General features: G+C 35.3%; 1 protein-coding gene and 1 pseudogene across 1 annotated transcript; one reads left to right on the forward strand and one right to left on the reverse strand.

Annotated features, from left to right (window-relative positions):
- Positions 1 to 30,910: 30,910 nt before the first annotated feature.
- On the forward strand, positions 30,911 to 40,793 carry Spry3 (sprouty RTK signaling antagonist 3). The gene is made up of 2 exons (XM_077107001.1): positions 30,911 to 31,190; positions 36,979 to 40,793. The coding sequence occupies exon 2, from the start codon at positions 37,086 to 37,088 to the stop codon at positions 37,950 to 37,952; it is 867 nt and encodes a 288-aa protein (XP_076963116.1). The 5' UTR covers positions 30,911 to 31,190; positions 36,979 to 37,085; the 3' UTR covers positions 37,953 to 40,793.
- A 7,561-nt stretch (positions 40,794 to 48,354) lies between these two features.
- On the reverse strand, positions 48,355 to 49,099 carry LOC143639518 (transcription factor Spi-C pseudogene; annotated as a pseudogene).
- Between the last annotated feature and the right edge of the window lie 22,990 nt (positions 49,100 to 72,089).

Here is a 72,089-nt window from a genome sequence, read left to right on the forward strand (position 1 = left end):
TCAACAACTAAAAATATATTTTAAAAATTTTATAAAATGGAATCCAGTCATTTGCAACCACATGGAGGTAGTAGAGATTGTTATGTTAAGTGAAATAAAGTTGGGCACAGAAAGACAAGTTCTGTATGATTTCACTATACACAGAATCTAAAAACAGTTGATCTCATAGAAGTTGAGAGTAGAATGGTGGGTACCAGAGGCTGGGGAAAGTGGTGCTGAGGTAATGAGGAGAGGTTTATCGAGTTACAGGTAGAGAGGAGCAACAAGCTTCAGGGTACTATTGCACAGTATTGTGACTAGAGATAACAATCATGTACTGTATATTTCACAAACCTAGAATATAGGATTTAAAAATTTTTCACATAAGGAAATGACAAGTATTTGAGGAAACAAATATGTTTAACCTGATTTAAACATTATATGATGTATGCACATATCAAATATTATATAGTACCACATTAATATATACATTTATGTTTTGGGTATCAGTTAAAGTTTTTTTAAAAATAGATTCTTATAGTAAGATTTTTATTAGTATAGACTGTAATGATACCTATAAGAATTAAATGTGAAAGTTGACCTAACAATTCTGTTTTGGAAACCTCTTTATGGACATGATACATGTACATGAAGAGAAACAGAATGATTAATGAAACACTGTTTATAATTATAAAAAATATACTCCCCCCTATCACACACATGATTTACACATGGTTTCTCTTATTTACACCTTGCTTTAGTGTTATATCTTAGTTACAATTGATGAACAAATATTTGATACATTATTAATTAAAGTCTACAGTTTTCATTACCATTCACTCTTTGTATTGTACACTTCTATATGTTTTCACAAATGCATAATATTATGTATCCATTGTTATGATATCATAAAGAATAGTTTCACTACCCTTTGATTATTTGTTCATCTCTCTTCTGCCTGAGCCCTTGGAAACCACATCTTTTTGTTTGTTTCAACAAATTCTTCCTTTGTGTAAATCTTTCTGCTCCTGGGAACATCTACAGGTCCAGCATAGCTTCTGCATCTAAAAGCTTAAGATCGAAGAATGTTCTACTTCTTTCTAGGTTTGCCTCTTCTGGAATGTAATATAGGTGTAATCATGCAGCATGTTCATATATCTGTGAACAAATACATTTTATTTATTTTCAATATGTGCATTTTATTTCATTTCATTATTGCAATTTATTATCTTATTGCATTAGCTAGAACTTGAATTGGAGTGGTGAGAGGAGTCATTCTTATCTTCTTCCCAGCCTTAGGGGGAAAGTATCTTGTTTCTCATAATCAAGTAGATGAAATTTTCTTATGTCCCTGGTTTTCTGACAGACCTTAATCATGAATTGGTGCTGGTCTTTGTCAAATGCTTTTTATGTGATCTATTGATATTATCACATGATCTTCTTTAGCTAGTCAATGTAATGAGTTTATTGAAATGATGAACCAGTTTCACATAGCTGTAATAAATTTCACTTTGTCAGGGTGGCATAATTTCTTTTTATACATTGTTAGATACAATTTGCTAGTATTTTGTTGAAGTTTTTAACATCTATTTCCATGAGAGATATGGTCTGTAATTTTACTTGTCAGAAGTGTCTCTCTCTACAGAATGGCAGTCATCAAGAATACAAGCAACAATAAGTGTTGATGAGGATGTGAGGAAAAGGTACACTCATACATTGCTGGTGGGACTGCAAATTGGTGCAATTACTCTGGAAAGCAGTATGGCGATTCCTCGGAAAACTTGGAATGGAACTACCATTTGACCCACTATCCCACTCCTTGTATATTCCCAAAGGACTCAAAATTAGCATACTGTAGTGGCGCAAATACATCAATGTTTATAGCAGCTCAATTTGCAATTGCTAGACTAACTAACCTAGGGGCCATTCAACAGATAAATGGATAAATGCAGCATATATACACATAAAATATTACTCAGCCATAAAGAAGAATGACTTTGTGACATTTGCCAGCAAATGGATGGATTTGGAGATTATCATGCTAAGTGAAGTAATCCAGTCCCTAAAAACCAAAGGTATAATGTTTTCTCTGATATGTGGAAGCTAACCCACAATAAGAGGGGGGGAACGGTTTGAGGTGAAGAATAGACATGCAGTAGATTAGACAATGGGGAAGGGCAGGAAGGTGGGGGATAGGAAAAGGAAAGACAGTGGAATGAATCTGACATAACTTTTCCATGTACCTATATGAAAACAACACAGTGAATTTCACTACTATGTACATCCATAAGAATGGGACTCTAACTAGAATAAGATATATTCTTGCTTGTATAATTATGTCAAAATGAATTCTGCTGTCATGTAATAACTAAAGAGAAACAATAAATAAATAAAAGAAGTGTCTCTAGTTTTGATATTAGAGTGATTTTGGTCTTACAGAATGAGTTGGGAAGTGTGCTTACAGCTTTTATTTTCTGGAAGAGATTATAGAAAATTGATATCACCTCTTCCTTTAATGTTGGTAAAATCAACCAGTGAAATCATCTGCACTTGTTGCTATTTTGAAAGGTTATTAATTTTTGATTCACTATATTTATTCTATTTATTTATTCTAATTTGTTATATATGACAGCAGAATGCATTTCAATTCATAGTACACATACAGAGCACAGTTTTTCATGTCTCTGGTTGTACACAAAGTAGAGTCACACTATTCGTGTCTTCATACATATACTTAGGGTAATGATGTCCATCTCATTCTACCATCTTTCCTACTCCCATGCCCCCTCCTTTCCCTCCCCCGCTTTGCCCTATTTAAAGTTCCTCCATTCCTCGCTACTCCATCCACCCCATTATGGATCAACATCGTCATATCAGAGAAAATATTTGGCATTTGGTTTTTTGGGATTGGCTAACTTCACTTAGCATATTATTCTCCAACTCCATCCATTTGCCTGCAAATGCCATGATTTTATTCTCTTTTATTGCTGAGTAATATTCCATTGTGTATATACACCACAGTTTTCTTTATCCATTCATCTACTGAAGGGCATCTGGGTTGGTTCCACAATTTAGCTATTGTGAATTGTGCTGCTATAAACATTGATGTGGCTGTGTCCTTGTAGTATGCTGTTTTTAAGTCTTTTGGGTATACACCAAGGAGAGGGATAGCTGGGTCAAATGGTAGTTCCATTCCCAGTTCCATTCCACTAAGGAATTTCCATAGTGGTTGCACCAGTATATTGAATTAAAAAATAGACTTACTTAGATGACCTATTGTGTGAGTTTTGGTAGATTATGTCTTTCAAGAGGAATTGGTCCATTTCATCTAAGTTATCAGATTTGTGGGCTACCATTGTTCATAATATTACTTTGTTATATTTTTAATATCTACAGAATCAGTTGTGATGACTTATTTTTCATTTCTGATGTTAGCAAGAGTTTCTTTCTTTTCCCTTCTCTCTCTCTCTCTCTTTCTCTCTCTCTCTTTTTATGTCTCTCATCCTCCTTTGTCTTTTCTAGCCTTTCTAGAAGTTTGTTGATTTTATTGTTCTTTTCAAAGAGCCACATTATGGTTTAATAGATTTTCTCTATTAATTTACTATCTTCAGCTTAATTGATTTATCCCTTAATTTATATTATTTAATTTCTTCTACTTAATTTGTATTTAATATGCTCTTCTTTCACTACTTTCTTAAGGTAGAACTTTATATTGCTGATATTATATTTTTTCTTTCTAATTTATCCATTAAATGCTAAAAATTCCTCCCTAAGCACTGCTTTTGCTGCATTCTGCAAATATGAAAAGTTGTATTTTCATGTAATTTAGTTCCAAAATATTTTTATTTCTTCTCAGATTTCATATTTCACTTGTGTTATTTATAAATAGATTTGATTTCTATATATTTTGTGATTTTCTATCTAATATCTTATTATTGATTGGTAGTTTAATTGCACAGTGATCTAAGATAATACTTTGTATGATTTTTTATTATTTTTAATTTACTAAGGTATATTTTATGGCCTCTAATATGATATATGTTAGTTAATGGGAACTTGAAAAGAAAGAATACTCTGCTGTTGTTGGATGAAGTATTCTATAAATGTTAACGAGAACCAGTTAATTAATGCTGCTGCTCAGTTCAATTGTATCCTTATTGATTTTCTGCCTCTTAAATCTGGCAATTACTGAAAGAAGGATACTGATGTTTCCCTCTGTAATAGTGGATTTGCTTTTTTCTCTTTATAGTTTTATAATTTTATCCCCAGGTATTTTGGTACTATTTTAAGACACATACGCATGAAGGATTGTTTTGTCTCAAACAATTAGCCCTTCTATCATTATGTAATGGAATTTTTTTCTTCCCCCAATTTTTCTTGCTCTGAAACCTGCTTTGTCTGAAATATGTGATTACTCCAGCTTTCTTCTGACTGGTGTTAGCATGGTATATATTTCTATGTCCATTTACGTTTAATATATCTCTGTACTTTTATTTGAGTTTCTTGTAGAAACATAGTTGAATTTTTAATCACCTCTGATAAATTTTAGTTGGTGTATTTTACAACATTTGAATTTGAAGTCATTATTGATATGGTTATTAATATATATTTTATTTGTAACTTTTTTCTTTGCTTTGCTCCTGTTTTTATTTATTTTATCTTGACTTTTTGTGTTTCCCTCCCCTCCACTTTCCCAGTGTATTTTATATGATTTCATTTTTCCCTTCTTAGAATATAGGTTATACTTCTTTTTAAAATATTTTAAGTGCTTTCCCTAGAATTTGTAACATACATTTACAATTAATGTAAGTCTACTTTCAAATAATTCTATACAGCATCAAAAAAAGAGCAGGTATGTTATAACAGCAATGGCATTCCTTATTCTTCTTTTATACTTTATTAACTTGTCATACTTTTTAATTGTTTATAGGATATTATATATACATACATATATATATATACTATGCTATTATTATGTTGTATAAAGTTTTATCTGCTAGATATTTTAAAAATAAGAAAAATATTTTATTTTATCTTCACTTATGTGTTCTTTTTTTAAAGAGAGAGAGAATTTTTTAATATTTATTTTTTAGTTTTTGGTGGACACAACATCTTTATTTTATTTTTATGTGGTGCTGAGGATCGAACCCAGCACCCTGCACATGTCAGGCGAGCGCGCTACTGCTTGAGCCACAATCCCAGCCCCACTTATGTGTTCTTGAACAATTTTCTTTTTTAAATGCAGATCTATCTTTCTGACCTATATCATTTCTTTCTCCCTGAAGAACTTCTTCTAAAGACATTTCTTGCAAGGCAGGTGACACATTTCCTCAATTTTTGTCTGAGAAATTCTATATTTCACTCTACTGTCTTCTTGAGCTTTCATGGTGTTTGATGAGAAGATTTTCTAATTATTATCATTGTTCTTCTAAAGATAATGTTTTTTCCCTCTGATTCCAGATTTTCTGTAATTTGAATATGATGTGCTTAGATGGGTTTTGGTTTCTTTGTTTCAGTATTTGTCCTACTTGATGTTCACTGAGTTTCCTTGCATCTATGGTTTGGTGTGTATTAATTTAAAAATATTCTCAAGTAGTATTATTTCAAATATTTTTGTGTCTCTTTCTCTGTTCTAGGATTACCATTAAATGTATGCTACACCTTTTGTAGTTGTCTCATAATTATTGAACATTCTGTTCTATTTTTCAGTCATTTTTCTCTTTGACTTTCAGATTGGGTAGTTAATATTGCCTCATCTCCAAACTAACAGATTTTTTTTTTCCTGGGCCATGTCCAATCTACTGGTGAACTTTCCAAAGATATTATTGACCTCTGTAATAGTATTGTGATTTTTAGGTTCTACTTTTGACTCATTATTAGAATTTCTACTTGTTTATCTTATCTTTATAGTTTTATAATTTTATCCCCAGGTATTTTGGTACTGAATGCTGTTCACTTTTCCCATTAGAGCTTTTAGTATATTAATCAGGACTATTTTAAATTTCTGGTCTAATTATTTCAATATCTGAGTCTTGTTCTGATGCTTTTCCTGTTTTCAGACTGTTTTTTGCTTATTATCTGTCCTTCTAACTTTTTGTTTAAAGATGGGCATGATATGTTAAGTAAAGGAACTGAGGTAAATAGGCCATTAATGTGAGGTTTTATGTTTATCTGTGTAGGAGTTAGGGTGTGTTTACTGTTTGCTATAGCTGTAGGTATCATGGCTTAAAATTTCCTCTAGTATCCTTGTTTTGGTCTCCTTTGTTGTTTTGAGTTTTCCTAGAGATCATTTTTTAAACACAGTGAGAGCCTTGCATTTGTTTTCAGCTATTTCATCAGTTGTCAGTTATTGTACAGGAAATGTATTGATGTGATGGTAAATGGGGGTAGCATTCTATAGTCCTATGGTTATGTCTTAATCTTTGAGTCTGTATCTTTGGGCTGTGACCTTCATAATTGCTTCAGGATGGAATGGGTATTTATTTTCTTCCAGCTAGAAGGCTAATAAGGTGTCTGAAGTTGAATATTTCTTACCACCCTATCAAGGCTCTGGTTTAAAATCCACATTGGTTAGGCTCTGGTAAAGGAGTTTCTCTTGAGGGTAGGGTTTCATTAACAAAAAGAGTACTGGGTGTATTTCAAAATGGATACTTTCCCCTTCTTCTGACCAAAGAATGAGGAAATTTGTCTCTACTCTTCACCTAAGAACCTGGTGGGGATCTTGGATATAAAATCTGTGCTAGTGTGGGGAATTTTGAATATCCCAAGCTAGACTACACTCCCTTTAAGTGTTTCTATCCAATGCAGGCTTCAGTGTGGTTTCTGCTCCCAGTAAGCTTTGATTTTCTGCATCTACCTGTTGTACTCTCCAGTTTTCATGGTAGTGGTATGTTCTGTGACCCCAGCTCTCTGATAAATCTAAAAAGAGTTGTTGATTTTCAGTTTTCCAGCTTTTTATTTATTTGTTTGTTTGTTTATTTTATTCGTCAATGGACCTTTAGTTTATTTATTTATATGCAGTGCTGAGAATCAAACCCAGTGCCTCACACATGGCTTACTGATTGAATACCCGTGGGTTCAATCCCTGAAGATATACATATATATGGTGGACTTCATCAAAATTAAAACACTGTGAAAAGGATCTTAAGATGATTTTGAAAAATTTACTTGCAAACCTCATATATAACAAAGGACTTATATCTAAAATATATATAACGTGTTCTCAATACTCAACGGTAAAATAATAAAATAATCTAACTAGAGCATAGTCCAATAACACAAATATTTCATTAAAGAAGATGAATAATATATCGTTGGTCAATAAGCACATGAAAATAGATTCAACATTTAACTATTAGAGCAATATAAATTAAAATCACAAAATATCATTACAGACCCATTAGAGTAGTTACAAATTATTACATAAAATGCTAATAAGGATAGTACAAAGTAATTAGATATTTTATACATTGCTGGTGGGAATATCAAATGATAAAGCCACTCTGAAAATTAGTCCTGCATTTTTTAAATAAAGCAAAACATGCAATTACTATAAAATCTTGCACTTACACTCCTAGATATTTATCCCAGAGAAATAGATTTATGTTCATGAAAAAATCTTTTGTACATGAATGCTAACACTGACTTTATTCGTAAAAATACCAAAACCCTGGAGAAAGCTCAAATGTTGTTCAACAGGTGAATTGTTGAGCATACTATGTTAGATAAATAACATGGAATACTACTCAGCAATTAAAAGGAATGGACTATTGATATAAGCACAAATCTGGAAGACTTTCTCAAGAATGTTATATTTAATGAAAAAAGCCAATCCCAAGATTTTACATGCTATATAATTCAATTTATATATCATTCCCAAAATGTCAAAATTTTAGAAATGGAAATTGATCAGCAGTTGGTAGGGGATATGTATGGGGTGATAGGTGATAGGAAATGAATGAAAATTTTAAAAAGTAGCACAAAGGAGTTCCTACATGGTTACAGAAGAACTATGTATCTTGATTGTGGTAGAGATTACATGAAGCCATACATGGATAAAACTGCATAGAAACACACATGCACACATGACTACAGATTTAAAATGGTAAAAACTGAATAAAGTCTACTCAACAATAATAACCATAATATACCAATATCAACCTCCTGGTTTTGATACTGTACTACAGCTATATATGCTGTCCCCATTGGAGGAAGCTGAGTGAAGTGTTCACAAGAATTTTATGGATTACTTTTGAAACTTCCTAGTTCAAAAAAAGTTTCAAAAGAAAGAATTAAGACACTACAGATGATTCTTTTATACATATGTATATTTTTAGTTGTTGAAGGACCTTTATTTTATTTATTTATATGTGGTGCTGAGATTTGAACCAGTGCCTCACACACATGCAAGGCAAGTCCTCTACCACTGACTGAGCCACAACCTCAGCCTGACATTACAGATAATTCTAAAATCCTTGATTTCATTCGTCGAGAAGTCACTACTACAATGAACTTTCTGTGTATCATTCCATAACTTTTGTATGTTTTATGCACATATATTCTCATAAAATATATGTAAATACATTGTTTTATTTTCGTGTTCTTTCTACATCAGTATTATATAGTATGTTATTCAGTAACTTGCTTTTTTCACTCAGTGTTATAGTTTTAAGATATATGCATATTGACACATACATCTATTCATTTTATTGTGACTGTTGTATGGCATTCCATTGGATATACAATTTTATTTAATTATTTCTGTATTATTGGACATTCAGACTGTTTTCAACATTGTACAGAATAATATTGCATGTATGTGACACGTGTTTTTCTCTATGGAAGGAATGGAAGTGATGTGTCATAGTTATTAACATTTTCAATTTTATTGGAACTGGAAGATTCTACCCCAAAATAACTGTACCAATGTGTACTCCCACCATTTCCCCATTACCTTTGTTAAAATTAGTATCCTCCAAATGTAGGTAATAGTCAATGCACACATGGTGTCATGTCCAAATAAACATTTTTTAAATCAAAAAAGAAATATACAACAAATTCACATTTTATTTTTGCCTGTTATTACACCATTCATAACACACATAAAGCTATCAATCAAAAATAATTTTTATTCATTTTCTTTGTTAAAGTCCCACTCATTGTGGCCCAATAGATACTCCATTCTCTCTCTCAAAGTTAACTAAAACACTGATATGTAGGCTATTAAATTTTCTTTCTTTTTATAATTTTCTGTCCTTTCTAATGTAAATTAATCAAATAAATCCTGGCGTGTTTAATTTTCCCCTCTTAACCATTGTCCTGATCTTTGGAACAAAGTCCAGGAACAGAGTGTGCAAGGACAGAATTATCTTTGGTGGATATGCAAGGAATTGAGTTTAGGAATACTTTTATTTTAATTCTTTTTCCAATTGAACATGTTTGTGCAAAAGTGAAGATTTACTTTAAGTTTGAACTTTAAGCAAGTAGAATATCTTCCCACAAGAGAAGCTTTAAAATTCCTTTCCTATGTGCACAGTACACAGAAAAATGTAGATCCTAAGGGGAGAAAAGACAAAAACAAACAGAACTTCTAGACAGAAAACAGATAAGAGGTGCTCAGATCATAACAGCTACAAAAAGTATTAGTAAAACCACTTGTAGTTACCAGTGAACAATGGCATCATACAATATCTGTTTCAATAATTTTGAGCCCTTCAGCAAGGATTTAGATTCCTCATGATTGCTCTACGTATTTCTGGATTTTCTTCTATGTTCAAAGTCCAAAACACCTCATTTGTGAGAAAGGTGAAGCAAACATAAGAGATATGGTACCTGATCTCAGGGATTTTTTAGTTTGGTTTCAGAGTGTCGTGCAGCACTGTGGTTAAGAGTGCAGACTCTGAGGTCAAACTACATAGGGGATGTGACTTCACTATTTGTGTGACCTTGGGTAATTTTTTTTTTAATTTTCAGTTTTTTAGCTCTCAGAGTTTCCCTATTTAAAAAATAAAAATTGAATTTATTCCCAATAGATCTGATGTTAAGGGAAAACAAAAATATACCTACCTTTTCTCTGTGGAAAATGCAAATCAAAACCACAATAAGATATCACCTCATGCTCATTAGGATGGCCATAATAATTTTTAATTTTGTTAATGTATATTGTACATATCAATGAGGCTCCACATGATAATTCCATACATGCATACAGTGGAGTAATAAAATTAGGAAAAGAGGCATTTTCCTCTCCTTGTAAGTTCTTTTTTCAAATTATTTATTTATTTGTTTTGGTGCAGAAAACCAAACCCAGGGCCTTACACATGCTAGGCAAGCATTCTACTGCTGAACTACGTCCCAACCCCTCCTTATCATTTCTTTATGTTTGGAGTTTTTGAGCTCATCTTTTCTTCTTCATAAAATGAATAATAGGTTATCATGAACTATAGTTATTCCTCTGTGTTGTGGAACACCAAAACTTATTTTTTTTATCTCTGTTTTAGTATCTGTTGCCCAACCTTCCTTTTTATCTCTCCTTCTTCCACCCTTCCCAGTCTCTGGTAATCAGAATTCTACATTAAGATTGACAGATTTCTTTTAGAAGTGGAAAATAACAAGCATTGGTGAAGTCTGAAAATTGGAACCCACAAAAATTGTTGGTGGGAATACAAAATGGTTTAGCTTCTACAGAAAACAATTTGACAATTCCTCAAAAACTTAAACACAGAATTACTATATGACCCAGGAATTGCATTCCTAAGTACATACACAACATAAGTGAAAACAACTTTTCAAACAAAAGTTTGTAGAAAGATGCAGTCTATCCATATAATGAAATATTCAGCCGTAAAAGAAATGAAATTGAGGTACATATACAACATAGATGAACTTTGAAAACATGCTGAGTGAAATAAGCCAGATACAAAAGAGCAAGTTTCTTATGATTCCATTTACATTATATATTTTATATCTTTATATTAAGAAAAAGTATATTTGCACAGCCCAGTTTTGTCCTCTTCTATTCTTGGAAGCCAGGATGCCCAAAGGAAGCATACAACAGGGCAAAGTGTGCAATTAAGTGTATCTGGGAAACTTGGGCAGGAGAGGTTGCAGAGGAAGAGGGAAGCGAATCCAGACTCAAGACACCTTGCCACACTGTGACTTTGGAGGTAAGCCCACCTATGAGCCAGCAGATGTTTGGGAAAATCAAAGTGTGAATATTGAAAAGTATAATTCATAACAACTCTGAAATGCTGTGGGGTGGTTTTGGTGTATGGGGGTTCCATAGTAATCTTAGGGTAGAGACCCCAGACAAATGCAGAGAATAAGCAAGAGTCTTGGAAAACAAGAGCCCTATAAACAGGTGACTTCTCATCCCAGTACGTGCTCTTGTGAGGACAACCAGATTAGATGTTATCCAGAAGATCTGCAGAGATAGTCTCTGTGCAAACAAGGGAGTTTGTGGGCCAAGGTAAGGGGAAAGAAGTGGTGAAATAGCAACCAAAGGGCTCCAGCTCCCTGGGGCTGCTAGAAGGACATTTCTCTGTAATCATCCTGCCTGCTCTATCTCTGCAAACTGTGTTGTGTTTCACTTCACATTCCAAGCAGGAAGGGACTTTTCCTGGCAAATGTGGTTTAAAATGCTTCTCTCAGTGTCCTGCAGTACAGATAAAAACACTAATCCCACAGAGGAAATCAGAACAAAATGGTAGGAAAAAGTACTATGTGAGTGCAGACCTGGGGCACTAAAGTCAGAGAGGGGGAGAGAGAGAGGGGGAGAGAGGGGGGAGAGAGGGGGGAGAGAGAGGGGGAGAGAGAGGGGGAGAGACGGGAGAGAGGGGGGAGAGAGGGGGGAGAGAGGGAGAGAGAGGGAGAGAGAGAGGGGAGAGAGGGGGAGAGAGAGGGGAGAGAGAGGGGAGAGCAAGTCACAGCCTCATGCAGTCAGTCACTGCTCACATCATGCAGGCAGGCAGGGCATTGCTGGAAAGACACAGAAACCTGCTACACCACTCTTAGCAATGGAGTGCTTTCACTTGGCTAGCAGCTGCTCTACTTGTGGACTGTTTTGTAGTAGTCTTTCCAGGTGATACCTAGTTTTTCATGTTCCCTCATTTCATTTGATTGGGCCTCAGGGGTTCTTTCTGATGTATGTCAGATTTAAGTTGTATTTTAGAAATGCAAGGAATCAAGGAAGAATAGGGTGTTAAAGTACTCAGTACAAAGCTACTTTCCTAACTTCAAATAATGTCTGAACTTATGTCTAAGGAACATAGAATCACCTTTCAGTTCCTAGTCTCATTTTTCCAACATTCAAGTGTCCCTTATGCAAAAGAGAGATTCTATGTGTGTGGTCTGAGGAATACCACTAAAGAAATCCATCTTTATGTAAGCTTGAGAAACTCATCTCATCCCAGACCAACTCCCATTTGCTTAATTTTGACATAAAGCTGAGGCTGGTGTAAGAACCATCATGAAGAGCAACTACTGAGAGGTACTGACTGACAACATTTTAGAGGTATGGCTGAATAACAGGAATAACAAACAAAAACTTCTATGGATGGGAATTACCTCTGAGGACAGAAGTTATATGTCCAGGCTTGGGAGACCTAATTGTTCCAAGATACCTAGCTTTCTATTTCAAACAAAAATAATATTTAACATCAGGAAATACTACTGTTTTGCAAGACTTTTAATTGAGCAGATAAAATAATTTGACCTTCAATAATTTCTTTAACCCTATTGAGCATCAATTTCCCCACTTGAACATAAAAGTAATAAATCTACCTCATAGATTTAGTATGAAACTTAAGATAAAATATGTAATTTATCTTGCATATTACTTGGCACATAGTAAACACCAAATATAATTTTGTTATTAATATTATTATTTGCATTAGTGAACTTAATAGAGATGAAAGCTCCAAAGCACTGGGTAGGAATTTGAGCCAGCCATGGAGACCTTGAATTGTAACCTGGCCTTCAGATTCCTCATCAGGAGGGTGGGACCAGGAATAAGAGCGTTACACTTGGCAAAAGTCCAAACTGCATGACTGCACAAACACTGTAACTGTTCTGTATTCAGACACATTTGAAAGGATTTTTCCAGCATAAATTTCTAAATGTGCTGCTTGTTTTGTAATTCAATCTAGGGCAGCAGCAGCAGTACTATCATTATTTACATTTCTGCCTTTCAGTCTTGGATCCAAGATATTTGCAGCAATATGAATTGGCTCATAACGAAATTCTTCTCTTTTCTTAAAAATGTATTTCATGTTATTTTCTTTTATACCTGTAAGCAAGTAAATATTAATAATATTTCACATTGATTTGTTTCTGGGACATTTAGTCAGAAATAACTTACAGAAATAAATTGTCTAATTCAGTTTACTGTAGGCAATTTGACATTAAATTCTTCCCAACATAATAAGGTTTCTAATTTTGTGTATATATATATATATATATATATATATATATATATATATATATATATTTCATTTTAATGAACAAAAGACAATACAAAGTACTTATAAGCAATTGGAAAATCTTCTTACCCTCAATTAACTTTTCTATTCCTGTAGATTTGATGTATGCAAGAATTAACCTGGATAACTGTTAGTCCTAAATTTATAAATGTAAAGGGAAGAAAAACATTTTCATTTATGTATATGTTAAGTCTTAAGAGAGTTATAATAATGACCATTATTTTTCACTACTTTCTTTATCTTGGTTGTATTTAGAGTTTTACATTCTCTAACATTAATCATATGTAAACTTGCATTACTCTTTCTTTACTAGGATACACTCAAATTCTTGAAAGACCAACCTGGTTGATCTGTAATAGACTGTTGCACAATGACCCCAATAAATGAACTCCAACACAATCAACTAGTTTAGACTAGAACATGTGAAAAGATAACTATTGAAGGGTAAAAGATTGGAAAATCAGGACTGTTCACTTTACACACAAGGTTTCCAGGTATATATTTCCATATTTTTGTCTGTATTTCCATTTACTTCATTGAATCTTTTATTGTTTCCTCTAGATTGTGAACTGTGGATCTGAGACCAAATCATCTCTAAGAAAACTTTCAGCCCTCAAATGACCTCATTATTACATCCTTTCTGAAGCTTAACAGAATTTGTCTCCAAGTTAAAGAGGAATCACAGGGCCTCACACTTAATTGCTGTTGATTCAAAATTAATTTTCTTTCTTAGATGCACATAATTACAGAATCTTGCTTTGGAAGGGGCCCTGGAACTTAATCTAATTTTCAACCTATTGCAGCTTCATTAGTAAAGAATGAATGATAGTTTGTAAATCCATCTTTGTTTGAATCCTTATCAGATAAAGACTAATTAATGCATTAGTAGTTAGAAAAAAATCCTTAAAATGAGCTAAAATCCACCTTCCTAAAACTTTCCTTGAGCAAAGTTTCATGGGCCCTTTTAAGAAGAGATTTTCCTATTTTCATTTAAAATATTGTCCTATCAAATTATCTCTAAGTGGATCAAATATAGCATAGTATAACAGGAAGTACTTGTTGTGGTTCTATCTCCATTAATCCATATTCCAAAATATTGCCCACTCTTTTAAGCTACCAGCCCTGATGCAGTATCCCAAACATCAGTGCCAAAACCAGAAGTGCATTCTCCTATTACATTAATAATAATTTTACAGTATGGTGGCAGGAAATGCACTTTCTGTTCACTGGCTATAGCTATTAAACTATACGGAAATGACTACCTGGAAGACAGCCAGGTCCCTTGGCTTAAAGGCCAACCCTGAGGAAGACAAAGGTAATACAAGAAGGGAAACTATACCACTTTGCCCCTCATTATTGAGACAATCTAGAGCACTGCTTCTCAACTCTCTGTGATGAAGGACCCCTCCCCACCCCGCACTTTTTTCTAACGTTCAAATTTGCCATGGATTTTTATAAAATAGGAAAGAAATGATGCACATGGATGTAGCAACAATGTCAAATGCATTAAAAATTTCTAAATTCTTACCATTTATATAGTTGATCAGTATACGTTTATAATTATATACTTATCATATTTACGTCATAATATACTGGTAATAGTTTTGTAACTGACCTGTAAAATACATGATGCATAGCACTGCTCCAGAAAGTGAGAAGGGATGAGAATTATTCTTGGCATCCTAACCCTTTGTATAATGTTCAAGTGATATGATAAAAGTTATTCTTGTTACTGGTAAGCACTAGATGTTTGTGTATCTTAAATATAATTTGGTGGTCATGTATAATGAGAGAGTAAACACCTGGTATGAGGATAGTATCAATGAAATCAATTGCCATTTATAAATTTTATTTAAAGTGATTTAATGGTGAAATCTTGCCTAATAAAATGAATATGGGGAAATCTGTTTGCCCATAGATAGATTGTATCAAATATCATTTTATAGTTCTGTTATTGCCATGAATAGAATTTATGAAGTGGTACTTCTACATAGGCAAATAGAACTTCCAAAATATAAATTTTGCCAGTAAAACTGGAATAATACTAAGGTCAGGAGTAATAAGGTGGAAAAAGAATGGGGAATAGAATGACAACTGGTATATTGAATTAAAGTAATGAGGAATAGTTATATGAATCTCCCGTCTGTCACTGATATTCACCCCCAGATGAAGATTTTTAAAGGAAGAATTCTCATACTGGAGACGAACATACAGAGGTGATTTTGGCTTGCAGTAGGGCATTAGCAGTGGGGATAGGGATAATATGATCAGGATCTGGGTATATTTTAAAGAAAATATGAATAGGATTTGCTGATTACTGCATTGGGGGCATAAAAGAGAAAAGACAAGAATGAGTCCAAGATTTTTGCCTTAGGAACTGGAATAACTAAGGTACTATTTATTATCATGAAAACATTGTAAGAAAGTTGGTTGATTTGTGTTTAAGAATGGAGAGTTGATATTTTGGACGTGTTAACTAGATGTCTTTTAAACATCCAAGTGAAGATATTGAGTAGGCTATGAAGTATATTACTCTGAAGTTCAAAGGAGGAATCTAGTCCATAGATATTGAGAGTCCTCTATTAAATAGAAGATATTTAAAGTCATGAAACTGGATGATATCAGCAAAAAATGAGTATAGATACAGAAGTCCAAGTATTGAGCTTCAGTATTTCAAAGTTGGAAGCTAAAATATCACCATAGGACAATGAGAACAAATAATAAGTGAGATAAAGGAGAAAAGTCAGCGTGGAAGCCAAGTAGTGTTTTACAGAGTGATCAACTTTGTAAATGATACTGACAGGTCAATTAAGATGAGGATGGTTAATTAAACTTTGAATTTAACAATATAGAAGTCATTAGTAATGTTAACAGGGGTAGCTTATAAAACTAGGTCATCCGAGTGAGAATGGAGTAGTATATATTGGAGGCTTAAGGAGAGTAGCTGGCATAAAATAGTCATCAAGAGAGTGGATTGTGAAAATGTCATAGCATTGCCAAGCAGCATTAAAAGCTCACTTGAGGTTAATAGTCATGAATTTGAAGAGACTTAAATTAAATGGAGATCAAACTAGTTAACATGGAAACAAAATAGAATGACAGTTGAATTTAGACAGGTTTAGGGTTTCTTTCATATGAATATGATGAATTGAAAGGGAGAAAACAAACTAATGGTACATGTCTGGGGGTGACTGTAATTATGAAATATGAAATCTAAATTCTGGTAAGAAGGATAATGAGAATATGAGGTAAGTGAATGCCGATAAAAAGTTGTAGAGGGTCACAAATGAATTGGAGGTCCCAGAAAGGTGAAGAAAATATAGTAACTGGGACATTAGAATGAGTGATCACAAAAGATAGGAAGAGATTATTTGAGAAGGTGATACCAAATTGAGATTATGCACTTAGTGCATTATTTATTGAAAAAGTCTGAAAACCAATCTCAAGGCTCATATTCCAGAAATAATGCCCAGGACCAGTGCTATTGCCCTGATAAGAAAAACTGTTGCTCTTGCATTAGATGCCAAGAAATTTACTTTACTGCAACAGTTCCTGCTGCCAGCACTGGTGTCACTACTTTATTAAGAAACTGACCTTGAAATCTCTGCCATCCCCCAGAGCCAAGATCCTTGGCTACTACCTATTCCAAAAAAAAAGAAAGAAAGAAAGAAAAAAAAAGAAAAAAGGAAAAAAAGAGAAAGAAACCATACAGTTTTGATTTATATCTTCAATTATGAATCAAAGTTTCATGTTAGGACATTTGATTGGTAGACTCTAAGTCATATTCTGACAATGTAGAATCAATACAATCTAGAAGTTTGAGTTTTGACATCTACATTTAAAAGGCAAAAATAGTTATATGAGCTTCCCATATAGTCAGTCTGTCACAAAGATAAAAAATGTCTGTTTTAGAACTTAAAACATAAATGCCAAAATTTTACACTTTACAAAGGGGTAACTAGCACACAACTAAAAACAGTTACTTAGTTGAAGACTGAACAAAGATTCTCTCAGGATGCAACATAAAAGCCAAAGGAAAATTATGAAAAAAGTGAGAGTGATATGAATCTCTACAAGAATCCAAATGCTTATTTTTAATGATCATTGGAAAAGAGGGGAAGGGATAAGAAAGTAAGAAAAAGGAAGAGAAATGGAAGGAAGGGAAGGAAAGAGTGGGGAAGATGGAATCAATGGCATAATTGACTAAAATTTATTTATAGTCAAGAATGACTTAAGTCTTCTGATTGAAACAGCTACCAAGTCTCAAGAAGGAACAATGAAAATGATATGTGCCTAGATAGATCCTGGTAAGAATAAACTCTGAAGTACACCAAAATAAGCTTAAATGGATAAAAGATTTATTGAAAAATAGAAGATCATCAAAATGTGCAAAGTATTAGAAGAAAATATGGGGAGATATATGCACAAAATGTAGAGCCCATGATCCTATAATGGGAAAAATTGTATACATTAATCAAAATATGTACATGAACATGCCATTATTATGAGTCAATTAAAAATTTAAAAATTGATGTTTGACTACATAACAATTTAAAATATTTCATAGCACATGTATTATGAATTAAAAGGCCAATCAAAAACTGAAAAAAATTAATGTCAGAGATCTAATTGTCTTAATATTTATATGTTAATGTTTATGTTTAAGTGCATCTATTATGTTCTTTTAGGCCTAAAATGTAAAGTAGCTCAATATAAAATTGGATAGAAAACATAACAATATAGTTCTCAAAATGAGACATAGCCAATGTTTATAAAAGTAGTACAATGCATTGGACATCACAAAAAAGTATTAAGTTTCACTCATTTTTAAGACCCAAGATATCATTTTTTTACTTCTAAAATGGAACTAGGTCAAGAAATTTGATAATATATTTAGTTGACAAGAATGTAAAGAAAATGAGGATTCTCATAAACTCCTGGTGGTAGTGTAAATTGGTACAGGCTGTTTGGAGAGCAATTTGATGACACCAATCAAAACAAAATACTTGTTGTAGAATTTTTACTTTATAAATTTATCCTTTAAATATATTACCAAAAATATGTCAAATGTATTTATTGCTGCACTGTTTGGAATACCAAAAGTCTAAAAATAATCTAGATGTTCATCAGTCAGAGACTGGCACTTCTGACAAAGAGTCATACATGTCAGGAGTCTATTTGGATGAGGACTGAAGACCCTCAGAAATGTATTCTTTTAAAAAACAGCTTTATTGAAATGTAATTCACATCCAATAATACTTATCCATTCAATGTGTACAATCGAGTAGTTTCTGGTACATTTACATAGTTGTAGAATCATCATCATCAACACCATAACATTTTCATCAACTTAATAACAAACCTTTTATTTCTTAGCAGTCACTCCCAACTTTCCTCCCCATTAGCCCCCTGAAACCACTAACGTACTTTCTGTCTTTATGGATTTGCCTATTCTGGAAATTTCATATGAATGGAATTATAAAATACATGGCCATTTGTGTCTAGGCTTCTTTCACTTATTGTGATGTTCTCAAGGTTCAGTCATGTTACAGCATGTATCACTGCTCCATTCTTTTTTTAAAAAAAAATTATCTGTTCTTTTTAGTTACACATGACAGTAGAATGTATTTTGACATATCATACATACATAGAGTATAACTTCCCATTCTTGTGGTTGTACATGTTATGGAGTTTCACTGGTCGTGTATTCATATATGAGCATAGGAAAGTGCTGTCTAATGTATTCTATTGTCTTTCCCATTCCCATACTCCCTTCCTTCCCCCCACTCCACCCTGTTATGGCCAAAAAATATTTCATTGTATGGATAGACAACATTTTGTTAATTCATGTATCAGGTGGTTATTCCTATCTTTTGACTTTTCTTAATAATCCTGCTAATTGAACACTCATGCACATATTTTTATGTAGAGCCTTTGTTTTCAATTCCTTTGAATATATATTTAGGAATGGAATTGCTAGACCATATGATAACTTCATGTTTAATATTTTGAGGAACTTCCAAACTGTTTCCAGAGTGGATGCACCATTTTACAATCTTACCAGCAATGTTTGAGTCTTCTAAGTTTTCTATACCCTCACTAATACTTGTTACTGTCTGTTGTTTTGACATTTTGGGGGAGTGTGAAGTTGTATCTAAGTATGTTTTTTCTTGGAATTTTCCTAATGACTGATGATAGTGAACATCTTTTCATTTACATATTGGTTATTTGTATGTCTTAGAGACATTTCTATTTCTATTCAAAGCTTTGCCCATTTTTCAATTCAGTTCATTTTTGTTGTTGAAGTGAAATAGTTCTTTATTGTATATGCAAACTGCATTCAGATATATGATTTGCAAACATTTTATCCCATTCTGTGTGTTGTATTTTCACTTTCTTGTTGATATTTTTGGCAGCAAAAAAGGTCTGAATTTTGGAGAGGTGAAATATTTCTACTTGTTCTTTTTTCATTTGTGCTCTTGTTGTATCTTAAGAAGGTTTTGCATACTCCAGGGTCACAAAGACTTACTACTATGCTTTCTTCTAACAATTTTGAAGTGTTAGTTCTTAACTTTAGGTGTATGATCTGATTTGAATTAAACATTATATATTTTTGAAGTAAAGGTCAAACTTCATTCTTTTTCATGTGTCTATTCAGTTGTTGTAGCATCATTTGTTTTAAAGACTACTATTTTCCCATTAACTTGGGCTGACACCTTGTAGAAAATCAATTGACTATAAATGCAAGGTTGTGTTTCTAGACTCTCAATTCTATTTCATTGTTTTATATGTATATCCTTATGTCAGTCTCATGCTATTTTGATTACTATAGCTTGTAGTAAGTTTTGAAATCAGAAAGATTGAATACTCCTGTTTTGCTCTTCCTTTTCAAGATTGGTTTGGCTGTTCTGTGACTATTGCCTTTCCATTTGAACTTTAGAATGTGCTCATTAACTTTTATGAAAAAATAATTCAGCTAGAATTTTGATAGAAATTGTGTTGAATTATAGATCACTTTTGGGAGAATTGCCATCTTAACAAAATTCTTTCTATACATAGTCTTTGGATATCTATTTTCTCTTGACCTGATGGAAAGGATGTTCCTAAGGGATATTTTTAAGTTAGGGGCATCAAAAGGAAAGTTATAGAGGGTGATAGAGAAAGACTAAGAAAGCAGAGAAATAGGAAACAAAATGAAAATTAGAGGGCTGGGGTTATACCTCAGTGGTAGAGTGCTTGCCTCGCACATGTGAGGTACTAGGTTCGATCCTCAGCACCACATCGAAATAAATAAATAAAGATATTGTGTCTATCTTTAAAAAATCTTTAAAAAATGAAAATTAGAAAGTGAGGAAACAAAGGAGACAAGGAAAAGAAGAGTAGGTGGCTGGGGAGAGAGAGTATAACAAGAATAAAGTTCATGAAGGTAGGAGGGGTGGGAGATACATTGTAATACACAGTTAACATCTTAATTGAAGTTTAACAGAAAAAAAAACCTTGTTTGAAAGGAAAAAACTGTCTATATTTAGTAATGGGTAGGATGTCAGTTCTGAAAATAAACTGCTCCCAGAACCAAATGCAGTCCTCAGTGCTGTTGTTACCTGCAGCAGCCTGTCCTTCGTTGTATAGGAGAGTACAATACAGACATATCAGCTACTTTAGATCTCCCAATATTTGCAGAAATTTGCCCCACTTTGTCTCCTTGTTCCATTCCCAAGTTTTAAGTGACTTAGAGAATTATGATACATTAAGATGAACATACATTCACTATGTTGGGAAAATATAGATGATGCCTTTCACTGAAAAGGAAAAAAAATAGTTATTTGATATAATGAAATATAACCAGAATTCCAGAATTATAACTTCCAATTCTATCTTCTCTTCATTTCCATATTAACTACTTGCTGTTGTGGATTGTTGAAATGGCTTTCTAAAATTTTTGTTTTACTACTTCCAACCTAAGCTCCCCTACTAAATATATATACCACAGAGCAGCCAGAGAAATACTTTTAATTTCATCTCATTTATTTAAAAAAAATAGATGTAGATGGACACACTACCTTTATTTTATTTATTTATTTATATGTGGTGCTGAGACTCTAACTCAGTGCCTCACACATGCTAGGCAAGTGCTTTACTACTGAGCCTCAACCTCAGACTGTTCTCATTTTATTTTATGACTTTACTCTTGCCAACCCTTTCAGTATTGGTACTCTCTAATATTTTTTTTATCTTTGCCCTTCTATCATTCTAATATTCTACACATTATCTCTGGCTATGGTCATCTATTTACACAACTTGAATATGTATATTTTTGATGTTACCATTCTGATTACTAATTCAGATCTTTTTCTAAACTCAAAATTCATATAGAGTATATTGTATATTATCATTCACATATTACATGAGTTCCTCCAACCCAACATCACCAAAGCTTACTTAATTTTTTTCTTCCATATCTTTGTAAATGGCACAATAAACACCCACATAAGTCACTGTCTTATTTTTTCTACCTTCTATCATCTACTTTTCTTCATCTATACTGTCTTTACCATAATTCAGACCATCATCATCCTTCATCTCATTTACTGACAGACTCTCCTGAGGATTATGTTTACATTTCCACTTATTTTACTATATTGTGAGTAATAAGAATAAGACCATTCATTTATTTATTCAAACAGTATGTACTGATGGCCGACAACACAGCATATTCATCTCTATATCTCTCACATCAAACCTATTGTCTCACATTATTTTTCTGTTTGCTATATATTTTATTTATTGAATTACATTGAAACTTACTATGTCACAGGTGAGGAAAATAGGGCCCAGAAATAAAATTTGACCTGTCAAAGCCATGCAGCACATTAGGAGACTACAATTTACATTTTCTTACTCTTAATCCAGCTTTCTTTCCACAGGAACATATTTCCCCTCCCTCAAACCCCTCCATTGTTGGTGATTTTGTTCCTATATTGTTTGCCAGCTTCAGTGGAAAACAAAATAATTATCACCATCCCTATAGGCTTCTTGGTTAAGAATTTGAATTTCCTTGGCATTGCTTACTTCTGGCATCATCACTGCTGAATCAGGATGTCTGCAGGTCAGCTTTTCATCTAAAGAGATTTTCTTGACTTCAATCTAGTGTGGATAGAAGTAGCCTCAAAAAATTTTAGGGGCTGGGCATGTGGCTCAAGTGGTAGCACGCTCGCCTAGGATGCGTGAGGCACTGGGTTTGATTCTCAGCACCACATAAAAATAAAATAAAGATGCTGTGTCCACCCAGAACTAAAAAAAAAAAAAATGAGCTAGGTCTTAGAAGAAAGAGAATGAGGAAAGTCTTTCAGAATTTGTGCAGAAGTATGTGGTTTATGCAGACAAAACAAGAGAAAATGGCTTGAAACAGAGAATTCCATTAGGTTCATGGATGAAGTTACTGATAATGATTATTCTAGACACAATATTGGACTAAGATCTAAATTGTTTTTTTAAATAAGCTCCTTGTATTATAGGAATATGAGTAAAACATGCAGTGTGGTGCCTTCTAGAAAAAGTTTCTACTCTTAACTTTTCAGGCTATGAGTATAGGGGACTCTCTCAGAATGGGATAAAAATATGGTCTTTTCACATCTTTGTATCTTTGTTCATGATGTCATCTCTGCTTGAAATGGTATTTATCCATTATTTTATTTATCAATATATATAAAGTATCTACTCTGTAAGACATTATACTCAGTTTTGGAGATTCTATGATTTTTTTTCCTTGTAGTTCATGCCATCATACTTCTCTCATGGCCTTTGTACATGCTAGTCCTTTTTCTGTAAATCTTTCTCATCTTCAAATTTATATTTAAATATTGCCTTTTCTAGGATGCATTCTATAACCCCATGAATACTGTATTAGTTGTATTTCTTTATGTTCCTTTCCAAAACACTTGCTATCTTACCCACTAAATTATGAGTCTCTTGAAAGCAGAGATTCCTTTGTCAATTACATATCAATAACACACCTATATTAACATATTATTAATTCATTTATTATTGTATCTTAATTTTTCCTGTATCCCCAGAACCTGATACAAAGTAGGACCTCTGTATATTTGCTGATTATTGAATGAATCAAGGAGTTCATAATTTAGTAATGGAAATAATATAGAATACATAAATTATATTATGGTATAATGAGGACAAAAACAGAAGTATGTTTACCAGTTGGATATCTTTACTCATTCTTTTATTCATCAATTCACATTATAGATTATTTCTCTTTCAGGTATATTCTTCCTTCCAGGAGCTCTCAGCCTATTGGGAAACATAGATAAGTAAACAGATCACTTAAATGTAGTGTTCTGACAAGAGTAAGTACATCCTCTATGACTCAGCTCAGGAAATACTTCCTCCAGGAAGTCTTCACTGACTTCTCCAGATGGAACTTGATTTATGTCTTTTTTTCTCTCATCTTTATTCTTAAACTTTCTGTGCTTTCTTCAAATAAGTGAGCATTATGTTCTGATATATTGTAACCACTGACTTAATGTGTCTGCTTTCTCCATAGGCCAATGAAACTTTTCAGTGCAGAGCCATTTTGATTTGTCCCAGCACAGTGCCTAGAGTAGTCCCTCCAAAAACATTTGTTGAATGCTGACATTTCTTCTTACTTATGTTATGTTAAGTTACATCTCAAAAAAGAAAATATTTAGTGTCCTCATTTTACAAGTGAAAAAACTGAAGCTCAAAAGGCCAAAGTAGCCAAACCAACCATCACACAGCCATTAATTAATGAAACTGGTTGTAAACCTAGGTTGGGCTCCTAAGGCCTTCTTTAAGATTGGCTCATTTCTTTAATCTTGGAGTTCATTAGGGTCAAACTTAGGGAGAATCCTTAGTTGTCAGAGTCTTATCCAGGCTTCAGGTGCTTAAGTCCTTTTTTTCAGTAGAGATAGTTCCAGGTAAATTTGTAACTGGGGTAAAGCTTGTGACTCTCCTATATTCTAAAGTACACAATATGCTTTGGTCCAGAATGTCAGTCCTTGTAGATTCTCCTGGAATTTGGCTCTAACAAATAGCTTAACCCTCCCCCTTCGTCTCTTCTTTCCCACTAATTCCTTCCTTTCATTTCAAAATTCAGTTGGTTTCCTTATGTTAGTAAAATATTACAACTATGCCATGCTCTTCGATTTCCTCTCAACTTACTAATGCTTGAGTTTCTATCCATCCTACCACCAAAACTACTTTCAGTGAATCTCTAGCAGTCCCCTGTCACTAAATTCATTGGCTATTTTAACTGTTTGTCCTAATTTCCCTTCAGTATTAAGCCATTTTGACTACCTTATCCTTATTGCACTCTTCTGTACTCTTTTGTCACAGCGTGCTATTCTGATCCCTTTTCAACATCTGGTTTCTTTGCTAATTCTTTTTTATCCTTTTGTCTTTTAACTTTCTACATGGTACCATTCTTTTTCTTTCTCCCTTTCCTCTACTTCACAGGTTTCATTCATTTAAAAAAAAATGCCAGTAATCTCTTCCATGTTAACATGCCCTCAAGTCTCTCTCCTGTAATATCACTCCAATTCTAGTCCCATGTCTCTAACTTCGTACCAAATACTTCCATTTGAAAATGTCCCATAATCACCTCAAATTTGATGCTTCCTAAGAAGAACTCATGATCTCATCACATTCCCTGATTTATGCTGCAGTAAATAGAACACTAGACCAAGTGTCAGGAGATCTGTGTTATACTCCTGGCTTTGCTACTAATTTTGCATTTCCTGGTTTATTTCTTTTTTTTTTTAAAGAGAGAGTGAGAGAGAGGAAGAGAGAGAGGGAGAGAATTTTAATATTTATTTTTTTTTAGTTCTCGGCAGACACAACATCTTTGTTTGTATGTGGTACTGAGGATCAAACCCAGGCCGCATGCATGCCAGACGAGCGTGCTACCACTTGAGCCACATCCCCAGCCCTCCTGGTTTATTTCAACAACACTTTATGATATGAAAGTGATATGAAAGGGGAGGGCACATATATGGATCTTTGAGTAATTCTGTTTGGAAAGACAAGATATATACATAAGTTAACTACAGTGTAAATTAGAAAGTGATGAATACTATAAAAGAAGTGTAACTAGATAAGATTTCAGGGGTGTGGGTGATGAGACAATGAAAAATATTAGAGAGAAAATACTGGGGTCTAAATTAGAATAATATATATTGCATGCTTGTATAATTATGTCAAAATGGATTCTACTGTCATGTATAACTAAAAAGAACCAATAAAAAGACTGAATAAGATTCTATAGCTTAGTGTAAAAGAGAAATCAGGATAAAGAGCTACCTTAGGACTGTGAATAAAATTTTATAATGGAGATTTGATAATATAGCCCCCAAAGCACTTTCCAACCCTAATATTACATATTTATTCATTCAAACTGATCTTTGCTTTCCAAGTTCTAGATATTGTAATGGCATCATTGCCATTGCCATATTCAACAGAAAATATCTCATCTTTACATCTCTTCTTTCAGTTCCCAAACTTAGCCCTTATCATTTCCTGTTTCGATTACTCCAGAGTATTCTAAATTGGCTGACCTAACTCAAGTATCTCCCCATTCCAATATATCATGCCCGATGTGTCTTTATTAAATGTAGTTTATTTTCATACTTTATTATTTAATTTAAATATTTATTTCTAGTTCCTAGAGCACTAAATCTAAATTACTTTGCCTGTCATTCAAATTACCTCTTACACAAGATATTTTGAATGTTTCATTCTTCTTAGACTCTATGCATGTTGCTACTAATCTGACTTTCCACATGTACCCTTAATCTGAATTATATGTTTATCATTTTCTGCCCATTTTCTAATTCTCTGTGAAACCTTCCTTGACTACCTAATTTATTTCTATATTTGTGATTCCTGCAACACTCTTTCCCATTTCCTATTTTCTTCATTCAGTATACTGTTAGATATACTCTTCCTTGTTTCAGAATGTCTTTTAGTTAACTATCATATCAAAATTGATCTGAACAGGGCTGGGGTTGTGGCTCAGTGGTAGAGCACTCGTCTGGCATGTGTGAGGTACTGGGTTCAATCCTCAACACCACATAAAAATAAATAAGTAAATAAAACAAATATATTGTGTCCATCTATAACTAAAAAATATATTTTAAAAAAAGAGCTGAACAACCAGTTGTTATAAAGTGTAAAAAGATGTGTTTAATTCATTACAAAAACATAAACCATAAATTTCTACACAGAGTAGTAAGGAAAATATTTGGAGGGATGAGTGATTCTTCTAGTGTCCTTTAAAATTACTTATTTAGGGGCTGGGGTTGTGGCTTAGCAATAGAGCACTCACCTGGCATGTGTGAGGCACTGGGTTCGATCTTCAGCACCACATAAAAATAAATAAAATAAAGGTATTGTGTTCATCTATGACCAAAAAATATTTTTTAAAAAGAATAATTATTTATTTTTTGGAAATTATTGGCTTACAAAAGTCTATGGGTTGACCTATGCTGAGACAATATCAGCAAATTCAATTGGAACTGAATTAATGCCAGCAAGGTATCCTATAAAAACAAAGAAGGGACTGGATTGGGAGATAGGGGATCTGTTTTTGCTTTTAGGCCCCATACTATCAATAATTAGCTGTATGATCTTGAACAACTCAATGAATTTGTCAAAACGTGTTTTCTGAAAAGTACACCATTAACTAAGGAGACAAGAAAATAAATGTCTTGAAATGCAGTGTTAAGCAAATCTAATGAATTTGTAAAACAAGATGTCAGGTTAATATATAGTGAATTTAATGATGTCTCAATATCAAATTTCTGTATATAATTGTACTATTCTGATAACCTATCAAAAATCATGAAATTACAAATAGTGGTTTTGAAACACAACAGCTAAAAGTACAAATAAAGATATCCATGTATATTTCCAAGAGTCAGTTAGCTTTCCATTCAATAACCAAGTGCTAGGCCCTAGAGATAAAGTGGCAAAGACAAATATGATAAATATTTTATCTTCTCTCACAGAAATCACTGTCTAGAATGGAAGACAGATGATTATAATAAAAAATGATAAGTTTATGATAGTGTTAAGTACAAGGAGGCCACTGGAGAACAGAGAAGAAGACATTTACCTAAACTGGTCTTTTGGAGAAAGAGATTTTTGTACAGATTTTTCCTATAGTGAGTGATTCTACACCTAGGCCTAAAGGATATAAGTTAGGGATGTGTTTCGGGAAGACTGATCAGATATTCAAAGACAAAGGAGTGTACAACAATATGAACTGTTCAGGGATTTTGTCATTGTTTAGGCTTAATTAACTAGGTAACCTTAGATCTTAGACTAATTAATCTATAAATAACAGAGTTTATTTGTTATAATTATGTATTTTGTATAGATTTATTATAATTATTATAATTTATCATTATCATTATTATAACAGTTCTGGAGGTTGGGATGAAGATGAAGGCATTGGTAGTTTCTGGTGAGGTTGTTTTCTGATTCATACATGGTACCTTCTTGTTGAGTCCTTACATGGTGGAAGGGGTAAGGCGGTCTCTGAAGCCTCTTGTTTAAAAGGGTTCCACCCTCATGATTTAAATCACCTCAAAGGCCCTATTCCTAATACCATCATGTTGGTGATTGGTTTTCAACATAGGAATTTGAGAGAGACAAATCTTCCAAGCATAGCAGATTCCAAATAGTTTGGAGTGTTATAGGAAAAAATCCTTGAAGGGGTTCTCCAATTGTTTGGATACTGTGGTGTAATGGTTAAGAATACATGCTCTGGAGTGAGTTGGACTAGGATAAATTCCAAATCTGCAAATCACCAGCTATGTAACCTTGGAAAAGTTACTTAATCTCTTTGGGCTTTTGTTTCTCACTTGTAAAACCACTGCAATTTATAAATACACCTCATAGGATTGTTATCAGAATTAAATAAGTTAAAATATATAGAATTCTTAGAACAATATCTGACATAAAATAAATTTGGTCTCCCTACCAAATTAAATGTCAACTCCTGGAGAGCAGGAAATTTAGGTATTGAATTACCAGCACTTAGATATTATCTCATAGTAGGCATTGTTGAATGAATGAATGACCATCAATATAATTATTTTTTGTCATGTGTATCATCCTAAGAGGTGATAAGATTGAATAATTTGTTATCTTAATATAGGCTCACAGAATAAAGGAGGGAAAAGAATTAGGCAACCCAATCTGTTCATACTTAAAGCTGTAATTGTTAAAAATGAAAGAAGTTCAAACTGAAGTCATCATGGACTACATTAGAGCAAGAATGATTTCCTAACATTCATCATTACTATTCACTAGGTATTTGCTATATAGTAGGCACCATGATAAAACTTCTAAATGCAAGAACTTTTTTCAATCTATAGGCTCAGAGAGGTGAATTGAATTGCTCAGAGAGCTCATAAATTAAAGAGCAAAAATATGAACCCTGATCTGTTTGACCTGAATATAGTTAGTAGTACATAACTACTAATATAGTTAGTAGTACATAACTAATATTTATGGCACATAATTGATGTGCCATAAATATTTATTGAATAAATGGGAGAACAAATACATCAGTAATCTGTTCTCTTCTGCAGATTAACCAACAATTCAGCTTTAATGGTTTTCATAATTTCTATAAACTCAAGTATAAGAAAGATGTTTGAGCCCACATAAGAGAATAATTTAAATGGCAAAATTTCTTCACTGCGAATTCTTATTGGGAAAATAGATCTGGATTTCCTTAGAAAACACACACACATCACACAACACACACATATATATCAACAGAACAGTTTGGGATATCTTGAACATAGAGCACATGCAGATCCATGCAAAAACATATTTTTAAAACTTTATGCTTTTTTGTCCTTTTTAACACCCCTGAGAGGGTGTAAATAATAGAATGTCAAGGCTAGAAGAGACCTAAGCAATTACCTAATCAGATCCTCTCATGTTAATGTAGAAATTGAGTCTGTAGAGGACAAGTAAACTGCAAAGGTCACACAAGGAGTTAAAGTAAGATTAAGAATCTCAGTTTCTTGCCTCACAAGTTTGTTTTACTGTGAACTGTCACCATTTACCATCTCAATTTTATAGATGGGGTAACTAAAGCATCCTAAGAATGTTGATGGCCAAGCTTCTGCCATTTGTCCATCGAACAGGATTTGAAATCAGACCTCATTTATTTTAAGTATGAGAATTGCTTTTATCCAAGTACTTCTGTCTGGATGCCCAGAAGGAGGACCCCTCCAAATTGAATTAAATAGTGGACTGAGTGTAATTTACAGAAAGCTTTGTCCTTAGCTCTAAGAGTAAATTAAGGCTGCTTTATCTTCAGAACCCTGGTAGTCTCAAGGAGGCTCCATGAAGGCAGGGACCCACAACACCTAGCACAAAGGAAGGCACTCGATAAATATTTGTTGTGGAATGTATGACATACTAAAGGCTGGGTAATGGTTTCCCAGTGAATGATGGATGGATAATCATTAGGGCTGAAAAAGTGGGAATGAATGAGGAAAAGAGGTGGGAGAAACCTTTAAACAAAGGAGAAGCTCCTTCTCTTTATCTGATTGAAGCTTGCAATCACTCAGCAAGGGCTGAGTGGCTTGGTAGGGCTGTGATTGGCAGAGATATTTAAATAAGGCCTCCTTAAAATTGCTACTCTGCACCCCACCCCCACTTTCCTTTAAATTTTGTTTCAGTCATTACCCAGGGACCGGATACAGAGATTCCTATGGGGAGTTTTAATGGGTCGATTCAATTTCAACTGGATGACGCCACTTAGCCAAGCATTAAGAGCTACAGCTCCGGGAAAGCAAACGACACAGAGAAGGGGGGAGAGAGAAATTATAACAAGGAGCAATAAATCCCTTCCCATCCTCCTCTACAACCCATTCACAAGACCTCCAGAAATCATCTACATTCACAAAACAGTCTGCTAGCTGAGCTGAACACAGTGCTACTTCATCCCCCACCCCTCCCCCTGCAGATTATATACCAACACACCATGAACTATATAAATAATCACATGCTAGCGGTGTCTATTGCTCTGTTGAGATATCCTATGCCTACAACTGCAGTTTCTGCTGCTTCAGTTCATCTGACAGATTGGAGGGGAACGAGGCGGAGGTGGAGGCGGGGGCAAAAAAGAAGTGGGGGGAGGAGGTAAAGAAGAAGGAAGGGGAGGAGGGAAGGGGGAGGGGAAGAGGAGGGGAAGGAAAATACTGGAGGAGGAGGGGGTAAAGAAACAGGAGGAGGAGGAGAAGGGGGAGGAGAAAGAGGCGGAGGAGGAGGGGGAGGAGGAGAAAAAGGAGAAGGAGGAGGAGAAAGAAGAGGAGGAGGAGAAAGAGGAGGAGGAGGTGAACAACTTACCCTGCTGAGCTTTCTTTGGGGAATACGTGCATCGAGATTTAGATCTGCATGTAAAATCTCTACAAAGTATCTGCCACTACAGGTCTGAGTCTCACTCCTAACTCCGTTTTAATTTTTATTTTTTCCTTTCTCTGTTTTTTCTGCTGTGTCGGAAAGACCAAGACAGAACTATCTCTGTTTCTGGCTTCACTGCCAGTAAAGGAGTTTTCATTCAGACTTTCCGAAGAGAGGTGGAGAAACCTAAAGACTCAGGAGAGGAGGTCCTTTGAGCCAAATGGAGCATTAGTTATTCTGCTTTTCTCAGCATGGATAAACCCTTTTCTCAAGGTAAGATACAGAGATTAGCTCTTAAAGACTTCATAATTCTTTCTATGCAATGCACAGATTGCCATTCATTCCAGCCATCCTGTACTCTGTGTGTGTGTGTGTGTGTGTGTGTGTGTGTGTGTCTGTCTGTCTGTGGTGAGTGTGTGTGTGGTGTGCGCGCGCGCAAGCGCGCGCGCTCGCCCGCGTGTGTGTGTGTGTGTGTGTGTGTGTGGTGTGTGCGCGCGCAAGCGCGTGGGTAAAATAAAATGAAAACCTTTTAAATGAAATTTAAATGAATCAGCTTTTATAGAAAATTATCTGTATTTGGAAATTTATAAATCAAAACAAGACTTCAAAATGATCCCATTTTTAGCCAAATGTCAATTTAATATCCAGCCTGTTCACCTTTAAATGCATTTTGGTGCTTACCTAAGCCCCTCATAGCACAGCCTAACCACCCAAGCTGAGGTCTTAGGAAGAGCCCTTGCTGAGGCCAGTCTGGCTGCCCAGCAGGCATCCTGTCAGCGTGGGGCTAGTCTGCTATTGGCTCACAAGTCTGAGCTGTGCATCGTTCAGATTTCATCACATCACCTTGCCCTGGGTAGAAATGGCGCAAGCTGACACGGCATAACCCCCCACTTACATTGAGTCAAGAGAAATGCTTTAGAAATCTCTGAATCTATGCCTGTGTATGTGTGCACGTGTCTCTGTGTGACATGTGAAAATTTTGTTCAAAGTGAGAACCTGTGAGCATTTCTAGTTAGCCAATAGACATTTAATAGGACCCAAGGCAATGGTTTACAGCATCCACTCTCTTCCACACATCTAATTATAATTATCACTAACTCTAATGCAGCAAAGCAAGTTGAATGAACAGAAAACAGACCTTGAACTCTTAAACTGAAAATCTATTTTGAAGTGCAAACTGTTGTTGCTTTTCTGGGTGTATTAAAACATCACTGTAACATAATGTGCTATTACATTAATTTGGATATACCAGGTGTTAAATCATATTCCTAACAAGGCAGATACATACATAAATACAAATAAGGCAAAGGTTGGCAGTATACCATAATGAAGTATCCCACTTGTTCTTTTGGACTCTAAACAAACATATACTAAGACTTTATTGTAATAGTATATTTTGTTTCTTTATGTTAGGTCTCTTTTGCTATGAAACAGTCTAGATAATGATCTGAGTGACTTGGATTTGGAGGTGTTTATTCAGAATTGAGGAGTTGAATAGTGAGGAAGTAAAGAATCTAAAGAAAGGATCATGAAAGACCTTTCAGACTGAGATATGCATCCAACAAACCCAGCACAAAATTTAGAGCACTGGAACAAGAAAGGAAAACATTTCTTTCATACCCCTTCATCTTGACAAAACTGAGGCCTGGAACAGAGGTCACTTGCCTACAGTCACATAGTAAAGTAAAGATAGCATTAGGACTAGAACTTAGGTTTCTTGTGTCTTATAAAATGATTTGAGGCTTAAAGAGAAGATTCCAGCTTCTTAAATGAATAACTAGCTTATCATTTTCCTCCGGATTAGAAGAATGTGAATTCATTTGACATAACAATTTTCCCTGTATCATTCATCACTAAAACAGCTTTAATAATGCAAGGTATTAAAACTTCAAGACTCCCTGGTTTGAAATAAACTGCTATAAGTCTTAATGAAACTATTAAATTAATGAATAGGACTAGGGTTGCAAAGTGACAAGTTAAGAGTTAAATGTGGTGAGAACCTGGCAGTTCCAGAAAGATGTATGCGGTAGGAGGGAGGCCCAGTCAGTGGCAGAGAGGTTAGTAATGTAAACTATATACAACTTGGTATTTGTAAGGGGGATGTGCTTTGATAGAGATGCAAATGCTTTTGCACAGAGAGAGATTTTTAGAGAGCAGACTTTGGAACAGCATAACTAGGAAAACATATAAAGCCATAGCAGAAATTCTCCCTATGTTTGCTTTCAGTTATTCTGAGAACGAGTGTATAAAACAGCAGAGTACAGAAAAAAAAAAAAAAAAAAAAAAAAGCAACACACCCCAGAGCCGTTATACAGTAAGGTAAAAAGCAGCATTGAACCCACAAGACTGGGAGAAAACAGGAGCCAGGCCCTCCTTTTTCTCTTCCTCCCTCTTCATTGAAATGAACATTGAGTCATATTGTATCAGAAAGGATTTATCATAGAAATCAGAACTGGCTTAAGGTGTTAATATAGAAGAGCTTTAAATAGGAAAGTTTTCAACTTTAGTTTCAGCATGGCAGACGTTAGGTTCCATGGAGAAAATACTTTTTATTTCCATTAACAAAGATTAGCATTTCTTGAATGGATTTAGCTTTCTAGTCCCTAAGTTGGCATAAGAAAAGAAATCACTATTTAGGTTGAACATAGCAAATTTCAGGGCTACAGGAAAAACTGTTGAGAAAGCTATGAGCACCTGGCCAGAGAGACTGAGATGGGAGTGGGTTTACAATGCATCATTCATTACTGCAGAGGTAGTACGTGACAAAAATCACTAGATCCCATCAATCTGCAGCCAAAACTTGTAATCACTTTGACTCCTATTTAGTAATATGGGATATGTAATTCTCTCTCTGATTTAATATAATATGGAATTGACTAACAGCACAGTCAGTTTCTTAACTGTTGCTGCTCACAATGAATGGCTCTTTAATGAGTGAATTTCTGAATCATAAACATGCATGCAGTCATAGTTTTTCATCTAGTCTGTGTGCTGCAGCAGTCTCTTGCCATTCATTTCTCAATATTTTTTTCCATCTTACCTTTGGCTATAGTATGTATCTAATTCAGTTCATTCCTGTTAGTCAGATCAGATTCAGCAGATCTAGAATTGCAAAGAATTTATTGACATCCAATCCTTTTTTTAAAAAAATCCTACTCAACATCCTCTTTTTACCAGGCCCTACTGCACACTGTATTGCAGATCTTTTGCACTGGATCTCAGAGTCCATTCTAATAAATCTAATCTGTCAGTCCCCTTACCTGAAAGCAAGACAGTACCTCATCATCCCAGACTGATGCCCACAACTTTCTTTAATAATCAAACCAGTCCTCTTAACTCCGTAGTCTTGCAGAAGTCTAATATCCATACTCTAGGATACCATTTTAACCTAAACACTGTCTACCCTTCTGTTCCTCAGACAGAATCCCCTTTGAACATGGTTCTCATTATGGGTTCTGAGTCATTTGTATTATGACCTAGATTCTTCCAAGCTTAGCTTTCAACCTTCTGGACATGTCCCTAGTGACATCCCTGAAAGCCCATCTTTGGAATATCACAACATCTCCTGTAATTTTGAGACCTTATATACCTTCCTTTGAATCTTTGCTTCTTGAAATTTCCAATATGTGTTCAATCTAGCTTCCTTTGATAAATCAATGAGTCTAAACTGCATTCAGCATGTATGTTACTGAGCTTTTAGTGTAAAGGACTTGAAGGATGCCACACATTCTTTAGTTGATGAATGGGACATAAATCCATTTCTTATAGTTTTCCAAAAGAGTTATAGTTTTATGCTCCTATGTCCACATATACCCTACAAGTATATGTAAATAAATATATATATATATATATATATATATATATATATATATATATATATATTGAAAAGTGTGTCCTTGTTTATTTGGTTGTCCAAATGAAAATGTTCTATTCCTTTCCAATTCTAAGTCAATGAATCTATAAAGATATAGCAAAGGTAGGGGTAGGAGGTTACAGGGGTCTCTGAGTGTATGTAAACCAGGGGTACATATATTTTTGCTTTGTAATTGCCCAAATATACAAGGACACATTGTCCAACATACCCTCAAGGACTTGAAGATGTAGAAGGTATGAATGAAAGGAATTATTTTATCAAACTGCTTCACATGATGGGGTAAGATCCTAGGAGATCAGCTAGTTTACTCCTATGATTACATAGATTGTGAAGCAGGGGCCCAAAGAAAACAAGTGATTTGACAAAGGGAACATAGGCATTTAAGTCTTAGAGTTTCCATAGTGTTTATCTGCATTCCTTTGTATTGTGTTTATTTAACACCAAAGCAACTAGCTCTAAGTAAAATTTTTTTGAGACTAGTTCTTTGATGTGATGGGCCAAAAAGTTATTTTTAACCAATTTGAATGTCTTTTCAAAAAATTAATACATGAAAATCCAGTTAATCAGGTTTACATGAGGATATAGCCTCGAAAGTCACCTAAGTCTGGTCATTATTAGCAACTGACTCCTTTATGAACCACACCATTATTTTTTTTTGTTCCTGAGCTTTAGGCCCATTTCATTGTCATGTTTGCTTGCTTACAGAAACCTAAGTAGGCACAATCCTCTCTCTCTTGTTCATTTCTATTACTCATCCAAACTCTCCATCCCATATAGTGGTATGAGTAATCGATCTATTTTGAGGAAGCCTGAAATCTGATGGATTTCAAATATATACTTTATTCATGCTAGTGTTTCTTAGGTCCTGATGTTTACATGTTGTCTTCTTGGATTGGTGTTTAGGTGTCCTTGTTTATTTCTTTTAGGCTGTTCAGTCAACTAGGTGGTATGATATAGCAGTCTTTCTCTCTTTTTTTTTTCTCTCTCTCTCTCCTTTTTCTTTTCCTTTCTCCTCCTTGTCCTTGTCCTTGACCTTGTCCTTCTCCTTCTCCTTCTTTTTCTTCGCAGTGGTGGGAATGGAACTCAGGATCTCATGTATGCTAGGCAAGTGCTTTACTTTCGAGCTATACCCCCAGTCCCTGTCTCCTATTTGTTCAATACTCTCCTCATGCTTATCATTATTAGTTCTAACCTTGATAAAAATCCTTTAAGAGAATGACTATATAACTTTTTGTGATACAATGAAGATATAAGCATGTGTTTTCTAGATATTCAACTTGTATTAAACATTATGTAAGAACATTGATGATCTTTTAGAAATCCAGTTTTTGGTATAAGGTAGAAAAAAGCAGTCCAAGCAGAATATGCTTGGGAAATGCCAACAAAATGGAGTCAACTCAAGGTTGTGATAGTCACAACTACAGGTGATGTTTGAAATCATTCAAGGCTTGCTTCTACAGTTCTCCCACCCCTTGTTATTCCCATCTATATGAAAATGTTTCATTATGGATCTGCTGTGCCATTTAAAAGAATTGCCTCCTCAGTTAGTTAAAGTGGTCTGCAAGGTAGTGAGAAGGTGTTTTTCCTATTACCCTACTGACAGCATAATTCCTGCCCTTGTGTCTCTGTCATACTTCTACCATTATTGCATCTTGCTTGCTTGCCTATATTCATCAAATGAAGCAGTGTCCTTTCTCATCTGTTTATTTCTACTTGTCATAAAATGCACTAAAAGGAGAATTTTAATTGGATACATACACATATAAGTAACTTCCCATGGGAGATTTTGGATGCTTTTTTTTTTTGCTTCAGAATTGCTTTAGGAAGTTGACTTTGCATTTAACGTTTTGTTCCATTATTATTAGAATTCTGATGCTCAGGGCTCATATTTCTGTTAGTAAACTCCTGAATGAGCTAGCTGCTCCTGTGAACCTAGTCATATAATGAAATACAAAAATAATCAATGATATAATATTTGCTCCCAAACCACTTTATAGGCTGAATGGGATGACTAGATTTGTCTGTAAAGAAGTAGATGTTGTTGATTACACAATAAAGGTATATGTAGCATGCCTATCATTAAGTGATTGAACATAGTATTGGTGATAAGGCCTGACCTTTGTTGGTTCCCTACAGAAATACATGCCTGTGTGTTCTCATTTACTGTTTCTATTTCTTCTCTCCTAGGATTTTCTGATGTACCCTGAGGTCCATGTAACTACAAGGGCTCCTCTTTATCACCATAAGTGCCACTCTGATCCAAAACCACTCAGAGCTCAAAAAATCAAGGCAAAATGGATGCCACAGTGATAGATGATTTCCAACAAATTCTGCCTATTGAACAGCTGCGCTCTACTCATGCTAGCAATGATTATGTGGAACGGCCTCCAGCCCCCTGTAAACAGGCCCTCTCCAGTCCTTCCCTTATCGTGCAAACGCACAAATCTGATTGGTCCCTGGCTACCATGCCTACTGCTCTACCCCGCAGTCTCAGCCAGTGCCATCAATTGCAGCCCTTGCCTCAACATCTGAGCCAATCTAGCATTGCCAGCTCGATGTCCCACAGCACCACTGCCTCTGATCAAAGGCTCTTGGCCAGCTTTACGCCCTCACCTTCAGGTCAGTCCATCATCCGAACCCAGCCTGGAGCAGGGGCCTACCCAAAGGCGGATGGTGCTCTGAAGGGAGGAGCTGAGCAATCTGTAGGGCATCATAGTGAGCACCTCTTCATTTGCGAGGAGTGTGGGCGCTGCAAGTGTGTCCCCTGCACAGCTGCTCGCCCTCTCCCCTCCTGCTGGCTGTGCAACCAGCGTTGCCTTTGCTCTGCTGAGAGCCTCCTCGATTATGGCACTTGCCTCTGCTGTGTCAAGGGCCTCTTCTACCACTGCTCCACTGATGATGAAGACAACTGCGCTGATGAACCCTGCTCCTGCGGGCCTAGCTCTTGCTTCGTCCGCTGGGCAGCCATGAGCCTCATCTCCCTCTTCCTACCCTGCCTGTGCTGCTACCTGCCTACCCGTGGATGCCTCCATCTGTGCCAGCAGGGCTATGATAGTCTTCGGAGACCAGGCTGCCGCTGTAAGAGGCACACCAACACTGTGTGCAGAAAAATCTCTTCTGGTAGTGCACCTTTCCCCAAGGCCCAGGAAAAGTCTGTATGACCTTCTCGCAAGATGGATCCAGAGCTTTCTCCTTCTATCCCCCATCAGTAAAGCATAAGCCTCATCTTTGGAGAGGAGAAGGAGTAATAAACTAGCCAAAGTTAGGGCTTCACCTCTTTTGTTCCTGCAGCATCAGGGGAATGGCAAAGTACATCCTGGTGCAGGATGCCTTGTTCTTTTCACAGTATCAGTCTCACTGCTCTTCAACCTTTTTACACCCTGCCAACTCAGCCCTTGTGGCTGTCATGGCAAATCAGGTGATTCACAGGCATGAGGTTTGGACCACTGAGGACTGACAGAGCCAGCAACGTGGAGGTTTAGGGGCTCCCCAATGTAATGCCTCTCGATGCAGGCTCTGATTGTCACTCTGCTTTCCACAGTGCCTTTGGAAGCTTTCTTCTAAGATGGTTTTCACAAGTACATGTGGAACAGTGTTCAACCTTCCAGGGAATATGACCCCATCTCCCTATTTACTGCCCTTCTCTTCTCTATTCCTCTCTATCTCCCTGTCTCCTCTTTTTTCCCTTTTCCTTTCTCCTTCATTCTCAGCCTCTTTCCTTTTATTTTACTCCTTTCTCCTCCCCTTTTCCCTCTTTCAAACTAATCCTTTCTTTGCCTGTATTTTCACCATATTTAATCTATATCTGTCTGTCTCTGCCTATTCTTCCTTTCTTTTTCTAACATGTCCCAAAGTGCTGTTTTTCCATAGGTGTTTCCTTAGACGCCAAACTTTGCTATGCTATACTATTTACTAATTTTTATTAAGGGACATGGATTACTGTAATGAACTGATCACTAGCAATAGTCTGTATCCCAATGTGTGTGCACTCACAACCATACTCACCTGTTTGTGAGCATATTAGGTTATCTTACATTTCCAGATTTAATTAATTGGAGTTTTTCTCCCTTTCCCGGTAATCAACTTATAGTGCTGACAGATACCATTAGCATGCTGAGTAGGATAGTAAATCAGGATGCTCATAACTTTGTATGTCTGACCCAAGTGCCAAAGGCAGACGTGCTTTATAGCTAAATGAACAAAGCAAAGGATATTACAGAGGTATGTTCTCTCTTAGAAGCTAACTGCCCTGAGACTGCATGGCTCAGGCCTTAATAATGGACATAAAAAGTCATAAAACTTTAGAGCTGGAAGGAATCTTAACTGTTAATGTAGTTCAACGCCCTTATTTTACAGATGGGAAAACTGAGGCCTGGAAATAGGAAGGGACTTGCCCAAGGCCACACACTGAATTGATAGCCAAATTAGGACTGGAATACTGGCCTTTTGACTTCTAGTTCAATATTTTCTCCCCTGCACCACAAATGAGTCATGTGATTTTTTCCTAGGACTCCATTAACAATGACAGAAAGCAATTCCCTTCCAATTACTTTTCAGGAACCATGCCAAGTTAGTATGGTGGTCTTTCTGCAGTGCATGGTGAGTAGTTAATTAACTATCAAGTATTGAGGCTTCCCCCAGTGGACATCACCTTTGGCTCTGTCACCTTGTAGAAGCTCAAGTGTGGAAAAGAAAAAGCTTTAAGAAGCCCTAACCAAGCTGTATCTTCGCCATTGCATCTACTCTTTGCTGTACACACTGTGCTCTCTCCTGGCTTTGTCTGCAATGGCAGCTGTCTGAGAACCTAGATTTCAGCAACTGAAAAACTGAGATGAAAGATGTATAATGCAGAGAAGTGACTTACAGAGAGCCTGTGCTGTGAACCCCTTTCAATGGGAAAAGGATGCAGTGATGATGGCAGGCTCCTAAAGACTATTGCTAAAAGACACAAGAATTAGTTTCCCTCTGTAAGTGAATCCAAAATTCATCAAGGTATTCAGAGATTGAGGGCACTTGCTTGAAATCAAGGTGCTCCAACTTCGTTTAAGACTTCCAGACTCTAACTTTATATATCATCTCTTTTAAAGTGTGCATGGATGTGTTTTGCAGGGTGGAGAGGTGAGAAGTGTATAGTCATACACAGGAAAGGAGGGGACATCCATGTCCCTTTGTTGGACATATACTACAGAAATATGTGCCACTTAGTCCTTATTAGTTCAGAATTGTTCTGAAGCATAATTACATTTGGATTGCACACTGTCCTACACCTTTACTTACACCTCCTCTTCTAGAATTGCTTTGCTCTATTTTTGTATATATGAATATGTTATGATGATTATTAATAATGTTAATGATACTGCTGCAAATGGTGCCATATATAAGATTAGGCTTCTTGAAACATTTATAAATCTAAACCAATATCTATAACCCCTTTGTTTGCTTTTTAGATTCTTTTGATTTTAAGTAACATTTTTGTCTTACAAGTCTGCCTGATTGTACTTCAAACTTATCTACCCCTAAAAGCTGTGCCCAGTTCTCTGGGTCAAGCTGGATGGAGATGAGTAGCAACACACTTCTTTCTGCTTCTGCCTGAAATTTGCTTAGAGCTCAAATATCTAAGATGTTTCTGACACTAGTGCATTGTTCTGGAGCTAAAGTTATTCTATGGATGTTTGCTTATCAGTTTCAGGGCCCAAAATAACACAAGTCCCTTCTTGATAGCTCCTTGATATCCCAACCCTGCAGTCCTTACTCAGGCAAATTGTGCACTGCCAGAGGGGCCTTGGGCTCTGCCATATACCCAGAAAAGCCCTTCTCAGTGTATTTCTAAATGGCCTTACACTTGGTGGAAGAAACTGAAGGGTTACTCAAATGCAGTTGCAGTCTTCAATCTGCTGCTGAGTCAGGGCTTTCACTTGTGTCCAAGTTGGCCTGATACGGACTGCATCTGATTTACGTATAGATGGGTCCTGTTGGGGTATGCGCATGGACGTATGAGTGAGTGTGCATATGTATCCCTTCTGTGATTTCATATATATATATATATATATATATATATATATATATATATATATATACACACACACATATATATACATATATATACACACATATATATGTAAATATATATTCACACATCTCTATATATTTTAATGTATTGCACATGTATATTTAAAATATATACAAAAGAACTCTAAATCCTGCAGAGTGTCTCTGTTTTCATTATTTTTCTACTTTGTGTCATGCACTGTATAAACAGGAATATTTAGAAGGTGTTTCCTGCTTGGCATTTTTTTGCAACTAAGTCATCTGTTACCCCCTAAACCCTATTGCTTTCCACATATAGGTCCCTGGATACATTTCATATGGCAATAGCCAAGAGTTTTCCTTTGGTTCCAGCCCATCACAATAGCCATAATATATCGAACACTTAGTGCTTACTGTGTGTTAAGCACTACTTTTAGCATATTACCTAAATTATTGCATTCAATCCTCACAATAACTCTACACATAGGCACTATTCCATTCACTACTTTTTGATGACAAACTGAAGTACAGAGAGGTTAAGTGACTTGCCTAAGGCAACAACCATAAGTGGTAGAGGTAAGATTTGAGCCTAGGCTGTCTGATTCCAAAGTCTATGCTCCATAGTCATGTGTAGAAATCTGGAACACAGCTGAAGCCATGCTGAAGTAACAAACCTCAAATGGTGAATAATCCTTTCCCTAACTCTACCTGCAGCCTAGGAGTTGGAATAAATGTGTTCCTATGTTAGGAATTAAGCAACAGCTACAGATGTATATTAGTTGCTTTGCTTCCCAAGATGGTGGCATTACAAACTTCTTAGAGTGAAATCACTGCTTTATTCCAGAGTTCCTTATTTTCAGATGTGTTAGCTAGGTTTCTTAGAAAATAGAGCTTGACACAAAAGCTTATGTGCAAAGCAGGAGTGAGGAAAAGAGTAGTGAATTAAGGAAGGAAGGAGAGCAAACATCAAAGTAGAATGTCACTGAATTGGCTACAGTCTGTTTCATAGCAAGCCAACTTCTCCAATCTCTTATGAGAGGGCATATGAAACTACTACATCTCTGATTGTTGCATCTTTGATCATATTCTTCTAAAGTGAGTTAGAGACAACCCACCATCTTTAAAGCCCATAAGGTTATTTTGTGGTGATAGAAATGTTCTCTGACTTGCTTTGAAGGAGTTTTTCCTACATGAAAATGAATTCCCTAGTTCAATTAAAGAAGTCACAAAGTCTCATTAGTCTTCTTCATAGGAAAGGTAGTTTATCTTATTGAACTCTTCAAATAACATACACATGAGTGTACATATGTTCATTTAGGCTCAATTGTCATAATAGTGGGGAAGCTGGTCAATAAATTCAGGAAAAATTAGTTAAACAAATATTTTGAAGCATTAAAATAAAGAAATCAATTGATTGACCAGGAAGTTAGTCATCTTTCCATCACTATAACAAAATATCCGAGATGATAAACTTAAAATGAGGAAAGATATTTTGGATTACAGTTTCAGAGGTTTCAGTCCATAGTCAGTTGGCTTATTGCTTTCGGGCCAATTGCAAGGCACTGTGTCATAGTAGGAGAAGGTTACTTTCTTCATGGTGACCAGAAAACAAAGAGAGGAAAGGCCCAGGCTCCCCAAATCCCTTTTATGGGCTTACCCTAGTGACCTAACTTCTTCCCAATAGGCCCCACCTCTTAAAGATTCTAGGGCTGGGTATGTAGCTCATTGGTGAAGCTTTTGTGTAGCATTCACAAGACCCTAGGTTTGATCCCCAGCAGTACACACACACAAGGTTTCACCATCTCCCAGGAGTCCAATAGTACCACAGCCTAGCAACCAAGCCTTTAATGCATGGGCCTTTGGGGACATTTATCCAAACCTTAGCAAATGGCTTTTAAAAATATTTCAGCCAATAATTATGACATCATAGACACATTCTGAGAGTTATACTTCCTTTTATTCTTATACAAAATACTTCCTTGTGTCCTATAGACCATTCTTACATAAAGTCAAAGAATTTAGTTGATAGAAATATGCCATCAATATGTTTTCATATTTGTGGTTAAGGTCATATAAATACTGAATGCATTTCACTGATATAATTCATGGGTTTTTTAGAGAGAGAGAGAGAGAGAGAATTTTTTAATATTTATTTTTCAGTTATTGGCAGACACAACATCTTTGTTTGTACGTGGTGCTGAGGATCGAACCCCGGGCGGCACGCATGCCAGGCGAGCGCGCTACCGCTTGAGCCACATCCCCAGCCCTAATTCATGTTTTTTTATTAAGATAAGTGTGAGAGAATTCTGAAAATTTTGTGAGGAAATAATGAACAGGTTGCTTATTGCTAAAATGATATAGCAAAACTTTTCCAATGATATTCACTTTAGTAAACCCAATGGTTACTTCCAAGTCCTCATCATATCTGACACATTGGGAATATTTGACAGTGTTGTTCACTTTGTCCTACTAAAAGCACTTTCATAACTTTGACTTCAGAGTACTACATTCTGCTGATTTTCCTCTTACTTCACTGACGACTGCTCCTTCCCCATTCCTTTGTTGGATCCACTTATATCCCTCACCTTTTCTTATCCCATGGATTGGTTCCTGGACATCTGATATTTGAGTACCATTCATGTGATAACTCTCCAAATTATTTCTCCATCTTTGACTCTCCCTTGAACTCCCCATTTATGCACTCAACTGCCAATTTCACTTCTCTACTCCAATATGTAGTAGAGATGTCAAACATAATGCAGTCAAATTAAGCTTCAGATCATTTCCACTTCAAATTTGAAATATTATAGCCTTTTTTGTCTCCTTTAATTCTAATTCCAAATTTCTAGTTGCTCAGATAAAAAATTTTGCACTAATTCACTAGACATTTTTTTTAATTTATGAATGTAATCAAAATTCTCAACCTTCTCTGAAGATTTAGACTGTATCACATGTGGTCATTAGTATCACAGGTGGTTATTAGTATAACTTTTGAATTTGTGGCCTAAGGTTTGATAAAGTTAATAAGATTGAAATCCTTGATCCCTATATCCTAATCGAGGCCTGTATTCCTATCTTGACCGTAAACATTAGCATAATATTACCAGTTGCTTTCACAGACCAGGATGCTTTATTTCTCTCAAAGGCCAGGATAGACAAGGGAGGGCATATTGGGAATGACAATGCTTTTTGTTAGGGATCTTGTTGTCATTATAATTGAAATTATATATGTCTGCTTCTAGATGTATTTTTTGGCTAGTCTCCTGGAAAAGAAGAGAATCCAAAAGTTATCATTCTTCAACTAATCAGGAAATGCTTTTGTGTATACCAGAAAATGGTCATGTCTCTGGTGGTAAAAGATAAGGATCTGGAAGCCCCCAAGTACTTTAAAAACTGACTATCCATTTTATTGCATGTTACTAAGGAAGAAAAACATACATGGTCACACGGACAAATACTCTAGCTTTATTAATATAGAGCTGTAACATAAGCCACCTGTATGTTTTTCTGCTGTGATGAAGTTGAGGTGAAGCGTATGTGAACCCTTAAGAGTCATTTTGTACCCATGTCCTAAGGCTTAAATATATAGAATGATTTCCTTGGCCCTTTTCCACTGGGTTCATCTTTGAATTCTTTCCTTTAAAATCTTACCACTCTGATGACACTAAAACAAAAGAAGCCAAGGAAAGGAACACTCATTATTCTAATACCAGAGTTTAGTTGGCTTAAATAATTTAACTGTGAATTTTTTAAATGGTCCTCTTTCAATGGAGGTGAAAGCTTCTTCCAAGGAAAAAGTCCCAGGTCCATCTTAATGCATCAACCATATTGATGGTTGATGGAAGTAGTAGGAAATAATACTATCTTTGAATCCAGGCAGGAAAAAAAAAAGGTTAAGAAAATAAAACATGTGAAAAAAGCTCAGTTTGCTTCTTTCATCTAAAACATATTTTACTAATTCCTTAACTCAGTGGTACCCTTGAACTCTTTTTGTCCTTCATTTATGTCGGCACTCTTATTTTTCAAACTCCTACAGCATTCCAGCTGGAATGATTGTATGTGTATGTGAGAGAGAAAGGGGAAGCGAGAGGGAGAGAGAGAGGGAGGGAGGGAGATATGGAAACTTGAGCTCTGTCCTATCAAACTCCCTTCCAGGACATGCTTCATATTACTTAAATCTTATACTAAATGACAAGGTTTTTCTCCTTCAGTAAGAAATACCAGACTGGAACTGTGGTTTTCCCTAGATTGATTTCTTCTGAGTCAGTGTGGTGTTATGGAAATCACAGTATCCTGAGACCAATTAAATCAGAATCTTTGGATGTGGAGCTGAGGAATGTATTTTTTTAAGGCTTGCAGGTGATTATAATATGCAAACAGATTTGAGAAAGCCCAATCAACTCATTCTATAAATGCAGATAGGCCCAGAGAGAGGAAGTGACTTATTCATAACCAAATGGTGTGTTAGTGACTAAGGAGTATAACAATCTAGGTCTGTGGACACCTAGATCAGAGTTCTTATCTTGATACTATGCTGCTTCTTTCTCTACCCCATGCTTTGTCTGGATTTCTGCTTTCCTTGTCTATAAAATGAACATAATAAAGCCTAGAGTTTTTTTTTTAAATCATTGAAGCAGAATTTATTTTTCAATTGCAAGAAATATTATACTTGAAGGAATTTATAAGTAACACATATGTGAAGCTGAGTCTCTAACATATTAAGAGGGTTTATTATATATTGATAAGTTGTAGTTGTACATAGTTTTGAGTAATGATTTTTAACACAATGTGACATGATCAAAGCAAGCCACAAACTCAAATATGATATTTTCTGTCTGAAAACATTAGAGCTCCATCCTTCCAGTGACATTGAAATGTACAGTACTCAACTATTACCTATACTCACTATGATGTAGAACAGATGATCATTTGAGTGACATGTCTACTTGATAACATGTATCAGGATTGAATTACTGCTTCAGCTGTATGTGTCTTTAAACTGAATTTGGTCTCAGTGACAAAATTTTAAGTTGAGGACAAGATCATATTTTTCTTTCCTTTGCTGGGATATGGATCAAGAGAAATATAAAAGCAATGGGATATCTGTATTACTGTTATCAGTTTAGGGTTGAATCCAGGATTTCTTTTTTTTTCATTTTTAAAAATTTTTTTATTACCTATATTTCTTTTATTTATTAATTTCTTACATACATGACAATAGTGGAATGCATTGCATTCATGATTATCCATTCACAGCAAAATTTTTCATAACTCTGTATATAAAGCACACCAAATTATGCCATTATACATGAGCTCTCCTTTTTATGGCATTACAATTTTAATATACCACAATTTATCATATCATTGTTTGTATATAAGGTCAGAATGCATTTTGATACATCAAATATAAATGGAGAATAACTTCTCATTCTTTTTTTTTTTAAAGAGAGAGAGAATTTTTTTTAATATTTATTTTTTTTAGTTCTCTGCGGACACAACATCTTTGTTTGTATGTGGTGCTGAGGATCGAACCCGGGCCGCACGCATGCCAGGCGAGCACGCTACCACTTGAGCCACATCCCCAGCCCTCATTCTTCTTATTTTACATAATGTAGAATTACACCAGTCATTTAATCATATGCATATAGGCTCATAATGTCCATTCATTCTAATATTCTGCCTATTCCCATACCCCCTCCCCCTCCCTTTACTCCCCCTGTATAACACAAAATACCTCTATTCTTCCCTAACCACACCCAACAATTATTGTATAAAATGAGTGGTGGGATAGCTGGGTCAAACGGTGGTTCCATCCCAAGTTTTCTAAGGAATCTCCATACTGCTTTCCATATTTGCACCAATTTGCAGTCCCACCAAAAATGTATGAGTGTACCTTTTCCCCTACACCCTCACCAACATTTATTGTTGCTTCTGTTCTTGATAATTGTTATTCTGACTGGAGTGAGATGGAATCTTAGTTTTGATTTGTATTTCTCTAATTACTAGGAAAATGTTTAAATTTATATATAACTCAAATGAATACAACTGACATAATCTAGAATAAAGTAGATACATGGATTATGCTGAGAGCAAAGACACTTTCAAGTCAGAATCGATCATTTGAAATAAAGTTATTTGTTGGCAAAATTTCCTTATGTTAGTATAGACTACATGCTATTTGATAAAAGATAGCAAAAGAGTTAAATTTTTTTCAGTGCAATGTTAATTGGATAATTGAAGTTAATAATTCTCCCTCCCTCTCTCTCTCTCTCTCTCTCTCTCTCTCTCTCTCTCTCTCTCTGTAACTTCTGGGGAGATTGGTTCTAGGACCCTCAGATACCAAAATGGACTCTAAAGTCCTTTATATAAAATGGGGAAGGAACTGAGAAACTGATGTGACTCCGTTTTTGAGAAACCAGCCTCTACCTCAGAGCAAAGCCTGTCCAAGGAAGGGGGCGTGACCCCACAGAGCACTCCTAGGCACATACCCACCCTGCTGAGTTGTTTGTCTGTAAATAACAGGAGAGGTCTGCAGCACCAGGTGTCCCTGACTCAGTCAGGCTAGGTGAGGACCCATGGCAACCCCCTAGCAGCCACCAATCAGCATGAGACAGGGAAAATACCTGGGATGCCAGATGACCCTCCCAGTAGTTTATGGTGGTCGATAATGTGTTGGGAAACTGTGTAGTTCAGCACGAACACCCCTCGTGGCCTAAACCAATCTGTTCAAAGGAATCCCCCTCTTGTACTAACCAATCACCCCTACCCAACTTGTTCCCGCCAGTGAATGTGCTAATCAATGTTAAGAGTTGTTGTTTGACTTTCCCGCGGTATGGAATGATTTGCTGTGTGATGTTGTGACGCATAGAGTATCCCCCCCAAAACCTATAAAATCTCACTAAACAAAGGACCAGGGGGCTGGGTATGTGGCTGAAGCAGTAATGCGCTTGCCTGGCAGGCTCGGGGCTCTGGGTTCGATTCTCAGCACCACATAAAAAGATGTTGTGACTACCAAAAACTAAAAAATAAATATTAAAAAAAATTCCCTCTCTCTCTCTCTCTTAAAAAAAAAAAAAAAGGATCATGACTCACTCCCTGGGACCCCTGCATCAGGAATAGTTGTGAGTCCAGGCTCCAGCTTGAAATAAAGACCCTTGTGTGCTTGCATCGGATTCGGCTCCTGGAGGTCAATTGGGGTCCCATGAATCTGGCATTACAGAACATCCACTAAAATACTTCAAATCATCTCTAGATTACTTATAATACCAAATATAAAACATTATAAAACATGTTAATTGGATAATTGAAGTTATCCAATTAACTTCTTACCACATCATTTGGGAGAAAATAACAACAAAATAAGCTCGTACATGTAAAGTACAGAAACATTCGTTTTTTCAAATATTTTCCATCCGTGGTTGGTTGAGTCCATGGATGTGGAACCTCTGGGTATGGAGGACCAACTGCTTTCAGAGAAAAATCCTGAAGCTCATAGGGTTTTCTGATGCCAGGCAATGGGGAAATGAGTGAGAATATTTAGCAATCAAGGTAATTTAGCTCATGGTAATTGGCATAGGCATAGTTGTGATTGGCATTCCAGTTATTTAAACTGAGATATTCTTGATCAGGTTGAACAGGCTGTGAGTGGAAAATCTCTTTACCCAAGAAATGAGGTGGAGAGAGTCTTTGGAGAATAGCCTCACTGAACTGGTAGGTGAGCTTTCTTCGGATTTTGGTGATTTCCCCAGTTCTTCCGTAATTCCTCAGGGCTCTGTCCATTTTCTGGTAAGTCATGGTCTTCCAATTGCCTTTTTTTCCCCCAAAGTTCAGCAAGTTTTTCTTTGTTTTTGGATACAAACTGAAAGATGCCTTTGGTTTTATCTACCCACAGAATACAAGAGGCTATCTCAGGATCGCACAGAGACTCATGAAGGTATTCAAACAGCCTGAGCTTCTTTCTGCCTTTCACTCCCTTTTGCTGGAAGACAGCAGTTTCTGCCAACTGATTTTCAGTTATATTCTGCAGAGGTTGATGAATATTACCTTCATGATAGAAGTCTGCAGCACTGTTTACCATAGTTCTCCAAATATAGACTGGTTCCTCTGTAGGATACACTCCATACCATCTGGAATTTCCTCTGATGTGAGGACAATGGTTAATGAAAGTCAGGTAATTTTTGTAATCTGGGGAGTATTGAAGATGTCCCATTGAATGATGCCTTAGTACTTCGATAGCGTCTTCAAAGGCTTGACCTAGCTTGTCTTGTTCAACAGAAGTCATGGCTTCATTAATTAAGTGGCGATTCTGGGTGTACGAGTCCAAGGTAGCATCCAGTTGCACAAGGTGAAAGTCACCTTCCTCTCTTCTGAAACCAAGCGTGCAGCTGAATCCAGGATTTCTATGGGGCTTATAGATCCCATTCTAGAGGCCAGTATGGGTTGGGAGAGGGTAAAAAGAAGGGCAGTAACGCCAGAAAAGAGGGAAGGGGATTTTGCCTTTGCTGATCTGAAGAAGTAGATTATTATTAGTTAGGGATCTAGTACTCCCAGAATAATCTGTGACTACAAGGAACACAATTCCCAAACTTCAGGGCCCCAGAAAAAATTATCCATATCCATTCCTGTACTATCTATACTGGATATTGGGAATTTCTAGACAGGGCCACTTTTATTCCCCTAGGAGTCATGCATCTGGCTAGTTGTTTGATAAATATGGAATTCTGTAGCACTTATAAAATGGGTTTCTTGGGCTGGGGATGTGGCTCAAGTGGTAGCGTGCTTGCCTGGCATGCGTGCGGCCCGGGTTTGATTCTCAGCACCACGTACAAACAAAGATGTTGTGTCCGCCGATAACTAGAAAATAAATATTTAAAAAAAATTCTCTCTCTCTCTCTTTTAAAAAAAATTAAAAAATTAAAAAGGGTTTCTTGTAATTTCCTTATTTTAAAAATATAATACACATTCCTAATTCATTCATTTTTGCCAATGATTTTAAAGTGTTTATTTGAAAGTTATTTTTAAATACAAAAAATATTTAACAAAGCACTCCTTTATTCTCTTACTTGATTCATGCTAATAAATTTCAAAGGTCATTATTAAACTAGGTAATTCTATATGTCACATTACAAGTGAGTTTTTAAAAACTATTTATTCAATATATCCTCATTTCATCTTGTAATGCCTCCTTTTTAAAGGGAAAACAGAAAGACAAGGAATTAGTGAAAATCAAGAGGCTTCAAATATAGTGGTAGATACTTATAATCTAGATGTGTCTCAGGCAGGAGTATTCTTTCAGGTAATTAAGAGGCAATGACCTATGCTCAAGAAATAGAATTGTTAAAGGCTAAATTTGAGGGATCTGTGATTTCCTAGAAAATATGACACCAAAGCTCCTTGCTAATAGTTATATTTCCAAAGAAATACTTGTACTTTTCCTGATAATAACTAAAACAAGAGCCTAGTGATGAACTGCATGAAATACTAGGTAGATATGATAAGAATCAGACTAACTCTGTACTTATGAAAGAAGGGTGAAATTTTATTGTAGTGTTAGGCATACTTGTTAATAGAAGGAGAAACTGAAATCTCATTCAAGAAGACTTTATGTAAACAGAATTGATACTAACACTGAGAATAAATAAGAGGCTAGAGAATACCTGAAGCACAGAAACAACATTGAATTTATAATCAGAAGATATATATGATAGCATGCAAGGCAGTGTGAGATGGGAGGAGATTGGGAAAAGTCAGCCTTGATGAGTTTCATTCAGAGGACTATAACTGGCTCTACCCTATTCTAGGACACCTTTGGCAAGTTACTTAGTTTTTCTGGGGTTTTTTTGTCCCTAGTTTTGAACTGAGGAACCAGGACTCTAAAGATTCTGTGATTGTGATCTCATCTACTGAAATCTACTTTTTAGAATAAAAATGGCTATTTGAGTAGGGTCAAAATATATCACAATTTACCCAGGACCATCTCAGTTAATAGTCATATCCCAGAATATTTATTAATAGTGCTCCTTCTACTCAGTAGAACTTACCTTGGCAGAACTAGCATATGATATATAATATTATGTTTGTAAGTAACCTTGATAAAAATCATATGTAAAACAAAGATCTAGATGGCTTCTCTGGCTATCCTCAACCACCATCAAAAATTGACTGTCAATTCTTTTATCATTCATCACCCTCCTCAAGGTCTGATTTTTCTTATTATCCAGGGTACCTTCCCTTGTCTATCACAACACCATCCAAGTATACTTATCTGACAAAATCTGGACCTTACAGGGCTGGGGATATAGCTCAGTTGGTAGAGTGTTTGCTCTGCATGTACAAGGCCATGGGTTCAATCCCCACCACCACACACAAAAAATCTGAACCTTACTTAAATACAATCACTTATTCTTCATTTTCATCTGAACAGGTGAATGTGACTGGAGAAAAACATGAATTTCAAGTATGCTCTTAGTACAACCAGCCATTTCTACTCTATTTCCTGTCTTCAGGTTATTTTCAAGTAAACTCTTCACAATGACTTTTTCATACTTCTCTCTTATCACAACTCCAAAACATCCAAATCCTCTATATCTCCACTCCTAGTCTATGACCTTGCCACATATCATGGAGACAAAAGAAGCATTTTACATTGAATGCCCTCCAACTAGGCTTTTGAACCACCTCTCCACCAAAATAGCTCCTGTCAACTTTACCAATGATTCTACTTTGATAAATACAATGGTCAGTTCTCAGTATTCACCTTACTCAATTTATCAGCAGCATTTGTCTCAGTTGAGCATGTCCCATATCTCAATGTAATTTGTCCAAAGAAGCCTAGCGCATCTACACCAATACTTATAGCAGCTCAATTCACAATTGCAAAGTTATGGAACCAACCTAGATGCTCTTCAATAGATAAATGGATAAAGAAAATGTGGCACCCATAAAGAAGAATGAAATTGTGGCATTTGCCAGTAAATGGGTGGAACTTGAGACTATCATGCTAAGTGAAATAAACCAGTCCCAAACAACCAAAGGCTGAATGCTCTCTCTGATATGTGGATGCTAACACACAATAACGGGGAGTGAAGAATAGAAGTCTATTGGATTAGACAAAGGAGAATGAATGAAGGGAAGGGAGTGGGAGTAGGAAAGACAGTAGAATGCATTGGACATAACTTCCCTATGTTCATATATGAATACATCACAGTGAAACTCCACATCATGTACAACCACAAGAATGGGATCCTAATTAGAATCAGTTATACTCCATGTACATATATAATATGTCAAAATACACTCTACTGTCATGTATATCTAAAAAGAACAAAATTTTGAAAAAGAACCTCCCTGCCCACCCCCACCCCCCCCCCCAAAAAAAAGCCCAGCAGAGCCTGAGACAAGGATTTGCATGTAGTTAGCTTATTTGGAAGACGTAGTTCAGGAAATAGGAAAACAAGGCTGAAAAAAGTAAACCAGGAAAAGAGAGAACATCAATCCAAGGGTATGTTATTGAATTGTTTACTATTATAGCAACTATAGATTATTTCTACTGAAGACTCTCTAAGGAGCCATGTGGCATGTGCCCCAGAATTTTCTACCAGACATAGAGAAGATGTTTATCAGATCTCATCTCCCACTGATCAAGGGTAATCCTAAAGGGTGCTGACTTACTGGTACTTGGAAATTGGTACATGGTCTAGAATTACTGAGCAGGCATATGTTCACATGGTGGTAGCAGAGAAAACCCATGACAAGAAAAAATAGTATGAGATGCATCAAGATATACCTCCATGTAGTGGCTCTAGCAATGATCTGAACTGTGGACCAAGATAATGTTAAATGAAGTTTAAAGCATGTTCAATATACCTTTCTTATTGAAACATATTTTTTACTTGGCTTTCAGCACACTGTAATTTTTCTGGTTTTCTTCTTACTTCATTGGTCATTCCTCCTCCAAATACTCTGATGATTCTTCCTCGTTTCCCTGAACTCTAAATGTCTAAGATTTTGGTTCTTACTCCTTTTCAGTATCTGCATTCACTCTTTTGGTGATCTTATTTAGTCTCTTGGATTTAAGCACCATTTATATACTCCCAACTCCCAATTTCATATCTTTATTCCAAATCTCTCCTCTGAATTCCACATTGCTTACTTAAAATCTCCACTTAAAATACTAATAAGAATATAAAACAGCTTATCTAAAAGAGAAATACCAATTTCTATACCCCACAGTTTCCACCCATCTCAATAAATAAGGATTCCATTCTTCCAATGACTCAAGCCAACTATTTGGAAATATTATCAACTAATATCTTTTTCTCATATCAGTTGGCCAACAAATCCTGTCAGCTTTACCCTCAAAATACATCCAGAATTTGACAACTTCTCACTATCATCAGTACTGCTACTTGGTCTGATCTACTATTATCTCCTTCCGGGAAACTGCAGCATTTTCCCAATTCTACTCTTGACTCCTTCCTGTAAATATAATCCCTACAGAAAAATGAAAGTTCTAAAGATTAAGGCCAGATTTTGTCATTGTTTTTCATAAAATTTTCCAACAATCTTTCAGTTAACTTAGAACCAGATTCATCTTATTGTGGCTATAAAGACCTACATACTTTTTCCTTGATATCTACATGGCCAGATTCTATTCTCGTGTACACTTCATTTTCCCCTCACAAAACTTCTTACTGATTATATTATATATTATTGTCGAATTAATAAATGAATATTGTACAATCTCGTTTAAAGTTAGCAAATATTGATTTATTTATTTATTTTTCTTTTTTTTATTATTTTTTTATTGGTTGTTCAAAACATTACAAAGCTCATGACATATCACCTTTCATACATTAGATTCAAGTGGGTTATGAACTCCCATTTTTACCCCAAATACAGATTGCAGAATCACATCACTTACACATCCACATTTTTACATAATGCCCTATTAGTAACTGTTGTATTCTGCTACCTTTCCTATCCTCTACTATCCCCCCTCCCCTCCCCTCCCATCTTCTCTCTCTACCCCATCTACTGTAATTCATTTCTCTCCTTGTTTATTTTCCCCTTCCCCTCACAACCTCTTATATGTAATTTTTTATAACAATGAGGGTCTCCCTCCATTTCCATGCAGTTTCACTTTTCTCTCCCTTTCCCTCCCAAATCATGTTGCTATTTAATGTTAATCTTTTCTTCCTGCTCTTCCACCCTGCTCTGTTCTTAGTTGCTCTCATTATATCAAAGAAGACATTTGGTATTTGTTTTTTAGGGATTGGCTAGCTTCACTAAGCATAATCTGCTCTAGTGCCATCCAGGTCCCTGCAAATTCCATGATTTTGTCATTTTTTAGTGCTGCGTAATACTCCATGGTGTATAAATGCCACATTTTTTTTTATCCATTCATCTATTGAAGGGCATCTGGGTTGGTTCCACAGTCTATCTATTGTGAATTGTGCTGCTATGAACATCGATGTGGCAGTATCGCTGTAGTATGCTCTTTTAAGGTCTTCAAGGAATAGTCTGAGAAGGACAATAGCTGGGTCAAAAGGTGGTTCCATTCCCAGCTTTCCCAGGAATCTCCATACTGCTTTCCATATTGGCCGCACCAATTTGCAGTCCCACCAGCAATGTACAAGAGTACCCTTTTCCCCACATCCTCGCCAGCACTTATTGTTGTTTGACTTCCTAATGGCTGCCAATCTTACTGGAGTGAGATGGTATCTTAGGGTGGTTTTGATTTGCATTTCTCTGACTGCTAGAGATGGTGAGCATTTTTTCATGTACTTGTTGATTGATTGTATGTCCTCTTCTGAGAAGTGTCTGTTCAGGTCCTTGGCCCATTTGTTGATTGGGTTATTTGTTATCTTATTGTTTAATTTTTTGAGTTCTTTGTATATTCTGGAAATTAGGGCTCTATCTGAAGTGTGAGGAGTAAAGATTTGTTCCCAGGATGTAGGCTCCCTATTTACTTCTCTTATTGTTTCTCTTGCTGAGAAAAAACTTTTTAGTTTAAGTAAGTCCCATTTGTTGATTCTTGTTATTAACTTTGGGCTATGGGCGTCCTATTAAGGAATTTGGAGCCTGACCCCACAATATGTAGATCGGAGCCAAGTTTTTCTTCTATCAGGGGCAGGGTCTCTGATTTGATATCAAGCTCCTTGATCCATTTTGAGTTAACTTTTGTGCATGGTGAGAGGAGGGGATTCAGTTTCATTTTGTTGCATATGGATTTCCAATTTTCCCAGCACCATTTGTTGAAGATGCTATCCTTCCTCCATTGCATGTTTTTAGCCCCTTTATCAAATATAAGAAAGTTGTAATTTTGTGGATTGGTTTCTGTGTCCTCTATTTTGTACCATTGATCCACCTGCCTGTTTTGGTACCAGTACCATGCTGTTTTTGTTACTATTGCTCTGTAGTATAGTTTGAACTCTGGTATCGCAATACCTCCAGATTCACACTTCCTGCTTAGAATTGTTTTTGCTATTCTGGGTCTTTTGCTATTCCATATGAATTTCATGATTGCTTTATCTATTTCTACAAGAAATGCCGTTGGGATTTTGATTGGCATCGCATTAAACCTGTAGAGAACTTTGGGTAATATCGCCATTTTGATAATGTTAGTTCTGCCTATCCATGAACAGGGTACATTTTTCCATCTTCTAAGGTCTTCTTCTATCTCTCTCTTTAGGGTTCTATAGTTTTCATTGTATAAATCTTTCACCTCTTTTGTTAGGTTGATTCCCAAGTATTTTATGTTTTTTGAGGATATTGTGAATGGAGTGTATTTCCTCATTTCCATTTCAGAAGTTTTGTCACTGATGTACAGAAATGCCTTTGATTTATGCGTGTTGATTTTATATCCTGCCACTTTGCTGAATTCATTTATTAGTTCTAGAAGTTTTTTTGTATACCCTTTTGGGTCTTCTAGGTATAAAATCATGTCATCTGCAAATAGTGATAATTTAAGTTCTTCTTTCCCTATTTTTATGCCTTTAATTTCTTTCGTCTAATTGCTGTGGCCAGTGTTTCAAGAACTATATTGAATAGACGTGGTGAGAGAGGGCATCCCTGTCTTGTTCCAGATTTTAGAGGGAATGCTGTCAATTTTTCTCCATTCAGAATGATGCTAGCCTGAGGCTTAGCATAGATAGCTTTTACAATGTTGAGGTAAGTTCCTGTTATCCCTAGTTTTTCTAATGTTTTGAAAATAAAGGGATGCTGTACTTTGTCGAATGCTTTTTCTGCATCTATCGAGATGATCATATGGTTCTTATCTTTAAGTCTATTGATGTGGTGAATAACATTTATTGATTTCCGTATATTGAACCATCCTTGCATCTCAGGGATGAATCCTACTTGATCATGGTGCACAATTTTTTTGATGTGCCTTTGTATCTGATTCGCCAGAATTTTATTGAGGATTTTTGCATCTAGGCTTATCAGAGATATTGGTCTGTAGTTTTCTTTCTTTGAGGTGTCTTTGTCTGGTTTCGGAATCAGGGTGATGTTGGCCTCATAGAATGAATTTGGAAGAGCTCCCTCTTTTTCTATTTCCTGAAATAACTTGAAAAGTATTGGTATTAATTCTTCCTTAAAGGTTTTGTAAAACTCCGCTGTATACCCATCCGGTCCTGGGCTTTTCTTGGTTGGTAGTCTTTTGATTGCTTCTTCTATTTCATCCATTGATATTAGTCTGTTTAAATTGTGTGTATCCTCCTGACTCAGTCTGGGCAAATCATATGACTTAAGAAATTTAACGATGTCTTCACTATCTTCTATTTTATTGGAATATAGGTTTTCAAAATAATTTCTAATTGTCTTCTGTATTTCTGTAGTATTTGTTGTGATGTTGCTTTTTTCATCCCGTATGTTAGTAATTTGAGTTCTCTCTCTTCTTCTCTTCGTTAGCATGGCTAAGGGTCTGTCGATCTTATTTATTTTTTCGAAGAACCAACTTTTAGTTTTGTTAATTTTTTAAAATAGTTTCTTTTGTTTAAATTTCGTTGATTTTCGCTCTGATTTTAATTATTTCTTGCCTTCTGCTACATTTGCTATTGTTTTGCTCTTCCTTTTCTAGGGCTTTGAGATGAAGTGTGAGCTCATTTATTTGTTGGTTTTTCCTTTTTTTGAGGAATGACCTCCAGGCAATGAATTTCCCTCTTAAAACTGCTTTCATTGTGTCCCATAGATTCCGATAAGTTGTGTCTGTATTTTCATTTATCTCTAAAAATTTTTTGATTTCCTCCTTTATGTCTTCTGTAACCCATTGATCATTCAGTAACATATTGTTCATTTTCCATGTGATGTAGGGTTTTTCCTTCCTTCTTCTATCATTGATTTCCAGTTTCATTCTATTATGATCAGATAAAATGCATGGTATTATCTCCACCCCTTTATATTTACTGAGGTTTGCCCTATGGCATAATATATGGTCTATTTTTAAGAAAGATCCATGTGCTGCTGAGAAAAAAGTATATCCACTTGATGATGGTTGATATATTCTATATATGTCAGTTAAGTCTAGGTTATTGATTGTGATATTGAGTTCTATAGTTTCTTTATTCAACTTTTGTTTGGAGGATCTGTCCAATGGTGAGAGAGGTGTGTTGAAGTCACCGATAATTATTGTGTTGTGGTCTATAGTTTCTTTATTCAACTTTTGTTTGGAGGATCTGTCCAATGGTGAGAGAGGTGTGTTGAAGTCACCGATAATTATTGTGTTGTGGTCTATTTGATTCTTGAACTTGAGGAGAATTTGTTTTATGAACGTCGCAGCACCATTATTTGGTGCATAAATGTTGATAATTGTTATGTCTTGTTGGTGAATGCTTCCTTTTAACAGTATATAATGTCCTTCCTTATCCCTTTTGATTAACTTAGTCTTGAAGTCGATTTTATTCGATATGAGGATGGCCACCCCTGCTTGCTTACGAGGACCGTGTGCATGGTATATTTTTTCCCAACCTTACACCTTCAGCCTGTGTATGTCTTTTCCAGTCAGATGTGTCTCCTGGAGGTAGCATATTGTTGGATTTGTTTTTTTAATCCATGTTACCAGCCTATGTCGCTTTATTGGAGAGTTTAAGCCATTAACGTTTAGAGTTACTATTGATATATGGTTTGTACTGCCAGTCATGTTTGATTATTTATCTTTTTTTTTTTTTTTTAGTTTAGTTTGTTTCTCCATGATTAGCTTTCCCCCTGCCCTCTGTCTTTACCGAGGCACTTCCCACTGATGGTTTTGGTTATTGTTTTTCATTTCTTCCTCGTGTAGTGTTTTGCTCAAGACGCTCTGTAATGCTGGTTTTATGGCTGCAAATTCTTTTAGCTTTTGTTTATCATGAAAGATTTTTATTTCATTGTCGTACCTGAAGCTTAATTTTGCTGCATACAGAATTCTTGGTTGGCATCCATTGTCTTTCAGTTTTTGAAATACGTTGTTCCAGGATCTTCTCGCTTTCAGCGTCTGTGATGAAAAATCCGTTGTTAACCTTATTGGTTTACCCCTGAATGTAATCTGCCTCCTTTCTCTTGTAGCTTTTAATATTTTCTCTTTGTTCTGTATATTGGATATCTTCATAACAATGTGTCTTGGCGTTGGTCTACTGTGATTTTGTGTGCTCGGTGTCCTGTATGCATCTACAATTTGTATATCCTTTTTCTTTTTTATTTCTGGAAAGTTTTCTATAATTATTTCATTCAGCAGGTTACTCATTCCCTTGGTTTGAATCTCTATACCTTCCTCTATCCCGATGACTTGTAAGTTTGTTTTTTTTTTATGTTATCACATATCTCTTGGATGCTTTTCTCGTGATTTTTTACCAGCCTTTCTGAGTTGGCTAGACTCTTTTCAAGATGATATATTTTGTCTTCATTATCTGACGTTCTGGCTTCTACTTGCTCCACTCTGTTAGTGATACTCTCAATTGAGTTTCTAATTTGGTTTATAGTTTCCTTCATTTCTAGAATTATTGTTTGATTTTTTTTATAATCTCTATCTCCTGATAAAGATGCTTAACTTCTTCTTTTATCTGTTTATGTAATTCAATTTCAATGTATTCTTTCACTGTTTGAATTTGCTGTCTCATATCCTCTTTAAGGTTCCATTCCATCTGTCTAAGGTATTCCTTGAGTTCTTTATTTGACCATTTTTCTGATGCCTCTAGGTCCTGAATATTTAGGCTGTCCTGCATTGTTTGTACTCCTTTTCTTCCTTGCTTTTTCATACTGCTCATGTTACTTCTTGTTCTGTTTGACTGCTGAGTTACTGTTTATTCTTATAAATTTATTTGATGCTGTCACCGCTGGTTTCAATGAAGTTATCTCCTCACCGCGTTTTGGTGACGTCAGTTCTCTGCCATGGTGGTATCCCATGCAAATGGTGACAGTTCGTTCCCTTTGCCAGATGACCAATGCAACAGGTGGGTCCTGACTGTCTCTCCCAAGCCCCGTTTCAATCCTGTGGCCACTGCCTAATAAGGCTCGATTGGCATTTACCTCCGTAAATTCAGAAGGGCCGACCAGTTGTTTCAGCGGGATCGTTAGTGCTGAGTCACAGCAGTATGGCTGCAAGAAGCAGGCGAACAGGAGCTTGAATTCAGATCCACGTCAGCTCAGCATTGCCTAGTGATCCTGAGCAAACAGCATTTAGACAGTTTACGACTCCCTATGCCCGCGCAGCTGAAGAAGTCAGAGACTTGAGCTCTCTGCGGCCGCCGCCATGTTGGATCTCCAGTTTAAAAATCCGCAAATATTGATTTAATGTTGCTTATGTATAAGACATTACTCTATGAACTGTACTATCACACTCTGTTCCCTCCCAAAATTATATTTTTGTCCCTGTAACTTCTCTTTATTTAATTCCTTCACTTCCATGATTATATAAAACTCTGAGATTTCATTGCTTCACCTTCATTACTCTGTAGTGGAGACTATTCATTTTCCCATATATTGCTTCATTTCATTATCAATGCAGCCTAGCCTCCAGAGTGATGAAGATTTGAATATCATCTACATAGAAAATGTTGGTTGAAATTGGAAGTGTGTGATCTCTTTCTATGTCTGTCTGGCAGAAAGTATAAACTGCAGAAAAACAGAACACCAGAATAATATTTTCTTTAATGTGATACCTATTATTATCAGAGTAAATATGAGTTTCACTGGCAAGAATTCCAATCATAAAACAAAGGTGAATTCACTAGATCTTTTTATTGTAAAATATATATTCTAAAGAAATACATTTGGAAGCAACTACCATACAAACATAATAGATTCCAATTATTGAGTTCCCGCTGTGCTCCACACATAAAAATAATATTTAACTCTCATAACAACATAACTGCTCAAGCCATATATTATGAATTACTTCTATCTTCTCATTCTCCTTCACCTTGAATTTACAATGAATTAAAAGCCCAAAAGTCCTGTCAACTCTATTTTCTTAAAAGTCTTTCCAATTGATTACCTTTTTTATGTCTCCACAATCATGATTTACAAACCAAAAGAGTTATTTAAAACGCCTGACTTCACCACTCTAACAGCTTCTTAGTTTCTTGATAAAACCTTTTTACCCACACTTCATTTTTCCTACAGATAGCAAAGAGATATTTGATTATGTCACTGTCTTTCTCTCCATTGCTCTTTGTAGCTCCCTGATTATTAAATCAAACTTCTTAACACTGTCTGGTGCTTTTCTACCTCTCTCATATCTCATATGCTATCTTTCTCCTCTTATTTATTGGTATACTGGCCCACTCTCATATCTTAAACATATCAAGTTTTATCCTACCTTGCTCATAATGTCCATCAGATCAACCTTGCTTACACAGCTTCCTTTACTCATTCTTTAGATTTCTTAACCATCACTTTCTGAAGAAAATATTTGTTCTGATCTTTTGAGACAATATTATGCCCTTCATTATACACTTCTATAGCACTCAATGCTTTCAACAAACTAATAATTATTTAATTATATGTTTATTCCTGTCTCCTAGTACTAAAATATGAACTTCATGAGGGGATGAAGAGTGAATAAGTTTTAAATTTTTGTTCCTTACTACCTGGCTTTTTGCACAAAACTATTTTGTGAAAACACATATCAATTAACTACAGTGTATTCCACGAAGAAATAAATATGTTTCAGATTATTTCTCATTATACATAATTAGTGTCATTGCTCCTTACATTGTAACTTAGATGTATACTTCACCTTCTATTGCAATCCCATGATAAAATGTACCTGAGCAAATTGTCTCAAAAATTTAAAATAGGTGTTATGTGCCACGTGAAGTCATGCATTATTCAGTCAATGCCCAAATCCTCAGAAGTACTTTTAATCCTTCCTTATTTCCTATTGTGATTTTTCAAATTCAGCTGGACTAGGAGGGGTGGATTCATCTTGGAAAATATACTCATTTGCATTACTTATCTGGACTTTCAAATAGGAGTTCCTTATAGTAGTGGTAATATTAGTAGTTATAATAGAAAAAGAGGAGGAGGAGGAGGAGGAGGAGGAGGAAGAAAAAGAAGCATTTTCCCTTAGATAACAAAAGCAAGATCTAACTCTCTGCTGTCTATAAGATAATAAGGACACAAATAAGTTTAAAGGAAATATGTTGAGCCAGGTGTGGTAGCACACACCTATAATCCCAGCAGATCAAGAGGCTGTGGCAGGAGGATTGAGAGTTCAAAACCAGCCTCAGCAACTTAGCGAGGCCCTAACCAAATAAGCAAGACCCTGTCTCTAAATAAAATGTATTCAAAAAAGGAAATATGTGGAAAGTGATACATCAGTGTCATACCAAAATAATTTGAAGAAGACTAGAGTAGCGATATTAATATCACATAAAGAATTTTTATGAATAAGCAATAGCAATAGTGTTAGGAATAAAGAGGTACATTTCATAATGATAAACAGATGAGTTCTCCTAGAAGACATAGCAATCCCAAATGCATATGCATCTAACAGGAATTGTATATGAAGTGAAAGCTGAAAGAAATGAAAAGTTAAATAGACAAAATATAATTATAGCTAAATATTTGAACACATCTTTCTCAGTAATTGATATGACAGAAAACAATATCAGTAAGGATATAAAAGATTTGATGAACTTGATCAAACAATATGAGTTAATTGGTATTTTTAAAAGTAACTTCACCCAACTACAACAAAATACACATTCTTTTCAAATGTACATGGAACATTCATCAAAATAGATCATATTCTGAGTTATAAATAAGATCTTCACACAAGTTTAAAAAGAGGAAAATCATACAAAGTATAATACTAAATTAAGAATGTACAGCTTTAAAACCCATAATATTCTGAAATTAATATTTATATCTAAAACATGGATCAAAGAAAAATCACAAGTCAAAAAATATTTGGAGATGAAATTGAAAACATGGTATATCAATTTGTTGGATAAAGAAAATGTGGTATGTATACAGGATGGAGTTTTACTCAGTCATAAAGAAGAGTTAAATTATGGCATTTGCTGATAAATGGATGGAACTAGAGAATACCATTCTAAGTAAAATAAGCTGACTCAGAAAGTCAAGGCTTAAGTGTTTTTTCTTCATATGTAGAAGTTAGACCAAATTAAGGGAAAGAAGGGTGGTGTGACTTCCATAAAAATAATGGGGACATCAGTGGAGCAGAGGAAAGCAATAAGGCAAGGGAGAGGGAAAGAAAAAGTGAGGAACTACAGAATGAAATTGACCAAATTATGCTATGCACATATATGGATATGCCACAGTGAATTCCACCTTGATGTATATCTCTAGAGCACCAATTGAGAAAAAATAAAATAAAATAAAAGGACTACCAGTAGCATAGAGGAAAGGAATCAGGAGAAGATGAGAAGGGGGGGCAGGGGGCAAAGGAAGTACTAGGGACTATATTCCATGCATGTGTGATTGTGTCAACATAAATCTTACTGTTATGTATAACTATAATGTACTACTAAAAATATAAAAAATGTTGGCTATAGTTAAAGCAGTGGTTAAGAGGAAATTTATGGCATTGAGTGCTTATATTAGAATAGAAGGAAGAACTTGTACTGACAATCTGTTTCTACTTAAATAATTATAAATAGAAAACAAATTCAAAACAAAGTGTAGATGGAAGGAAAAAATAGAAGCAACAAATTTGAAAACATAAAAAATAAAGAATATCAGTGAAATCAAGAACTAATTGGAAAGATGCATAAATCTTAACCAATCTAATAAAAAGAGAAGACACATATTATGAATATCAGGATTATTGGATCCTACATATCTAAAAGAATAATAAAGCACATGCTGTAAACAACTTTAGGAAAAGATATTTCAAAACAGTTGAAATTTACAACTTCCTTATGTTGAAATTTGTTTTCAACATAATAGAAAATCAAAATATGATTATATTTTACAAAGATACTGAATTCATAATTAAAAAATACTACAGGTACTAGGGATATAACTCAGTGGTAGAATGCTTGCCTAGTGTCCAAGAGGCCCTGGGTTTTTCCCCCCAACAGTGAAATAAATACACTACAATAAAATAAAATAAAAGTAAAACAGGGTCAGATGATTTCACTGATGAATTCTATAAAATATTTGAGAAAAAAGTAGTTTCTATCTTACACAATTTTTTTTCAGAATTTAGAGAAGGAAGGAATTCTTCTTAAGTTATTTTGAGGCCAGCTTTACTTTGATTTTAAAACCAGACTAAGATATTATAAGATGAGAAAACTATAGAGCAGCAGCCCTTATGAACAAAAATATAGAATGATTTAGCAAAATATTGGAAAATTGGATCCAGAAAAAATGTATATATCCAATCAAGTGAAGATAATACAGCACAACCAAGTGAAGTTTATCATGAGAATGCAAAGTTTCATTAACATTTGAAAATAATTTATTGTGATTCACTATATCATCATAATAAAAGAGAAAAACATAAAATCACCCTAATGGATGTAGAAAAGGCATCTGAAAAAAAAAAAGAATCTCATTGGTGAAAAAAAATTTAGTAAATTAAAAGTTGAGGGGAACCTCCTTATCCTGATAAAGTACATTTACAAAAATGTCCTGCTTTACGCTTAAGATGAGGAACAAGACAAAGATGTCCACTTGCATCATTTCTATTTAACATTGTAATGGAAGTCCTAATCATTACAATAAGGTCAGTATTAGAAATAAAGCCATAAAGATTGGAAATTAAGAACAAAACCATCTTTATTCACATGTGATTTTATTGTATGCATAGAAAATCCTAATGAATCTCAAAAAAATCTATTAAAAGAATAAGCAATCAAGGTCGTAAGATACAAGATCAACATATAAAAGTCAATTGAATTTCTAAAAACCAGCCCATAACAATTATATATTGAACTAAAAAAGCAATTACATTCAAAGTAACATCCCAAAACATGAATTACTTAAGATTAAATTTAACAAAATTTGTGTAAAATCTGCGCATATAAAACTGCAAACTTCACTGACAGAAATGGAAGAAAACTTAAATAAATGTAGACATACACCATATTCATAGACTGGATGACTCAGTTCTATCAAAGTGTCAATTCTCCCTATATTAATTCATAGATTTAACTCAAGCTCATAAATATCACAACAGATTTTTGAAACATATTGACAAGCTGATGCTAAAATGTATATAGAAATGCCAGGGCTCTAAATGCCAAAAAGAATTTTTAAAAATAAAAAATTGGGAATGTTCACACTACCAAATATCAAGAATTACTGTAAGCTACAGAAATCAAGACAATGTAGTGTTGGCAAAAATATAGTTACATAGGTATATAGAACCAAATAGAGCATTCACAAATGGACCCACATATTTATGTTCAACTGATTTCTTACAAAGATAATTAAATAGAAAAAGGATACTCCATATAGTAGGTGGTGCTGAAACAATTGGATGCCCACATGCATAAAGCAAACAACAAAAAGAAGGGAGGAAGGGAGGGAGGGAGGGAGGGAGGGAGGAAAGAAAAGGAAAGGAAGAAAACAAACTTGACACTTACTTCATGTGCACAAAAATGAACTTGAAGCCAGGTGTGGTAGTGCACGCCTGTAATCCCAGTGGCTTAGGAAGTTGAGACAGGAGGATTGTGGGTTCAAAGCCAGCCTTAGCAAAAGTTAGGCCCTAAGCAACTCAGTGAGACCCTGTCTCTAAATAAAATACAAAATAGGGCTAGGGATGTGGCTCAGTGGCCAAGTGTCCCTAAGTTCAATCCCCAGTACCAAAAAAAAAAAAAAAAAACCTTGAAATTTCAATATGAAAAAACCCTTAAGATATGATCTTTGAAATCTTTGAGAAAGTAAAGGTCTCTCAGGACATAAAAAGCATAAAAGAAAAAATGATACACTGGATTTCATCAAAATTTAAAACTTTAATTCTTCAAGTGTACTGTTAACATAAAAAACATAAGTCAAAGACAAATATTGTGAAAAATGTTTGCTGAACAGATGCCTGGCAAAGGAATTATACCTATAGTATATAAAGAACTCTCAAAATTGAATAATAATAAGCAAAACATCCAAAGAAAAAGTGGACCAAAATTTTGAATGGGTCCTTTGTAGAATGGCCCTTTGTATATTTTCCTTCTTTGTATAAAAGAAGAGGTGATCTCTGCATCTACTATTCTATTCTATAGAATGATATGATATGTGGTAAAGTGCAAAAAAATATATGTTAAATAAAAGACAGCCTTTTCAACAAATGGTACTGGAAAAACTGGATATTCATGTGTAGAAGAATGAGACTAGATCCTTATCTCTCACCCTGCACAAAAGTCAACTAAAAAATGGATCAAAGAGCTAGGAACTAGACCAGAAATGTTACAACTGCAAGAAGAAAATGTAGGTTCAACACTGACTTCCTTAACAAGAATCCTGAAGCAAAAGAAATAAAAGTAAGAATAAGCAGGATGGCATCAAATTAAAAACCTTCTGCACAACAAAGAAAACAATTGCGAGCATGAAGAAAATGTCAAAAAAATGGGAGAAAATCTTTGCTAACTGCTCCACATATACGGGAGGAGTAGTTATATCCAGTTTATATATATCCAGAATATATAAAGAACTCAAAAAATTTAACATCCCTCCAAAAATCTAATTAATAAATGGGCAAAATAAGTAAACAGAAATTTCTCAAAAGAAGAAGAAACACAATGACAACAAATATATTACAACAGGTTCAACATTTCCAGCAGTCAGGAAAAGGCAAACCAAAACTACATTGAGGTTTCATCTCATTCTAGTCAGAATGGGAATTATCAAGAATACAAATAATAATAAATACTGGCATGTTTGGGGAGAAAAGGTACACTCACACATTATTGGTGGGACTTCAAATTAGTCCATCCACTCTAGGAAGCAGTGTGGAGATTCCACGAAAGACTAGTAATGAAACCACCATATGATCTAGCAACTCCATTCCTTGGTATATTTCTAAAAGATCTAAAATCAGCACACTATAGTGATATAACCACATCGGTGTTTATAGAACCACCCAGAATTCTGTCAATAGATGACTGGATAAATAACATGTGGTGTATATGCACAATGGAGTTTTACTCAGCCATAAAGAAGAATGAAATTATAATTAGATGGAGCTGAAGAACATGATGCTAAGTGAAATAAGCAAACTCAGAAAATCAAGGGTCCAGTGTTTTCTCTCATATGCAGAAACTAGATCAAAATAAGAGAAAAAAAGTAAGGGCAGGAATCCCATGAAAATCTTGGGGAGATCAGTGGGGCAGAGGAAAGGGATTGAGGGGGAGGGATGAAGGACCATAAGAACTGCAGAATGAAATTGACTATATATATATATATATATATATATATATATATATATATATATATATATAAATTTCAGAGTTCATTTCACCTTTATGTATATATACAAAGCACTAATTTTAAAAAAGTATAAATATTTCATTTTATTTTTTTAAAGAGAGAGAGAGAGAATTTTTTAATATTTATTTTTTTAGTTTTTGGCGGACACAACATCTTTGTTTGTATGTGGTGCTGAGGATCGAACCCAGGCTGCATGTGTGCCAGGCGAGTGCACTACCACTTGAGCCACATCCCCAGCCCCCAAAAGTGTAAATAAATAGAAAGAAGACAGTAGAGAAAATAGAACATGGGGAGGGAGGAAGAGATGGAAAGGGGAAGTACTGGGCACTGTATTAGAGCAAATTCTATCCCATGCTTGTGTAATTATGCCAAAATAAACCTCATTATTATGCATAACTATAATGCGCTAATAAAAATAAAATAAAATGGGAGCTACAAGAAAAAGAAGATATGGTCAATAAGTACATGAAAAGATTCTCTGCAAAACTATTCATCAGGGAAATACAAATAAAACCATAATGTTAAGGCTGTTGCTTAGTGGTGGAGCACTTGCCCAGCACATATGAGGCACTGGATTCAATCCTTAGCACCACATAAAAATACATAAATAAAATAAATGCATTGTGTCCATCTACAACTACAAAATTTTTTTCTAAACACCACAATGTGATACTACTACTACTAGTACAACATATCTAGAGAAAGGGCCAAAATTAAAAGATGTAATGATACCCTATGTGGTTAAGAAAATGGATAAACTGAAACACATCTTTTTGGTGAGAATGTTAAGTGGTACAATCACTTTGGGAAATAGTTCAGCAGTTTGCTATGAAACTAAACACGTCCTTTCCAAATGACCCCATGATTTCACTCACAGCTATTTTTCTCAAATAAGTAAAAACATATTTCTAAACATATTCATATCAGCTTTATGCATATAAGCCCTAACTTGGAAAGAAACCAAGTTTTCGGCAACAGATAAATGAATAAATACATTGTGGTATATCCATACTAATGGAACACTACCCAGTAATATAAATGAATAAAGCAATGATACATTAAACAACAGTGCTTTCAAAAAACAGTCTGCCAACTGGAAATCTGGACACCAAAAGGTATATGTTGTATGATTCCATTTTTATGATTTTTATGGAATTCAAATACAAACTGAACTACTGCGACAGAAAGCAGATGGAATTGAGGATCGGGCATGGCTTGAGAGTACTTTTGTGGGTGATAGAAATGTCCAACATCTTAATATTAATGTAAATCACATGATAACATAAATTTTACCTCATTAAACTATAGCGAGTACATATCTTAATAAAGATGGTTTCAAAAATGACAAAATAACAAAGCAAAAATATTTTGTATAAAAGTACAATATCTTTTATAGACGAGAGTATTGATGTCTAGAATAAATAAGAGAATGGTAATATAGTTAAGAAAAGGATTAACAAATTATATACCAGAATGAAGAGATTTCTCAGTCAAAAGAAGAAAAGCTAAAATAAAATCTTGGAGATATGTTTGATAGAGGTACATGAACTAGCATTTAGATAATGTAAGTCCCAGAAAGGGAGAAAAATTAAAAAAGAAAATATTTGTATAAATAATGGGTGATAAATTATCTTAGAATTAAGTTTTCCAGAATTAAAGATAAACAAGTTACTGACACAGTACTGTAAAGGGAAACAGGGAAAAATCTATACCTAGAGAGAGAGTGAAATTTACAAAAATCTGGAGAGAAAATTTTAACAGGTTATAAAGGGAAATAGCAAATTGCCTAATAGTAACATGCCTAATGTATTTATCTATGATATAAAAAGAAATATATATGTATGTCATGCATCATTTAATGACAGGAATATGTTCTGAGAAATATACTGTTAGGCAATTCGGTTGTATGCAGCATCATAGATTGTACACAAGCTAAACTGACTACTACATTACTAGGGGATATTATCTTACGGACTATCATTGTAGGCAGTCTGTCATTATGCTTCTGAAGACTCTTTTTGATCTCTGACTCTAGTTTCTGGAACACAGCTCCTAAAATAAAATCTTGGAACCTCTGAAGTAATAAGACTATCTTTTGTATGCTAATGAGATGACTGGCAGCTAGAAGCCCCTGGAAAGCTTTATGATGGGAAGTGGTCACCAGAATGACTAAGGCATGATTAGAAGGTTGGAACATCAGCCTAATTTCCTAGCCTCCAAATTGTAGCCTCAGGGAGGGGAGAGTGGCTAAAGATTGAGTTAATCATCAATGGTGAATGATTTCTACATGATGCAGCCTCCATAAAAACCCCAAAGGACTGTGTTTGTGGAACTTCTAGATTGCTGAGCTCATGGAAGTTCCTGGAAGGTAATACACATGGAATTTCTAAGTCCCTTTCCTTATACCTTGTCATATGCATGTCTTCCATCTGGCTGTTAGTCTGTATCCTTTATTATAAGTGATAAATATATGAAATTGTTTTCCTGAGTTCTGTGAGCCGCTCTAACAAATTAATCAAACACAAGGAAGGGATCACAGGAACTTTAATTTATAACTGATCTATCAGAAGCTCCTGGCACTCATCAGGACCAGGATATTATTCCTTGCTGCTATCTACTGGAAAACAGATTGATTGTATTGCTTCCCAGAGTCAAAAGTTTATAATAGACTATTTTTATAGTAAGCCGTCCCATTACTTTAAAGAGAGTCAGCAGTAGGATAAATCAGACAGATGGGATGGCAGAATTCAAGAGATATATTTGAGCAGAAGATAAACATTTTGTAGTATCAGCATATACATAGTATTTAGACTGAGGGAGGGGAGTGAATGTAGATAGAGAAGAGATCCAAGAATGTATCCCCAATATTTAGAAGTTACTCAGTAAGCCATATCCCAATCATGTGAGGTTTACCTTAAAGTATCAGAGGAACAAAATGACTTAGAATGTAGGAACCTTAATAAAAGTAAATTTTAGGTTCTTTAAGAGTCAGAACCTGATAAACCAAAGTTCTATTAGGGCTAAGAGATATATATGCTCAGGCATTCTGGTGTAGCCTCCTTTGAATTTCATCCAGGGGAGGATGAAATAGAATAGGTCAAAGTTCTTCTTGATTCAGGAGAATAGCTGTCACCCAGGTTCATAGGGGTAATTGGGTAGGTATGTGAATGGGGTTAACCCAGATCATGCCATTTATATGTTCAGTTTTCAACATTACCTATACATGGGGTTAGAGATGGACAAATAAATAGGTTTAAAAAAATTATCCCCAGGTAAAACCACAAGGACTGATTGAAAGTAAGTTAAAAAAAATTGAACTGCAATTTTCTATCATATGTCTTTCCAAAATTAACTGCCCTATGGATATCTTATGTAAAATGGTAGCCAGAGGACAAAGACGAATTAGAACAGTTCCACAGGGAGACATAAGGACACTGATATATGTTTATTTTTAATTAGACACCACAAGGGTTAATTATATGGGGTCATTAGAAGAATAACTGCTCCAGATTATCTCTCTGATATGTGCAAAAATGATGAGTTGCAGTAATGGATGTACTTTCCTAGCAAGAAAAATACTAAGCTCTACACTTTAAGTAGAACACCACTAAACTGGAATTGATTCAGAGGATAAGGAGGGTGATAGGATGGAAATCAAAGATGTGAAGGAATTTTTAGCCTGGAAAACAAGATGAAAGTATCAAGGTAAAAGTATCAAAGTAACAAGGTAAAAGTATCACTATATACAAATATTTTAGAGGTTGTAATGTAAAAGATGAGAGAAAATTGATTTGTGTGTCTCTAATAGAAAAAGAAACCAGTACTTGAGGTCATAAAACTGCTGATTTAACATCCACATAAGGAACAGTTCTGGTTATCCAACAATTGAACAGTCTGTCTCACTAAATAATAAGCTCCTGTTCAAAACAACATTTAAGAAAATGTAGAATGATTCTTATTTGGGATACTGATAAGGGCATTATAGCACTTAGTGGCTATTGAATGAGAGAAACTTTAAGATCTAATTTAAGATTATTTTACTATATGATAAAATACTCTTTCATCTTATTAGATTCATCCCAGGGTGCTATTGTCAATGGAATTTGTATTCCTTTGGAGACTTATATCATCCACATTTTTCTTTTTTTTTTTTCTTTCTTTCATCTCAAGTCATTGACAAAACCATTAAAAGCCACACTATGGCTTTTCAGACAGACAACAGTTCAGGAAAACAAACACTTTGAACACATCTCACATACTATATATTCAAAATGTTAGTAAAATAATCTACTATAAATATGCTAAATATACTTTTCTGTCCATATTTAATCATCTTTTTTCATAAGAATAGTATCCAGCCAATGTGGTGATGCACACCTTTAATCTTAGTGACTGGAGAGGCTGAAGCAGGAGGATCACAACTTTAAGGCCAGCCTCAGCAATTTATTAGACCTTGCCTCAAAATAAAAAATGAAAAAGTCTGTGGATATAGCTCAGTGGTGGAGCACTTACCTAGCATGTGTAAGATCCTGGGTTCCATCCCTGAAACCTCCCCCCTCAAAAAAGAACAATATCCAGATACCTTTAATATACCAAACAACAAGCCTATTAAGAAATGGAAAAAGCAAAAATTAAGAAGCAACTAAGATCACTTACTATGTACTAGACAGTCTTCTAAGGCTCTTTTACATATTATTTTATAACAACTTTTGAAGGAAGTAATACTGTTCTATTTTAAAATCAAGAAAACAGAAGCATGGAGAATGTATGCATCTTGCTAAATCATATACAGAGAGGAAAGGAGGGAGAGAGGGAGAGAGAGAAAGAGAGAGAGAGAGAGAGAGAGAGAGAGAGAGAGAGAGAGAAAGTGTTTTAATCAGATTTTTCACTGCTGTGACTTAAAAACCTGACTAGAACAACTACAGAAGAGGAAAAGTTTATTTGAGGCTCCTCATGGTTTCAGATGTCTCAGTCCATAGACAGCCAGCTCCACTCCTGGCGGCTCAAGGTGAGACCAGGCATCATGGCAAAAGAGTGTGGTGGAGGGAAGCAGCTCACATGATGATCAGAAAGCAGAGAGAGAGATTCCACTCTCCAGATACAAATATATACCTCAAAGCCATGACCACAATGACCTAACTCCTCCAGCCACACACACCCAGCCTTCAGTTACCACTCAATTAATCCCATCAGGTGATTAACTTGGTTAAGACTCTTGTAACCCAAACACTTCTCTGAAACTTCTGACATTGTCTCACAAATGAGCTTTTTGAGGACATCTCACATTCAAACCATTACATTCCATACCTGGTCCCTCAAAAGCTCACACTCATCACACAAAGCAAAATGCATTTAGTCCATTTCCAAAAGTCTTCATGGTGTGAACAGCTCAAGGATTGCCC

The sequence above is a fragment of the Callospermophilus lateralis genome, chromosome X (assembly GCF_048772815.1).
Source record: "Callospermophilus lateralis isolate mCalLat2 chromosome X, mCalLat2.hap1, whole genome shotgun sequence".
Classification (NCBI taxonomy): domain Eukaryota; kingdom Metazoa; phylum Chordata; class Mammalia; order Rodentia; family Sciuridae; genus Callospermophilus; species Callospermophilus lateralis.

Bases quoted from the DNA above. Each gene is read 5' to 3' on its own strand.
- Spry3 (XM_077107001.1), top strand. From the start codon at position 37,086: ATGGATGCCACAGTGATAGATGATTTCCAACAAATTCTGCCTATTGAA.